The following is a 72,089-nucleotide window of genomic DNA, read 5'->3' on the forward strand; positions in this document are numbered from 1 at the left end:
TCTCGATTTACCGGTCGATCTACGTTCCTACCCTCACCAATCGTCACAAGCTGTGGGTTGTGGCCGAAAGATCAAGATCCCGAATACAAGTGGCCGAAATGAGTTTCCTCCGCAGGGTGTCCGGGCTCTCCCTTAGAGATAGGGTGAGAAGCTCGGTCATCCGGGAGGATCTCAGAGTAGAGCCGTTGCTCCTTCACATTGAGAGGAGCCAGATGAGGTGGCTGGGGCATCTTATTGGGATGCCTCCCGGACGCCTCCCTGGTGAGGTGTTCCGGGCACGTCCCACCGGGAGGAGACCACGGGGACGACCCAGGACACGCTGGAGTGACTACATCCTTCGGCTGGCCTGGGAACGCCTCGGGATCCCCCCGGAAGAGCTGGATGAAGTGGAGAGGGAAGTGTGGGGGTCCCTGCTAAAGCTACTGCTCCCGCGACCTGACCTCAGATAAGCGGTAGAAAGTGGATGGATATCAAAGGGGAGTTTGCTGTTATTTATTTATTTATATATATATATATATATATATATATATATATATATATATATATATATATATATTTCTTTTTTTTTTTTTTTTTTTTAAATCCACCACGCCCTTGTGCTCGTGTTTTAGAATAATACTTAACCATATAATATACATAGCTGAACTGTGAAGCATGGAGTCTGTGTCGCCAAAATTCACAAATGGAGTGAACGAATGGGGAGATCATTCCCGGCAGCCTATCAAATATCCACACTCTCCTTCATTTCTCACCCGTTTCCTCTCTTTGTGGAGCCCCAAAATGTTGCTTCCTGACAAGATCAGAGTTTGAATTTTTTCTGTTGTAGCGAGTTGGTATGTGTGCAACGGTCAATCACCAGGTGTACAGTGTGAGTCGCCGACTGTAATTTGGTCAAAATTGTCCGATTCAGTCACGTTCGGCCGTGTTGCTTGGTGTGCGGCGAGCCTTCAATGGATCAGTTTACAATATAACAGTACATGATTCACTTGTTGAGCCTTGCCAGTCATATTAATGTACCATGTCTAAAAATCTTGCATATTACTGAGCCTAGCTGAATAAAACCATAGTCCAATAAACTTGTGATCTTTGGGCTCTTCTCATCCCAACAAAGGGGCCTGTCAGGAATCCTGCATGGGTGGACTTGTCGGCTTTCCTGCGAATGACAGGGTCTGTGCGAGAGGAACCCCACCCTCACGTCTCCGGCATGCCAACACGGGGGGAGGGGGAGTGGGCAGTACGGAGACGGCAGGCTGCCGTGGGCACTGCCAGGCTTAAAGCTGCCCTGTCGTCATCAGAGGCTTGCAAAAAAGAACGCAGAGATTCACCAAAACAAAAAAGACACACACAAATAAGAGGGAGATCGTTGCATTTAAATCCTCTCTCAACACCCCCACATGTTTTAGCAAAGCATAAAAATCATTCACAGAGAGCGAAAAGCAGCAAAGAAAGACACAGAGGGAAAAGCACTATTAGAAGCTCAAGAGATCATATTGAGGCAGCTCTAAACACACTTATGCTTTAAACCGTCATTACATCCATCCAAATGTCTACCAAAAGAAAGACAACATTTGGAAAGCCATTTTGGCTTTGATCCTCACTCAAACTCAGTGGTTCTCAAACTTTTTACACCAAGTACTACCACAAAATCTGGTTGGTTCTCCTAGAACCACCCATAATGACCAATATTAAAATACAAATCTACTGTACATGAAAGTAAAAATATGCACTGGACTTAAAAATGTTCCCCATAATGATTTGTGTACTTTTATCAGTTTGCAAGATAATTTGGGTTGGAAATGCCCAGGATGCCCTTTTTCAAGCTATTCTAGTTGGTCTTGTATGCATGAGAATTGAGATGGCTGGATTTCTTATTAACATAAGTTTTGCTCTGATTGGATCACTGTTATTCTGAATTAAATAATGGAAAACAGCTTTGCTTTTATTGTTATGCATAAAAAAGTAGAAAAAAAATATTTTGATGGGATGGGACCTTTAAAGCTATTGTAATATTATGGACAGTTTGAACATTTAAGTGATTTATTTTTTTATTTTTTGCGTACCACTGGTGGTACTCATACCACACTGAGAATCACTGTTCTATGACATTCATTTATGACTTCACATTCTATTGTGATTGGAGCAAATGCATCCCATGTTAAACAAAGTTAATCCTTTGATGCTGGCTGAAATTAGGTCTAGTGAGTCGCCCATGATTTGCTCACATTGACAGTTTGACATTCAAAATCCGTATAGTGAAGGCCTATTTTCACAAAAATTGTAGTCAAACTCCAAATGTTACGAATTTCAAAGCATTGTACTTTAGAGGTTCCATTGTCTTTAGACGTGTTTATAGGCCTAGTTCTCATTGCACTCCATTACAATTACTCAGCAGACAAGCCTCCCTTCTCAGCAATGAAGTGGGTGTTACAGTGGGTGGATTTGAGCCAGAGCAGCCACTATTCTATACCACTGCCACAGGTTTTCAAGCCTGAGAGGTAGAGAATAGCGGTGGCACATTGACAGAAAATGTGGTGGACTAGCAGACCAACAATACAAGCAACAATAGCAGACCTTCAATTGCACCAATTTGCTCGAGTGTCAGGGAAATGGGGGAATTGCATTTCAGAGCGAATAAAGTTTGTATTGATTTAATCTTACATGTAATGCGTTTTGCTGTCTGGCCATAACAGTGTCAGGCCAGACAGCATTATAGGACCATAGATCAAACAGTGTTTGGGCAATAGATCATGTTCTAACTGTGCTTAGCTGTTGAAGAGAAGAGTAGATCCTACATCCAGCTGGATTTCAATTACATTTTTTTAATGTCAACTTCAATTGGGCACTTTAACTCAATTGGTTGTAAAACAAAACAAGGACTAAAAGATTCTTCTCATCAGCTGAAAAAGGTTTACTTTTTTCTAATGGGTACAGCAAGATTATTAGTCTTATATATATATATATATATATATATATAGAGTCAAGTTTAACACATTAGTTTACCTTTCAGTTTTTCTGAACGACCAAGTCACTTGTAAATCTTGTCAGAGTACATTTGTCATCTGACTTGCATCCATTTTTCTATAGTGCTTGGATTAGGAGAGGTGGAGTACACCCTCGACCGGTCACCAGCCAATCACATATTGGCAAACAACCATTCACACTCAAATTCACACCTATGGACAATTTAGAGTCTTCAATTAACCTAAAGTCCATGTTTTTGGAATGTGGGATGAAGACCGGAGTACATAGATAAATTAGTCGAGTAAAACCTGGGAAATCTCGACTGTGAGGTAGACGTTAACCACCGGCTGCCATTATCTAATTTTTATGTATTTTTTAAATTAAATTAAACACAGGCGGCACGGTGGACGACTGGTTAGAGCGTCAGCCTCACAGTTCTGAGGACCGGGGTTCAATCCCGTCCCCACCTGTGTGGAGTTTGCATGTTCTCCCCGTACTTGCGTGGGTTTTCTCCAGGCACTCCGGTTTCCTCCCACATCCCAAAAACATGCATTAATTGGAGACTCTAAATTGCCCGTAGGTGTGACTGTGAGTGCAAATTGTTGTTTGTTTGTATGTGCCCTGCGATTGGCTGGCAACCAGTTCAGGGTGTACCCCGCCTCCTGCCCGATGATAGCTGGGATAGGCTCCAGCACGCCCGCGACCCTCGTGAGGAGAAGCGCCTCAGAAAATGGATGGATGGAAATTAAACACAAGCAAGCATGATCTACAAAAGGGTTCACCAAGCTTTTTGAAAGAGAGTTACTTTTTGGGCACCGATTAATGCAAAGGCCAACCATTTAGACACACACTTCAGAAAAAACTAATTTGCTCAAATTCCACTTAATGATATGTTATTATTAATGATATTCATCGATGTGAAGACATTGATCATGTTTGTGATTTCTCACAATAATTATCAACAATTATTTAACAAGATATGACAGAAATACATTTCAGTATGCAACAGCAGATAGTTGTTCAAAAGAGCTGCGCACTGCTCTTAGAACTATCTGTGCTAGTCAATTTATTCAAATAGTTGTAACCATATGTTATAGGATACAACAAACAACCCAAAAACATTCAATTAAAACAAAAGGTAAATCACAGTTTGTACGTGTGACATCCTCATTGTATAAACTTCAAGTGGATATGACAATACTGTACAGTGAGCCACTTTTCATTGCCGTGCTAACAATGAAGTGCTAGCACCACCCGCTGGTGCTGGATTAGAAAAGAAAGTAATTTCATGACAACAAATATGATTCATTAGTGCACTCTGGTGTTAAAAAAAGGGGTTACACGTTTGACAATTCATGTCAGAAATTAAATACAAAAGAAAGTATTCAGACCCCTTTAAATTTTTTACTCTTTTGTTTATATTGCAGCCATTTGCTAAAATCATTTAAGTTCATTTATTTCCACATTAATGTATACACAGCACCCCATATTGAAAAAAAATATATATTGAAAAACGGAATTGTTGAAAGTTTTGCAAATTTATTAAAAAAGAAAAACTGAAATATCACACAGCCATAAGTATTCAGACCCTTTGCTCAGTATTTAGTAGAAGCACCCTTTTGAGCTAATACAGCCATGAGTCTTTTTGGGAATGATGCAACAAGTTTTTCACACTTGGATTTGGGGATCCTCTGCCAGTCCTCCTTGCAGATCCTCTCCAGTTCTGTCAGGTTGGGCGGTGAACGTTGGTGGACAGCCATTTTCAGGTCTTTCCAGAGATGCTCAATTGGGTTCAAGTCAGGGCTCTGGCTGCGCCATTCAAAAAAAGTCACGGAGTTGTTCTAAAGCCACTCCCTCTGTATTTTAGCTGTGTGCTTTGAATCAATATATTTTTTTAAGGTGAACCTTTGGCCCAGTCTGAGGTTCTGAGCACTCTGGAAAAGGTTTTTATCCAGGATAGCCTTGTACTTGGCCGCATTCATCTTTCCTTCGGATGCAACCAGTCGTCCTGTCCCTGCAGCTGAAAAACACACACACAGCATGATGCTTCCATCACCATGCTTCACTGTTGGGACTGTATTGGACAGGTGATGAGCAATGCCTGGTTTTCTCCACACATGCCACTTAGAATTAAGGCCAACAATTTCTATCTTGGCCTCATCAGACCAGAGAATCTTATTTCTCACCATCTTGGAGTCCTTCAGGTGTTTTTTTTAGCAAACTCCATGCAGGCTTTCATGTGTCTTACACTGAGGAGAGGCTTCCGTCGGGCCACTCTGCCATAAAGCCCCGACTGGTGGAGGGCTGCAGTGATGGTTGACTTTCTAGAACTTTCTCCCATCTCCTGACGGCATCTCTGGAGCTCAGCCACAGTGATCTTTGGGTTCTTCTTTACCTCTCTCATCAAGGCCCTTCTCCCCCAATTGCTCAGTTTGGCCAGCTCTGGGAAGGGTTGTGGTCGTCCCAAATATCTTCCATTTCAGGTTTATGGAGGCCACTGTGCTCTTAGGAACCTTCAATGCAGCAGAATCTTTTTTGTAACCATGGCCAGATCTGTGCCTTGCCACAATTCTGTATCTGAGCTCTTCAGGCAGTTCCTTTGACCTCATGATTCTCATTTGCTGTAAGGTCTTATATAGACAGGGGTGTGGCTTTCCTAATCAAGTCCAATCAGTATAATCAAACACAGCTGGACTCCAATGAAGGTGTAGAACCTTTTTAAGGATGATCAGAACAAATGGACAGCACCCGAGTTAAATATATGAGTGTCCCAGCAAAGGGTCTGAATACTTATGGCTGTGTGATATTTCAGTTTTTCTTTTTTAATAAATCAGCAAAAAATTCAACAATTAAGTTTTTTTTTTTTCTGTCAATATGGGGTGCTGTGTGTACATTGAGGAAAAAATGCACTTTAATTATTTTAGCAAATGGCTGCAATATAACAAAGAGTGAACAATGTAAGGGTCTGAATACTTTCCATACCCACTGTACGTTAAATACGTAATTGACATGCTTTTAGATTTTACCATCTAAATGGTTCTTCGGTTTTTACTTTTGCTTTTTACTGCTGAAATGATCAAATATGCCTTTGTAAGACTTGTATAGGATAGTCTTATCTCGATCAAGTTGGTTGAAAATGCGAGATAATCTAGGACATGATAGATTGTGGTTATGGCTGTACACTCAGACATACTGAATATTTCTCACCTCATTCGCTGCAGAGTACCAAATACTTGGAGCTCCCCACTCGGTGCTGAGCTTCTCTCGAAGTTTCATGTGATCCTTTGGAGCAATCAGGCACTTATCAACATCCAGCTGTGGGTAGATTACCTCCAGGTCACCACTTAAATGAACAGAAAGTTACACTTAATAATCATAATCATTCAGTGATGATTTTTATGGCATATATTATAGCAAACGTGATTTTCTGCTGTCTAATTTAAAAGCGTAGTCCTGCCAGTCACAACGCATAAACAGTAGTCAGTAACAGCAGGTACAAGGGCCGAAGCTAATAATTACTTTATTAAAATAGGGACAATGCAATTAAACGGTTACGATACAAAGCAACTCAGGAGCTGCACAGAGTTTATAGGGAATGCTAATTTTGTTGTAGGCAGCTTTGTAAGACAAATTAAAATTATCTCTGTACTAAAGTTCAAATAAATGTTATGTATAATGCATTACCATGAGATAAAGACAGCCTGAACAAGGAGAATGGAAATAAAATGGGTTTTAATGTAATATGTTCATTATTGTGTTTGCAGAGAACTAGGGCTTAGACCAGGGGTGGGCAAACTTTTTGGCTCAGGGGCCACATTGACTTTTTAAATTTGACAGGCAGGCCAAGCCAGAACTAGATGCTTACATACAAAAAAAAACAATAACAAAACAAAAAAAAGGCATTGTAGTGTTAATACTTAGATTTACTTTTAATGGGAACAGTGTTGTTTTGTTGACCACCTTTTTTTTTACTAGTGCATCAAAGTCTGGTGTTAGTTTTGTTGTGGCAATTCTCAGAACATACCTGAGGTGTTCATCACTCAGCTAGGATCTGTAAGAGGTTTTATTGGTGTTTAATCACACTAAAGGTCTGTTCACAAACAGGTATAGAGCCAAACACTTCCGGCTTTTTGGAAATTTGTCTGCGCTTCATGAAGCACAAAACTCATCCAGTTTGAGAGTTCAACTTTCTTTTAAGACAGTATCACATCGGAGATCAATCAGTTCCATCTGCTGCTCCGGTGGCGCTGTTTCCGGGTCTTCTGTGACTGAACCTTGGATGGCAGTTTCAGATAAAGGTGTTTTGCTGAGCCTGTAAGCTTGATTTTTAACCACTGAGCCGTAGCCATCAGTTCCTGTGTTGATTGGCTGCTAGCATAAGTCGCATGCTTGGTAGAAAAGTGACAGCTGATGTTATATTCCTCTAAAACCGCAATGGTTTCTTAACAAATCAGACATATAGCCGTTGACCAGACTTCAGTGAAAAAGTATTTAGTCCATTCTATATTAAACACTCAGCACCACTGTTGCCACTGTTACCTTGAAAAAGTAACTTAGTTACTTTACTGATTACTTGAGCTTAAAAGTAGCTTAGTTTACTGGTTACTTAATTTCAAAAGTAACTAAGTTAGAAAAAAGTAACTTCTTAGTTACTTTCAGCAGCTGCCAAGTGGCAGGAATATCACTTATCCACAGTAAAAAAAAAAGCATTAGTTTAACTGTACCCATTACTTGCTAATGTACACCACACAAGTTAGTTACATCAACATGAACCAATAACTTAAATGGTTAAATTAAATTAGTGTTAAAGCAGTAATTTAGTGCAGAATTTACATGACAACACAGTACAGTAAGTACCTAAACATAAACAAACACACTATTCTCAGTACACTTCTCTAAAGACTCTTAACTGATAGATAGATGGATGCCGATTGTGGTCCATGAAGGCAACTGTATGTGCGTGTGTTTGTCCGTGCGTGTACATAAACGTGAAAGTGGGTGGCGGTTTGATATTGGGGGCATACAAACACACACGTGGTTGGCGATTTAACATTGGGGGCATACAAACACACACACACAACCATTGCTCCCACCATTGTAATTTTGATGCGAAGTGCGAGAAAAGGTGACAAGATTACGCAACTGTTTAACTAGCAAACCTGTGGGTGATTAACGGCGGGGTGCAGCACTTATGTGACGTCAGCTGTGAAGCGCGTCAAACCAGCTCACAATCTGGACTACAATTGTTGAAAGTTTTCACTTTTCATTGTAAATATTATGTAAGATAAGTATTTTAAGTCCGCAGCACGGTGAGCAACTGGTTAGCACATTCGCCTCACAGTTCTGAGGACTGGGGTTCTAAACCCGGCCCCACCTGTGTGGAGTTTGCATATTCTCCCTGTGCCTGCGTGGGTTTTCTCCAGGTACTCCGGTTTCCTCCCACATCCCAAAAACATGCAGCGTAGGTTAATTGAAGACTCTAAATTGCCCGTAGGTATGAATGAGAGTGGTTGTTTATTTATATGTGGCCTGCGATGGCCTGGCAACCAGTTCAGGGTGTACCCCGCCTCGGAAATGTTAATGACTCAAAAGTAACTGTAGTCTGGTTACTCTCCTGGGCAAAGAAATGCATTACTTTACTTGTTACCGCAAATGGTGGAATTTGGGAGTAACACGTTACCGGCGTCAGTGCTCAGCACTCACTGTCGACTTCTCTTTTCTTTGGTCTACTCATGGTTGAAGAGCAGTAGCAGAGTAAAAACTGAACAGCCAAAGTCAAGTCAATGTATCACTGTACCTACTGCGCTACCTGGTGGAACCACTCGGCATTACAGCACAACCTGGTGGAACCACTCGGCATTACAGCACAACCTGGTGGAACCACTCGGCATTACAGCACAAGGTCAAATAAATGTAGTCATGATTTTGATATGATTTGGGGGATTCTGTACCAATTTTTGGCGGGCCAGATTGAAATGATCAATGGGCCGCATGTGGCCCGCCGTAGTTTGCCCACCCCTAGCTTAGACTGCCTCACAGTTGAAAGGTTTGGGGTTCGAATCTCAGCTCCAGCCTTCCCGTGTCAAGTTTGCATGTGCTTGTGTGGGGTTTCTCCTGGCATTCCGTCTTCCTCCCACATTCCAAAAACATTGTTAGATTAGGTTCATTTAAATTGTCCATAAAATTAAATTGTCCATAAGTGTGACCGCAAGTGTCAATGCGTGTTTGTCTAGATGTCCCCCAGTGATTGGCTGGTGACCAGTCCAGGGTGTAGACCCCTTCTTGGCCCAAATAAACTGGGATAGATTCCAGCACACCCGTGACATTTGAGAGGAAAATCTATACATTAAGCTACGGATGATTGCGAGTTGTCGACACAATAATGACACGTTGTTACATTAACAACTCCTTTACCGTGTCAATTGAAAATGAGTGCTATTTCCTTCTACTTACAAGCAAAAAGAAGCATCCACAGAGCTGAGGGTATCTGCTGAGGCCTCCACTTGGCGAGACCCCCACATGCAGCCACATAAGAGCAGGAAGAGTGGCAGCACCGTCTGTAGCTGGCAAAAAAGTACAGCATTCATTTGACATGTACTGAGAAGCGCACATTTGGAACTCGGGGACTTGAGCTGTTACCTGTTGAAGACCGTTGTCGACCATTGCGATAAATGATCGTTGGAAGCAAAGTATCTAAGGTCCTTAATCTTTGTTTTAGTGTGTGTCATTGCTTAGCTACCATGTTTAGGCCCATTTATGTCATTTACAGCAGCTGTCTGTCATTGCGAGCCATCGTAAGTGCGCGCGCACATCCGTTTGGGGGCAAAAACCACACACAGTTCGCTGATTATTTTCAATATTTAAACCGAAACGTGTCACCAGATAGACACAGCAACGACAATAATACCAACTCTTGGTAGAAAGCACCCATTTTACTTAGCCGAAACATCGTCTTTAGCTTGTTGACGGCACTAAAAATCCCGGAAGTTCAAATCCATCAATAACGTCCTAGCTTTACTCAGTCACCAGTATAGAACAGTATATCACCTTTCTTTTGACGACACGATGAAACGTCATATTCTTCATAACTGTAATTTAAAAAGTACGTCATAAATTCATACCATCCCAATGAAGTTGTTCGTTTTACAGCTTCCTCGTCGGAGAGGGGTTCTGGATGCGATGTAGGTTTCAAATATCTGCTGAACATTGCCTGTTATTAATAAAGTTAATTTAAAAACACGCGCGCGCGCACAGGTTTCAAGTGTCCACTGAACTTTATATTTTTGATTTATTTTTATTTTTTTAAAGAAAGATACTATATGTTTTAAGTGTTCACTAAACTACTAAACTTTGCATATTATTAGTAGTTTACTTTATTATTAAAGTTTTTTTTAAAATGTCTACTAAACTTTGTTGAAAGTTCATCTTAAAATGAAAAATATAAGTATTTACTAAACTTTGTTTATTATTAATATTTTTTTTTGTAAAGGACATGTTTCAAATGTCCATTGAACTTAGTATATTTATTTTATATTTATTTTAGACGAATGACATACTGTAGGTTCAGGTTCTTTTCATATTGTTAATGGTGTTTATTTAAAAACAAGAAAAACAGATTTTAATTGTAACTTAGTATAGTTATGAATGAAGTTCATTTCAAAAGAGTTTCAAGTGTCCGTGTAACTTTGCATATTCTTAATAGTTTTGTTTAAAAAAAACACATGGGTTTTAAATGTTCAATGAATTTTGTACATTCGTAATAAAGTGTTTTTTAAAAGCACAGGCTTCAAACGTCCACTGAATCGTGTAGACCACAGGTGTCAAACTGGTGGCCCGGGGGCCAGATCCGGCCCACCACATCATTTTATGTGGCCCGCGAAAGCAAATCAAAATCGCTAATTGTGTTCTGGTGTAATACCATTGAGATATTTACAAGTGGCTGCACGGTGGTTGACTGGTTAGTACATCTGCCTCACAGTTCTGAGGACCGGGGTTCAAATCCTGCCTGCGTGGGTTTTCTCCGGCCACTCTGGTTTCCCCCCAAATCCCAAAAACATGCATGGTAGGTTGATTGAAGACTCTCAATTGCCCGTAGGTGTGAATGTGTACGCGAATGGTTGTTTGTTTCTCATGTGCCCTGCGATTGGCTGGCGACCAGTTCAGGGTGTACCCCGCCTCTCGCCCGAAGATAGCTAGGATAGGCTCCAGCACGCCCGCGACCCTTGTGAGGATAAATCGGTACAGAAAATGGATGGATGGATATTTACAAGCATTTTTTTGTTACCAATCCCCCTTATTAATTGAAAAACATGTTTTTATAGGCTTCTGATTTCAAAACTGGTTATTCATCAATGTGTTGTGTATACTGTAATTACAGTATATGAGGTAATCTTTCATTTATATGGTTCCACAGTCGTAGCGGCCCTCTGAGAGAAGTCATAACTGCGATGTGACCAGTGACAAAAATGAGTTTGACACCCCTGGTGTAGACTATTATTAATCCATCCAATTTCTGAACCGCTCACTAGGGTCGCGGGCACTGTATTATAATTAAAGTTTATTTTTAAAAGACAGGTTTCAAATTTCCCCTGAACTTTGTATGATATGAATGAAAAAAAAGACAAATTCAAAAGTCCACTGAACATTGTATATTAGGTAATTAATAAAGTTTATTTAAAAAAACAAACAGGGTTCAAGTGTGGTGGGCTTTAAATAAAAAACTCTTCAAACACAAACTGCAAGTAATGCTCAATTTCTTTGTGTAAATTTATTTACATATTTTCAAGAACACATGCTTCAGAATTCCAGATCAACAAACAATACAAATAGGTTTTTGAGAAATAAAACCACCTGATGACTAAGGAAAACCTCACCAAGCCTTTGAACACTGAGAAAACATTCAAGTTATTTTTTTGTTTGTCTCTTTTTTTTTCAGAATTTCCAAACAAGGCCTCTTAAACTGATTGTGCAGCATATACATATTTATATATTCCTGGTGCTGCTTAAGCTCGCTTTGGTTTGTGCTTCTCTGCAGCGGAAATATTAGCACCCGAATACATGGAAAAGGGCCCTAGAGTAAATTTTATCATCTTTTTTAAAATTTTTGATCTTACCTGATGTTGTCTACATATCTAATGATTCATATCATTTGAATACAACATTGTGATACAAAGCAGTGCAAATTTCAAGTTTCAAAGCCAGATATGTCAATATGCATTGTAGAAAACTATCATGTTAAACTATGCAAGAGAGCATATCGCTTGCAATTATTTACAATTTTCAGGTCTGGTCTAATTTCCCATGGCCACTCTATTTATTGTTTTATTTTTTAAATGATTAAACCTTAAATGGAATAACTAATTTTAGATCCCTGCTTCCATTGGATGGGTAACGCTGCAAATCTTTTTTTAAACTTAGTCTTGACCAGATTTTGAAATTTGCTTTCTGTTGTGAGCTGAAACAACGGTATGCAGGGTTCAGACAAGCACACTCAAACCGCATAACAATTGCATGACATCCACATTTTGAAATATGAACATTGATACCCACAAAGTAACACTACTTTACATTCAATACCATACACTGACACTGTACATTAAGGCATGAGGTGTCATCGATGCGAAACATCAGCATCAGATCAAACATCAGACTCTCTAAAAGCAATGCGTCGAGGCATAAAATGCATGTTTATGAATGAAACACACCACTGGGGGGGAAGAAATATCAATACCTATTATTCTGCTGATTAATTATTCATTAACAATGCAGAGTCACAAGTGGATTTCACATACAGTATACTGTTTCTGTTCAATGAAAAGCATGTATGCATTCGGTGAGATTTTTTTAAATTTATTTTATTCAAACCACAACGTATCTTTTGTTGTTTGAAGATAGAAAATCCACTCTTTTTATTGTAAAACAGTGGTGGTGTGTTGTTTCATACTATCTGTCATAGGGATGAATTCAGAGCTACTCTCTGAAGCACTAGTCCTGCCACTTAGCCATATTTCTACACTTGAAATTATGGAAAGGCATTCATCTATTTAGGGATACCCTATTCATTAAGTGTAACAATAAATTCATACAAGCAGGAAATTGGTTTAGATTTTAATTTGATTCATATCACTACCATATCAGGCTCATGCTGGGGCTCAGAATATTTCATAATAAAAATAACAACAAAATGTCTTAATGAGTCTATTGTGTACCCTTAATAAAAAAGTGTCTATGTTCCAGTGGAATTCTAATTTTAACATCTCTACGTTGCAGTTATACTACAGTATATAAAAGTAGTAGTAATGTAACTGGAGGCCAGCAAAATAAGTCATTGTGTCATTTTTCCGCAGCAGTAAGTAGCTGCACATAAACGATCAGTCAAGACTATGTTTTATGACATAATAATCAGTGATAGTAAGTTGTTCTGCTCAATACAAGGTAACTGCACATTATTCTAAGGCAGTTAATCTAACATTCAATATACAATTTACAAATCTTCTTTGTTCGCTTAACATCTTGTTTGCAAAACGTTGTAATGCTGCAGTCCGACCAACAATCGCATACAACAGATGACAATCTTACACATATAGTGCAAGGTGTGAGAAATACAAATCACCAAGAATTAACAATACATATTTGTTTAAATTAATTGGTTTGTTTCTCACTGTATTTTGTTTTTATTTTATTTTTTCTAATTAGCAGCTTTTGGTGACACCATACTGTCTTGTAATGTTCTACCGGCAGAATCTTGGGTGTGATGAGGTGTCCAGGAAGGGCCAGAGGTTTTGGAGACTATTAACCCATGAATTAACCATCAATAGCTTGGCTAATTGATCATTATCCCCATCCCTAGTGATAATAGTGATTTGATTATTTTTGCTTGCATTTGACACAAAATAAAGATAATTTGGTGTGTTTCTTAGGACACAGAATGCATTCATGTAAACGACAGCCCTTTTGTGGCCACAGACAAGATCACGACACATAATAAATACTGAGCGTCTCCAGACTCACTTTTTAGCTCTGCGTGGTGAATACACACATCCAAGAAAAATAACACCCGTGCTTTTAGTGCCACATTTAGACACAATTCTAGTTCACATGGTCGATGAGATGGTGGTCCTGTTGTTGTTGATGACAGACTGTACTCATTGTGTGATAGATTGTCCAAACACTTAAGGGCAAAGTGCTATTTCTCTGAGACTCAGGTTCTGTTTTGAATTGCTGGTTGTTGCAGCTGATAAGCAGCACTTGGTTATGAGTTCAGGTTAGATGAAGATCGTTTTCATACAGATGGAAAGTTATGATATACTGTATATATTCTCTTTCAAACTATAGGTTGTCTGCCATCAGGGTTTTTGTGAGTGACACTTCAGTCCTGTGTGCATCGAGAACTTATTTGAATGTATGCATCAAAAAGACAAATTAAGCGGATCTCGAAAGCTTAATATTTGAATGCAAACAAAAAAAAGAGGAAAACTTGCAATAAATAATGACTTGTACGTCCTCATATTGTCACAGACCTCCATTGTGGGCGTGGCCTCACCACTTGCTCAGATGACAGCAGATGAACCAGAAGAAGAAGAGTTTGAGTTGGGGGATGAAGGAAGGTTCCAGAAGAGCCACTTGCGTTTACACTGGCGCCTCTGGTACAGGTAGTCCTCCTTGTCGCGCTCCTTCCTTGCTCTTTGGTAGTGGTCGTCCTCCTTCAGGAACCACACTGGGGGCCAGCGATGCTTCTCAAAGTAGTCTTGGTTGTCTGCATTAGATAGGAAAAAAATACTACGATTGGATTCAGTCATTCTCGGGCATTAATCACTTTTTTGTTGTTTGTTTCTATGTGCCACTGCGATTGGCTGGCGTCCGGTTCAGGGTGTACCCCGCCTCCCGCCCGAAGATAGCTGGGATAGGCTCCAGCAGCCCGCGACCCTAGTGAGGATACGCGGTAAAGAAAATGGATATACATAAGTGTGGTGACCCAGTCGGGGAGCGCCACATGACAGTCTGCCATCTTGAAACTACAGCCGCCTTAAGCGGACAAGCAGCACCAAACTCGGAATAACTATGCTGTTTCAAAAGGGTTGCTGAAGTTGCCATTTTTCTCCACAACAAGTAAGGGCTTGTAAACATGTCGTCATGCCACATTGTATCGCCATTTCGGGTGCTACGGGTCTCTTGTTTACAACTGAAGACGTGCTCAGTCGCGGTGCTGCCTTACTGTTAACTTCATATTTTGTCATTTGGATTGAAGTATGGTGAGACGCTGCATTAGATGGAGCAGCACTTCGTCACATGATCGCAAAGGGAAAAAGATTGACAACGGACTACGTTTTTACAGCTTTCCTGCTTGGCGGCGACAAGAAAGAGGGAATTCCTAGTAGTTTCAGATTACACCGGATGGCTTTGACGTCAGCTGTAAAATGAAAAAAAAATATCTAACCTTTGACAATATCACAATAATGACAAGAGTGTTTTCCTTACATTTTCATTACGGTAAATAAAAAAATATCTGCTTCCTGTTGTTTTTTTACATGCAACATAGCATGTGGGTGTGTCATTATCTCACAGCTGCCTTAATTGACAACGTTATATCAGAATCATTCATTGGAGCTGGATTGCTGATTAATATGTGAGAACGCTAATATAGATTAACTGAACTTTTGAAACAGATGGTTAAAAAGCAAACACACATGCAACTTGATGAGCTCCACGTCCCTTCTTCCGAATGACGCGTTGGCATTGTTCGTCGGTCGGCTTCATCATGTCCTGCATCCACACGTTTGAAAACTGCTCATGAGATGCTCATGAGTTATAATTCTTAAACTACTCCAAAGTGTAGGCAGACCACACACGAGGTACACAAATCCACTGCACACAATGGAGGCAGTAGGTCTGGCCGGTCTCTGCTCCACTCTGTTTTCAGGATTTCGTACGGATCCAAACCATTTATACTGCGTGTATTTTTTCTAGGTATCGGTCTCTGGCTTCGCAGTCTAGTTTTTCTTTGTAAAATCCCATCTGTTTCATGCTTTTTAACATGTTTTCAGTCCGAAAAATACACAGTCATTGTACAACGATATACAACGGCTCCTGTTGTTGCAATATGTGTTTGGAAAACTGAGGCACTAGAGTGCACTGTTCATTTGGATGTAATACACAATTTCAAAGCTAGATGATAGTAATTCCAACACAGTGTCCCATTAAATCTGTTCCTGTTTACACAAATCATAAGCAGTTTGTTTTGCATTTTGTTCCCTTACAGTACCCAATGTGTACCGAACTGTGAACAAAATACAAACCAAACCCAGCGAACAGTGATGTTTGGTGTTCCGTTGCCCCCTTAGCGATTATACAATTATGTGATTTCACCATTATATACCATAACTACCATCTGGCCCACAATGAAATGTTTAACACCCCTAATTAGAGTTAAAGTTACATCTGTGATACTGCTTTATCAAGCATTGTAAAAGAGACTATAGCTTCCCTCTGCCAGATGTTGACTGTAAATTAGAAGGTGTATTAGGTTCCTTCTGTGTGTGTCAAGTGTCAAAAGGATGGTACCTGCAGACTTGGCTTTCATGTCTCTGGGGAACTTGCGGCAAACACTGTTGTAGTTGGTGCAGATGTGGTGAAGGCACCAGCCAGTCAGCTGCTGGGCACCGTGGAACTATGTAGAAGATATGCAGATGAAGATAGAGTATACTGTTGTTCTTCAATTCACAGAGATTGAGAAAGAGTATACTGTTGTTCTTCAATTCACAGGCAAATTCTTTATTATGTCTACTTCCACAAGAGATTTCTGACACTGGTTTATGATGATTGAAGGATCAAAGTACCTGGGCCATGTCCAGATTCACCAAAACCTCTCCATCAATGTCAGCCCCCATCATTGCTGCCTCTGTCAGCACGGTTACTGTGAAGAGTTCTGCAAGAAATGTTAAAGCTAGTCATTTAAGCCAGCAACGCCACACAATGTGAAATTAAATGTCAATTATTACATAATGTGGCAATAACTACATTGTGTATGTACAACATAAATGTATACCTGTAAGTGCAACCAAGTGGGGGAGGCAGAGACGATTGGCAAGAACAATAAGCTCCATTGCATCCAGGTCAGAACGAGAACAGAAGCGTCCCGTGTAAAGATACTCTAGCACAGCCCTCATACAGCTGCGAGTGGTGTTGGGAAAAAGCACCTTGGAGACACATTCAGAGGTTTTTCAACCTCACGTACTGAGCCATACACATAAATCCTCCCATTGTCTACCAGCCAACAACCAAACCACAGGAGCCAGAGTAATTCTATTACGACACATTTGCAAGCGGCTAATTCAATTATACTTTGTACACAGACCACTGCTGAGTGGTGTTCTACTTATTAAATTTGCTCCTGTAGTGCGCACCCTTCGATTCTGCAATTATTACATTCACATCATGGTGTTTAATGAGTGAAAATTATGTGCATAGTAGAATTAATGTTAATTTGCAAAAACAAGTGCAGGCCATTCTTGGACAGACAATAAATTGACTTTTTCCAATAACAGAATTCTTAGTTCGTACCTCTTTGGTGCAACTCTCCACAAATGGTCCACCAAACATAGCTGCCATCCAGTCACAACTTGAGATGAGCAGAGGCTTGTGGGCCATTATGGTTCCATCATCTAACTTGAAAACTACATCTGCATGACAAAGATGAAACACTAATTATAACTTAAGACACAAAAAAACAAGTAGTCATGCTAGCAACAGGGCCAAGTCTTATCTTGCCAAAAATGTCACTTAATATGTAATGTCTGTGTTAAGATGTACACTGTGCTGTCTTATATGACATATTGACTTATTTCTAGTGGCGCTCCGATCGATCGATCATGATTGGCCGATTTCCCTTGAAAACGTGATCGGCGCTCGTCTATAGATGCCTTTCATCGCCGATCACAAAAACCGATCACCCGCGGCTCATACTTTGCAGCCTGCAGAAAATGTGCGCAGTGTAGTGCAAGGCTGGGTAATTAATCCAAATTTGAGCATGCTTTAAACTGTTTATTGACACCCCAGTTGGAGTTTACTGTAAAACTAAATTCACAATAAAAATAATTACCCTCGTTTTATATTGAAATACATGGCATCATTTTAGAAATCAACAGCTTATGCTAAAAGTTAATTTAAAACCCTATTGACTAACTAGCTAGCTAATATTAGCATTTGGCCACGGGAGAGATTTACCTTCAAATATTGACTATTCACACACAAACGCTGTAGTAACACATACAAACAGTTAATATAACATTACTAACGGGCATATATTCTTCCTAATCTGTGAAAAATGTGTATATTTAAATTATAACGCGCCTTTCTTATACTTTTTTATTTAGTTTACAATAAACGAGTAGCTCCATGCATGCACTGCACCACACTGCCCCTAAGAGGCCAAAGCGCGCAGAGCAGGAACAGCCAATTCAGCCATTGAGCGTAAAAAAAAAGAAAAGTTTACTGTGATATGAAATCAAACTAAACTTTTCCTTTCAAGTGAATATGGATTACAGAAAATATTTCTATTTGTTAAATGGCACAATAATGAGGATTTTTTTTTTAGACACATAAAAACATTGGCACGTTTTAGCTATGACTTATTTATTTATTTATTTATTATTTCTATTATTTTAATATATTATTATTTTATTTGGTACTAATTTATTTTCTGGTTGTTCTTTTAAGTTATATTTAAAGTTTAGTTTTCATAGTTAAATAACTACAAAAGTTGTGAAATAAATGAATAATCAGGTTTATTGATCGTGATTTGAGTAGTAATCAAAATAATCGTGAATATGATTTTTTTTTTCCCAATAATCACCCAGCGATAGTGTACCGTCCCCATTCACATTGCGCTGGCACGCAGCAGCTGTAAAGCAAACCCAAACAAACATGTTGGATCATATAGCCAATACTACGTACCATAAATAAATTGAAAAATGTAAACATAATCCACATGAATGGTATCGGCAGTGATCGGGAGAGCTCATTCATGGATGATCGGTATCAGAATCGGCAGCATAAATCCCTAATCAGAGCACCCCTACTTATTTCAGGATAAGTTGTTATAGTTTGTTGGCAGAAATCAGCTGCTATTGACCTTGTGTATATCCAAAACATTTGGAGATAACCAGATTACAGATACCTCAACCAATGGACTCATCTATAGACTCAGTGGCTGTTTTTTTTTTTCTTCAAAAATTTACTTTCTTATATTGAAAATATGTCATTATGTATAACATTTTTTTTTTTTTTTTTTTGTGGAACTAAATATTTAGATTAGATTTTTCCTTTGGTTTTTATATTTTTTGTTCTGCTTGACCCTGTTCTGTTGTAACACTTGAATTTCACCTCTGGGGTTTAATTAAAAATTGCTTTATCTAATCTTATCATGTAAGAATTGTGGTAAAAGTCATGTTTTCAGTGAAAACCTCCCTTTGAACATTACCTTGAAGCCTTGACCTGTTAAACACCTATGATGCCAACCAACATATATAGTATGTTGAATATGACTGATTTGTAAGGTGGATTGGGGACATTTTTAAGCTTCATAAATATGATACACTAACATGCCACAAATTATCATTCAAGGGAGGACTGAAAATAGATCTAATATAATAAACAGCAAAATGTAAATGCAAAAATTGACATCTTGAAAGTAAAAGACCTTGAAGAATCCTGATTGTAAGTAAAAAAAAAACAAAAAAAACAGTATGCCCTTTGAGCTTAAGATATTAATTAACATTTATGTTAAGACATTAGACAAAGTGCTTTTTGGTCATAAGATCATCATATGAAAACAATTACAGAAATGGATAGTCATCAGCAAAGACTTTGATTTGATGTGTTAGTTGTTTTGATTTTGAATTTACTTTTGACCTTAATATTAGTATTCTCCACCTGGGCAAGGTCAAAAGTTGATTTTATTCAAATATATACACCAATACATTTGGCATTTGAATTGATCACAACTGGACTGTTCAGGTTGTCTTAGAAGACAAGCCTCTCATCCGACCTAACTCTTCAGGTCAAGACTCAGCTGTCTACCTGCACACAAAAAGAGAAATAGCACTCTTTTGAAGACAAAAATGTACATCTGAGCATTCTGGACAGAGAAGGCAGATGGTTTGAAAGAGGAGGGAGGGAGTGAGGGAGGCCATTTACATCAAGGTTGAGAAACCATCTCTGAACAGAGGGGGCGGTCTTCGATACCATCTATCTCCCACATACAATGCTGTCCTTTCATCCCTGCAGATTCAATAATCTTGCCTCCAACAAATAAAAAATAAGACACAGCCACTTTGGGCTGTTAGATGCCTTTATTACCATTGTTACAACTGAATGGAATACTAAAGTGGGTGATTCCACCCAAACTATCTCTACCACTATATCTGTCCACTATATCTTAACAACTGTCGTTTTACATCCCAAAAGAGTGACACCATTGTTAGTTGGGACGTGTCTCTACTTTAGTGTATAAATACTTGGGTCCTACACCATCCCTTCACACTAGAGTATGAACTAATGAAGCCGGATAGAATGAGAGGCGAAATGTCTTCAAAGACGAGTTGACCAGTCCAGTTGTGATCGATTCAATGCCCTGAGAATATAATGACCTTGATGAATGAGAATATTCACAGGCATATACACCTATACAGTGCCTTAAAAAAGGATTCATACCACTTGAACTTTTTCATATTTTGCCACCTTAAAACCACAAATGTTTTCAATTGATTTTGTTACCGACCAACACAAAGTATCACACATACAGTTTCCAAAATTTTAAGCAAATTAAAATCTGAAAAATGTGCTGAGCATTAGTATTCAGCCCTGCTGCAATTACAACTGAAAGTCTTCTGGGGTGTGTCTTTACCAGTTTTGCACATCTATACAATGACATTTTTGCTCGTTCTTCCATGCAAAATAGCTGAAACTCAGCCAGATTGGGTAGAGAGCGTCTGGGAACAGACATTTTCAAGTCTTGCCACACATGCTCAGTGGGATTTAGGTCTGGATTTTGACTCAGCCATTCTAACACATGAATATTCTTTGATCTAAACTATGCCATTGTAGCTCTGACTTTATCCATCCATTTTCTGTACCGCTTATCCTCACTAGGGTCGCGGCTCTGACTTTATGTTTAGGGTAATTGTCTTGCTGGAAGATAAAATCTCCTTCTCAGTCTCAAGTCTTTTGCAGCCTCCAACAGGTTTTCTCCCACGATTGCCGTGTATTTAGCTCCATCCATTTTCTATCATCCATCAACTCTCACCAGCTTCCATGTCCCTACTGAAGAAAAGCATCCTCACGGCATAATGTTGCCACCACCATGTTTCCCAGTGGAGATGGTTTATTCTGGGTGACGAGCAGTGTTAGTTTTCCGCCACACATAGCGCTTTGCATTTAGGCTGGAAAAAATTCATCTTTGTCTCAACTGACCAAAGCACCTTCTTCCACGTTTGGGGTGTCCTTTACATGGGTTGTGGCAAACTGCGAACAGGACCTATTATGGCTTTCTGTCAACAATTGCTTTCTTCTCGCCACTCTTCCATAAATGCCACATTTGTGGAGTGCACGACTTACAGTTGTCCTATGGACAAATTTTCCCACCTGAGCTATGGATTTCTGCAGCTCTGAGAGTGACCATGGGCCTCTTGGTTGCTTCTTTGACCAGTGCTCTCCTCGTTCCCTCTGTCAGTTTAGGTGGACGGCCATGTCTTGGTGCCATACTTTTTCCATTTTTGGATAATGGATTGAACTTTGCTCCTTGAGATGTTCAAAGCTTAGGATATTTTTTTTATATAACCTAACCCTCCTTTAAACTTTTCCACAACTTTATCCCTGACCTGTCTGAACTTGGTCTTCATGATGCTGTTGTTCATTAGTGTTGTCTAACAAAATACTGCGGCCTTCACAGAATAAGTGTATTTGTACTGACAGTAAATAATACACAGGTGCACTCTATTTATTAATTCGGTGACTTCTGAAAATCAGATTACAGGGCTAAATACGAATGCATACCACACTTTTTGAGACTTACTGTGTATACGCTTAAAATTTTTGAAAACTGTACATAATTTTCATTCCACTTCCCAATTATGTGCTACTTTGTGTTGGTCTAACACGTAAAATATCAACAAAATACATTCAGGTTTGTGAGTGGAAGGTCACCAAATGTGAAAAAGTTCAACGGGTATGAAAACTTTTTCAAGGCACAGTATTTATAGAACAAATTTGTATCTACCTGAGAAGGTTCCTTTAGCCAAGCACTCTTTGACTCGGTTTGTTCGGCGTACATGGAAGGCTTTGGTGATTTCTTGGTTCATGAAGGCTTCATTGTTGAGTATGTTTGCCACCATCATGCGCAGATCAAACACCTCCAGCAATTCGGCGATGTGCGCAATATGCATGAGCTCTTTCTCATTCTCGTCCAGCTGGCCAGTGTACAGGTAGCGAAGCACCGCTCGAAAGGGTCCCAGCTGCATGGACTGGTCCATGTGTACTACAGTCATGGGCCTTGGGCTGTACGTTATGGGGTCATCCACGAGCTCCTCCTGGATGCTGACGAAAGCTCGGCTACAGGAGGAAAGCAAGTGGCCCCGCCTGCCTCCCTCGGAGTCTTTCAAAGTTCCGTCACTGGTGCAGGCTCTTAGGTTGGCCCTGTCCCCTTCGTCACTGCTCTCGCACACGTCAAAGCTGGCGGCACGCATCAGCAGCTCTCGGCCCGAGAGTGGACCGCGAGAGGGCCGTTCCGTCTCCTCATTTTGCGTTTCCATGATAAAGAGGTCGTAGAACTTTGAGGATGACGTCGATAAGTATATCTTGTGTGCAAAAATCTTTTGCCGCTCCTGGAGCACCAGGATGACATCAGCACAGTGTGGGTCCTCCAGAAGACCGACTGGGTGCTCTTCTGTGGTTGTCGGCGGAGGCGGCACAGTGATTATAGGCGGCGGGGGTTTTGGCGGCAGGAAGGGAGCCTGAAGAAGCGGCCGCTGCACATTCCGGAGATGAGACTTCCAGAACTGCAGGTGGCGGCGTGAAATAAGTGCAGCTCGGATAGCATTGTCAAAGACGTCCTTGACTCCAAATTGAGCAACAACACTGGTTTCGTAATACGGCACTCCCATCTCTTTTGCCACCTCCCGGCCTCTCTCTGGGGGAAGTATCTCATTGGATTTAATGGGTCTGTAAAGGAAAAATATGAATGACTTGAACTGTGCCACATTATGGTCCATGATAATACAGCTACTGTATAATATTTGACATGATGCAAAACTCGCCATAGGACTGGCACATACAAGTGTATCTCAGTGAATTTGAATATCGTGTAAAACCTTTGAAATTTCATTCATAAGTAGACTGCAAAAATTGACACACACAAAAATTAAAAGAAATTCATTACACACTGGGGAATATTTCATGATTTTTTTGGGGGGGATATAATTTTGTTGGTTTAAGTTTATAGCTAAAGAAAACCCAAAATTCACTACCTACAATAATTTGAACATTACATTACATTACATATCCAAATAATTTTTCCATAGAGAAATTAGGTAGAAATGGGCCTATTTTCCCATGTGTTAAATGAATCTATAATATGAGTTTCACATTGGCATGTTCTTATTTATGAAGTAATTCTTAATCTGCTTCCCAATTACCTTTGTGATTGTATCAAACTGAGAAATGTTGGAATTTACAGTCTCGGTTCTCTTACTCATTCACGAGAACTATTTTTGCTGTCCCTAATGTACGACTTGAAATGGGAAAAAGGTGTTTTAGTTTTAAATATGCAGCTTCTGCAGTGTGGAACCTGTTGCAGGAAGAGTTGGGCCTGAGGTAGCAGGTCTCTTTAAACCTTTTTAAAAGCAAATTGAAGGGATTGGATGATGATGCAACAGGTTGTAAATGCTTTGATGGCTGATCTTTCTGAGATTTCACTGGATATGTTGAAGTGCCTTTTTATTTATTTTGTATGTTGTTTGTGCTCCATGACTACTTGTTGTTTAATAAATGTTTAATGAATAAAAAATATCAGAGCAATCTAAGTGGACGCTCGATTTGCTTTGGGGTGGTGCCGTGCCATCATGTCCATCATTAGATAGCCATAATGTCTCAGCCATTTTGCTCTTCAAATAGAAATCAGTCGAGAATTCCAGTGAAATGAATCATTATTCAAAGTCTTAAATGTTGTTGTAATAAGGATGCCTCATACCTGGCCAAAGGCCTCCGTGCCCTGTTCACTGCCTCCAGGTCTGCATAGCGTAGGTCCAGCTGACAGCCCACCAGGATGACGGGAGCACGGGGGCAGAAGTGTTTAATCTCGGGGTACCACATGGTCTTTACATGGTACAGAGAGTTAGGGTTGGCAATGGAGAAGCACAGTACCACCACATCAGACCTGAATGAAAGGAAATGTATTACTAAAAACAGACTGCCTTGTGTAAATTGCCAATAAACAGATTGCCATTATCCTCACCTGCCGTATGCAAAGCGTCTGTCCTTGTGGTGGTCTCCGAAAGTATCCCAGAGACGAAGGGAAACACTTACATCATCTACCACGTCTCTGGAGCGCTCCAAAACCTTGGAAAAACATCAGTTAGTCCACTGAATCATACATCCCTACTAATCAAGAGTGCATAACCATAAAGGTGTATTTATTCAAATAGTCAAAATAATGTTATGGGTTAGCATTCTCACCTCCTGGCATACTCTGTACTGGTCTATAGCCCAGACTGTGGGCACATGTGTAGCCAGTAACTGGTACTGTGTGAGTGTGGCGTTGCAGGCCCTGGCGCAGATAAGGCGGGTCTTTCCAACGGCATTGTCTCCAACCACCACACATTTGATGGTTTCAACGTTAGGCCTCTCATAGTCCATATCAGAATCTGTCAAATTTGAGCTGTAAGAACAAAGACAAAAGCAGAACGGCGCATTAGTGCACAAGGAGTCCTTCAATTGAACGTCGATCGATGTGGATAGTAGACAGTGGGACTCCTCCTACACTCTGTGCAGTGAATGGTCTTGTGACCTCCCATTCACAAGTACTCTGTCCTTGACGCTGAAGTCACAACATAATTAAAGGGACAAGCATACAAAAATAGGAAGCAGTCTTTTACACTTAAAAAGGCTGTTGTCGACAAACCCAGAACTGCAAAGTCTCACAGATTGCACAATCTAATGAAATCCAGTACTAAAGTTGTATCAGAAATTCAGGCTTTACAACTGAAGTAGTACTGTAATAATGCCGGTTGACTCCCAAGTTGTTCCAATTCGAAAACAAAAAAAAGTAAAAGTAGTTCCAGAGTCAAACTGTCACCATAATAAAACCTATATTAACAATGCAGGTGATATTTGAAGTTACATTCTGAACTGCTATACAAGTGTTTAGACAACTGTATAATCTAAAATGAAATAAAACAGCTCTGTATTTGACGAATTTAACATGATTGGCCATTTAACGTACTGTCGGAAAGCAAAACCAGTCCAAGGATGGTCAATTTAAATTCTGTGTACCGTTTGTTGGCAACTATTTTTGTTAACTTTTGGTCATGAACCGTGTTGTGTTTGCGCAAAACATACCTTTTGGAATTATGCCCAAAAATGTCAACCTTGTTTGTGGACAGGGTGGGCCAAAACAAACCACGATCGCAAAGCTGTTTAATATCCTTTCAAATTCATCTTAAAACATTGCCCTAAAAAACAAACAACCCAGGCTAAACGTAGATCATCCATGACATACAAAGCTTGTCTCTGAGTTGATATGTATCACTTCAAGAGACTTCCTTGACACTTTTCTATTGAGACAGGGCTTTGTCATTATCTTAGGGTGTTTGAGAAAAAGCACAAAAACTGTGAATAGGTTCATCTTTCAGCGAACAGCCTTTGGTAGGTTCCTTGGAAAAAACAGGTGAAATCAGAAATAATTAAGTATGAATATGCGTACCCGTGGGCACCAATTAGTGGGCATCTTCATATTTTTTGTGGTCTGGTGAGTGAATAACGGACATCAAGCACATAATGGCATCAGATAGGGATAATATCCATACATTTTCTATACTGGTTACCCTCATTCGGATCACGGGTGAGCTGGAGTCTATCCCAGCTTACTTGCGTGTGAGGCGGGGTATACCCCGGACGGGTCTCCAACTAATCGCAAGGCAAATCCAGACAACAACCAGTCACACTCGGACAGTTTTGAGTATTCAATTTACCTAAGACATGTTTTGGAATGTGGGAAGAAGTAGATCATACAAACTCCACACAGGAAGGCCTGAGCCTGGATTTGAACCCCCAACTTCAGAACTGTGAGGCAGATATACTAACCACTAATCCACAATATAAATTGATTATTTGTGCATCTGGAAAATGGTGGCTGTTGAGTCAGGAGTGGTTACCAAGGTAACTGTAGCCTCTTCCTTTGTGTCACAGCTTCTATGAGACACTCATTTTTTAATTCAACCTGGAATTGTTTATTGGAGATTGTTGCCAGGCTACAATAGAGAGCGGTAGTAATTCATGTTTGCCAGCACAGTATACAGACAGGCCTTGTTCCGATGAAAGAATGGGAGCGAGGGCCATTCAGGCTAGTCATTGTCAATGGTGCTATTTTTGTCTGAATCAGATCCGCTGCTAGTCTAGTTCTTAACAGCTAATGATCCTCCATTTCAACACCTTTCAAAAGACACTTATTACATCTTCTCTGTGTACTATTGTATTCCACATTGTTGATATTTTTCTCCAGAAGAAACAGCTGCATCTTCAGCCATTCATAAAAAAAAAAAAACGGCCTTCATTCATTCACTTCACTGAAGGTGCTATCCCATAATAAAGCATCTATAGTTGACATGCCCTGGGCCTGCAGGACTCAATACAAACACTCAGCAGCATCATTTATATTCTGCTCTCTACAGACTTGAACTCCGTGTTCATTCAATCATAATACAAAAGACGGTGGGGGGGATCTCGTTTACGACGTTAAAGACGATCGCATTTACATCCCCGAGCATCGATCCTCTCTAGTCATGAACTGTGCTGGTGCTGCATTACGCATTACGTAACATCCACGTCACTGATTCTTGGCCGTGTTGGTAGTACATCGCAAGAAAATCATGAAAACACCGGTAAGAGATTAAAACAAACACATGCACCCCCCCCCCCCCTTCCTGCTTACCGTAACGCGAGGAAGTGTCGCATGGGGTTGGTGGAGGAACTAGACACAACAAAGCATGACTCCATCGGATGCTGCTTTGCACCTGGCGGCAACCCCTGTTGAACCTCATCTTCGGGGGCCAAGTGGACGCGGCTACGAAAACGGTCAACTTCGGAACGATCATAAATTAGAATACTAGAATAATTCCGATTGGCAAGGGCGCCGCGAGCTCACTCACACTCACACGCCTGCCGGTACCGCGCGGAGCTGCAGCCGTGATCGTCGTGTGGATGGATCCACCTCCACGCACTGTGCCTCTGTGGCTAATAATAGGCAGGAGAGAGAGAGAGAGAGAGAGAGAGAGAGAGGGGGGGGGCGGGTGGTGGAGAGAAAGCCGTTCATTACGAAACAGTGATCCGCTTGAAAGTGCCATCAATCTCGGTCCACGGCTCCTCGGTGGCCTAGAAAGAGCAACACATGCTCTTTAATCTGTCTCTGCAGGGTGCTTTGGCACATCACATGCCAGGTCGCTGTGACGTAACGCCACGCTTAACAAACACTCGCGCAGTGGTTCACCACCGTTTTGCACCGATACCACTGAAATAAACAAATAAATACAAAGAAATAAGAATGCTTAGCTAATGTCCATCCATCCGGTTTATATAAGAAGGGTGTACAAAGTCCGGCACGTGGGCCATTTGCAGACCGCTGCACGCTATTTATTGGCCCGCTACATACAGTATTCTAAAAATCAATGACAAACATGGCCTGCATCAGAAGGTTAAGAGAAAAAGTGGAAAGATATTACACTTTTTGTAAACTGTAACAATGTAGAATATTTCAAGCTATCACACTTTTTAGTTTCAATTAGTCACATTTTACATTTGCAGTTGTTAAAAAAATTGAATGTTACAAGATATCTATCCATATATATAATTTGTATTTATCATTTTTTGAAAAGCTGAATATTATAAGATATTGACTATATTTATTTAAAAATAAAGATTCAAAATATAGATACATTGTTATGTTACAAGATTTTTAATACACATTTTTATTACAGAATACACAATTTAAATATATTTAGAATGTTACAAGATATCACAATAGTACTTGTAACATTGTTGCTTTATAATCGATAACACAAAGGTTGGACCTTTTTTCTTTCAGTAAAATTATAAGTAGGTATATTCGATTGGTTTTAGCATGTTTCACAAGCACAAGATGAAGTGACCCTCCTCTTCCTTCCATTTTCCTATATGTGTCCCTCAATGGAAAAAGTTTGGACATCCCAACCCTCCTGTTCAGGGTCGTGAGAAACTGGAGCCTATCCCGGCGGACTTCTTACAAAAGGCTGTCCTCGCCCTGGACTGGTCGCCTTCAGTGACTCCATTAAAATGTGTTGCAGATTAGTTAAATAACAAAATGTACGAAATAAAAGTGTAAAAAGTAGTTCTTAATAATTCAGTGCAAATGTATTGAATTTAAAAGTTAAATACAATTAAACTGCACTTAGCTCGTGATTTGATCGCGTACCACAAGAGAGAGACCACACTTTGAAAAGTGCCTGGATAAAAATCTGTGAGTTCTTGGCAATACTGCCGTACATATTTACAAAAATATATACCATAATTTTCAAGAATATGAGTAACTGACATTACATACCTCTTTGAGATGCCACCTGAACAAATTAAGTAAAATAGCAAATAAATGCCTCATTCTTGTTTGATTTACAATGGCAATATCATTGTCATAGAAGCGTCCATTTCAAGAAGCCATGTTTCATCTGCTGCATCTTTACCCAAGATCTCTACTACAGCATACTGTGTATTGCATAAAAATTTTCAATAGCCATCCAATTCACATACATAACAATGAAAGCTTATTTTTTAGGTGTATAGTAAAATACGTACTGTACCTGTAAATATATTTTTTGGTATTTCAGAATCACTGCTGCAATGTTCAGCCTGCACCACCAGGTGAGGCTGACACTTTAGTTTTCTTCAAACCTCTGCTATACCCACATGCAGTAAATAAATGGTTGAAAAATGGCCTTCAAATTTATGTTAGATTAGAAGTATAGCACAAAACACATCGCTTGATTAACTAACAGCATACATGGTAAATCAAATATTGTTCAGTAGGAACATTTTTAAACTATACAAAGGTAATCAATTGAGGATATATATATATATATATATATATATATAATTTTTTTTTTAGTTATTGTTTTTACTATAATTGTTTTGCTGGCTGGAAGCAGACTGCCTTTCAAACTGAATAATGAAACAAGCCTGCATAAATCTAAAATATATTATTACAAGTTATCTAATTGGATACCTCATGTTGTGTTTACAAGTTATCATTTTTATACATGACTCTGACCGCGAATAACAACAATTTGTGAATAAATGACACTTCTCATAAATGACACTATTCATAAATGTATTGGAAAAAACAACGAATAAGCGGGGAATTGGGTTAAAAAACAAACAGCAAAAAAACATGTGGGGGGTTCCCGAGAAAAACGAGGACTAGGTTCCTAAATAAAATATGCGAATGGGTGAATTTGCGAATGCCGAACGATAAATATGTGGGGGTCCACTGTACTCGCCGTGTAGCTTCGTCCACCTCTTTTTATTTGTAATTTGCTATCTACAAGTATTTTTTTTCGACCTTTTGTCATCGTTATTTTTTGTTTTCCTTACCTTGACTGTTGTGCTTCACATAGGTGTGCTTTTGGTTTAATAAAGACTGAGTATTTGTTCAACAGCAATCCATTATTATTTGTCAACCCTAAAAGAACACTCCAGCCAATGGATCACATAGACGCTGAATAATTGCACCGGGTTTGTCAAGCTCGGGAGTGTCCGTTGAGTGCACAACCACTCAATTCATGAGTTATTCATGAGTCAAGTTTTAGACTCTGTTAAGTTGATGCTTTAGGCCCACGTTCTGATCAGGTTCATGTTCAAAATTGCAGTTTGGTGTTGTGTTCCTCTGCTAATAGTTCGTCCTCAGTCACAAACTAACCATTTTTTTTGCAAGCCAACCATCCCTCTTCCTCCATGCTATGATGGTGAGCTTGGTTCTTGTGGGAAATGCCTGGACCAGTGTTCACCAGTGTTTGGCCAACAACCACTCACCTATTCCCAAGACTACAAAGGTCATGTGTATTATGAGCCTACTATTGATAAAGCCGTGGCGTGGGTTATGGTGATTAGCAATCGTTGTGCCAGAAATCGTATTTCACTGTCTGCCTTTATTGCTGAATTTAGGGTTTTTTTTATTTTTATTTTTTTTATTATTCAATTACGGGCAGGGAGGCAGGCAGCCAGCTGCTTGATTATTTATTTTTATTTTTTTTAATGAGTGGAATATGAATGGTTGCAGATTTCTCTATTTCATTCCGCATTTTAGCTGCAGAGAGCTGATGACTGCTTTCTGGACCTTGCCATTGTAAAGACGCTTAAAGGTCCGATTAATAAGCTCGATAAGCCAATGGAGGTGCGTTCCCGGTCACAAATCAACCATTTTTTCATGAGCTTGTAGTTGGGGCAGAAAGAGAAAAGGGAAGCACAGAGCCCAGAACTGAATCTGCTGACTTCGAATGTTGGGACTATGATAGGAAAATCTCGGGAGTTGGTTGACATGATGATTAGGAGAAAGGTTTATATACTGTGTGACCAGGAGAGCAGGTTAAAGCTAAACGTTAAGGCTAAACATTCAGGGGCAGGGTTCAAATTATTTTACCATGGTGTAGATGGGAAGAGAAATGGAGTAGAGGTTATTTTAAAGGAAGAGTTAGCTAAGAATGTCTTGGAGGTAAAAAGGGTATCAGATCGAGTGATGAGGCTGAAACTTGAAATTTAGGGTGTTATGTACAACCCCAATTCCAATGAAGTTCGGATGCTGTGTTAAACATAAATAAAAACAGAATACAATGATTTGAAAATCATGTTCAACCTATATTTAATTGAATACACTACAAAGAGAAGATATTTAATGTTCAAAATGATAAACTTGATTGTTTTTAGCAAATAATCATTAATTTAGAATTTTATGGCTGCAACACATTCCAAAAAAGCAGGGACAGGGTTTACCACTGTGTTACATCACCTTTTCTTTAAACAACATTCAATAAACGTTTTGGACTTGAGGACACTAATTGTTGAAACTTTGTAGGTGTAATTTTTTCCCATTCTTGCTTGATGTACAGCTTCAGCTGTTCAACAGTCCGGGGTCTCCGTTGTCGTATTTTACGCTTCACAATGCGCCACACATTTTCAATGCGAGACAGGTCAGGACTGCAGGCAGGCCAGTCTGGTACCCGCACTCTTTTACTACGAAGCCACGCTGTTGTAACGTGCAGAATGTGGTTTGGCATTGTCTTGCTGAAATAAGCAGGGGCGTCCATGAAACAGACGTTGCTTGGATGGCAGCATGTTTCTTCAAAACTTGTATGTACCTTTCAGCATTAATGGTGCCTTCACAGATGTGTAAGTTACCCATGCCATTGGCACTAACACAGCCCCATACCATCACAGATGCTGGCTTTTCAACTTTGCATCCATAACAGTCCGAATGGTTCTTTTCCTCTTTGGGCCGGAGGACACGACGTCCACCATTTCCAAAAACAAGTTGAAATGTGGACTCGTCGGACCACAGAACACTTTTCCACTTTGCATCAGTCCATCTTAGATGAGCTCTGCCCCAGAGTAGCCGGCGGCGTTTCTGGGTGTTGTTGATAAATGGCTTTTGCTTTGCATAGTAGAGTTTCAAGTTGCACTTACGGATATAGCGCCAAACTGCATTTACTCACATTGGTTTTCTGAAGTGTTCCTGAGCCCATGTGGTGTGGTTACACATTGATGTTGGTTTTTGATGCAGTCCCGCCTGAGGGATCGAAAGTCACGGGCATTCATTGTTGGTTTTCGGCCTTGCCGCTTACATGCAGTGATTTCTCCAAATTCTCTGAACCTTTTGATGATATTATGGACTGTAGATGATGAAATCCCTAAATTCCTTGCAATTGTACGTTGAGGAGCATTGTCCTTAAACTGTTCGACTATTTTCTCATGCACTTGTTCACAAAGAGGTGAACCTCGCCCCATCTTTGCTTGTGAACGACTGAGCAATTCAGGGAAGTTCCTTTTATACTTTTATACCCAATCATGGCACCCACCTGTTCCCAATTAGCCCGTTCACCTGTGGGATGTTCCAAACAGGTGTTTGATGAGCATTACTCAACTTTCTCAGTCTTTTTTCCAGTTACTCCATTAAATTAATTCATCCAATATACCAAGTGGAATATTATGATCTGAAAGCTGTATTTAGTAAATATAGAGCCCTGTCGCTACTCCACAATTGAGTTAATTCCCAATGCTTCCTTCCCCATTGCAAGATTTTTTCGTTTCAAGACTGAAGCATGGTCTCATTCGTCTTTCTTCATTTCCTGTTGTAGCCAGTTTCTTTTTCATGGACAAGACTGATAAGTCTCTGCAACAGTATGTTGATTACCATGGACTTAATGATGTAACTATGAAAAACAAGTACCCGATATTCCTCATGGATTTTGCATTTGTCCTGTTACACTCACCGACTATATTTACAAAACTCAATTTGTTTACTTTTTGGTAAGAATCTCGGAGGGTGAGTGGAAAAAACGCATTTAATACACATTTGGGACTCTTCAAGTACCTCGTCATGCCAACCAAAGCACCTGCAGTCTTCCAAAACCTTATTAATTATGTCCCCCACGACAAGATAAGCTCTTTTGTGTATCTATTCTATTTTTTTCTTGCAATATTCAGGAACACTGCCAGCAGATCCGGTGTTCTGTCATCAGACTACACTGTCCAATGCTTCTGCACATGCGCAAGCTGAGCTACCTACTGTACCTAGCTACCTACCTGCGTGTATCTGATTGTCAAATTAGGCTTATCCAATGTACTGTATCGTATATCATGAGTATTTGAGAGTTTGATTTCTTTATTACAAAATGTATAAGTAGTCCATTTTGATGGGAAAATTTCATTTTCAATTAGTAAAATGGCGCTGGACAGCTCCCGTCGACAAGCGCATGCACAAAAGCATTGGAAGTACAGTTTGACAAAGCCTCATGTCTCGACAGAACACCGGCTCGTGCTATTGACTCTTTGTCAAAGACGAGAAATGCCATGCGTGTTAATTTACCGCGGTTCATTGTGAGGAAGGGTACACTTTAAGTTGATCCAGACAATATCCACGCTGTTGTCGACTGGCCCTCACCTACATCAGCGAAGCACATGTAGCGGTTCCTGGGTTTTGTCAATTTCTACAGCCGATTTATCCGCAATTTCAGCAGCAAAGCAGAAACTCTGATTATCTATCAAGAAACTGTTTGAATAGACCCCCAAAGTAGAGAAGGTGTTTGTGTATTAAAAACATATGTTTACTGTTTTACCCATCATTACTCATCCTAACCCTGAGTTACCTTTTATTGAAGAGGTGGACGCTTCGGATTCGGGAGTGGAAGACGTTATGCCACTGCGCTCTCCCTTTGACCAGGGGCTCAACCCGTGCACTTTCTTCTACGTCGCCTCAGTCTCGCTGAATGCAACTACAACGTTGGTAACAGAGAACTGCTGGCCTTTGTCCTTCCACTACAGGAATCAATGCCTTGGCTAGAGGGGTCAGCGGAATCACTCCAAGTCTTCACAGATCACAAGAACCTGGCCTACATCCGCTCCACGAGCCTTGTTTATAACTAGGTTTAAATTCATCATTACTTACCGACCTGGGTCACAGAACGTTTGGCCCAAAGCCCGGTCCAGGATTCACCGCCCTTCATCTGACGATCCCACCCTGGAGACAATAGTTTCTGTGGCCTGAGTTTTGGGAGCACTGCAGTGGGAAGTGGAAACGAGGATGGCTGACATGATTCAAGACGGGCTGGTTCCAGTGGCGTGTCCTGAGGACATGTTGTTTGTACCCAGGGAATTGAGGACTGAAGTGCTGTGGTGGGGACATAAATCCAAAGTGGCCTGTCATCCAGAAGTTAGCCAGACAAAATTCCTTATAGCTCAAAGATTCTGGTGGCCTGGCCTCAACAAGGATATCCGGGAATTCATGTGAGCCTGCTCGGTTTGTGCCAGAAATAAGTCCTTTTGCCATTCATCTGCTGGTCACCTGCTTCCTTTGCCCATCCTAACTTGCCACTGGTCGCATTTCGCATTGAACTTCATTACTGATCTTCCATCATTTCTTGGCAACACAGTCATGCTTAGTGTGGTGGACTGATTCTCGAAAACGGCCCATTTCATGTCTCTGTCCAAGTTGCCTTTGTCGTTGGAGATGGCAAGCCTATTAATCAGACGTGTTCTATATACTTGGAATTTTATCCGATCTTGTTTCGGATAGGGCTCCCAATATACATTCCAGGTCTGGAGGGCCTTCTGGAGGGCGATGGCAGTCGCAGCACTGTCCACACACCAATGGCCAGACTGAGTGGACTAACCAGGACCTGGAGGTCACTCTCTGTCGCGTTTGTCACCAGCATCCTTCGTCTTGGTGGAATATGCCCACAATACCCTCGCAGGATTCCAGCTCCAGCATACCTTCCTGGTCAGGAAGTACTACTCTCCTCCAAGGATGTTCATCTGGTGGGGAGTTCAAGGAAGTTGGAGCCATGCTTCATCGGCCCCTTCAACACTGATTCTATAATTAATCGCTGCTGTTCCTGCTCAAACCTTTTTCCACAAGTTGGCTCAACCGTGCGGTGGTGCCTCCTCCTCCTCCATGCTTGGTTGATGATGAGCCAGTCTACACATGGAGGTACATTTTAGAATCCAGAAGGAGGGTCAAGGGGGTTCAATACCTGGACGACTGGGTGCGGTTTGTTCCAAGGGAACGTCAGTGGATTCCCCAATCCTGGATCCTGGATCTGTCCATCCTTCGGCAGTTCCACTCATTAACACCCTTGTAATCCAGGTGGCCTGCCAGGGATGTCCACTGAGGTGGGGTTTTGTCATGTTCTGTGCTTCTGCCTGCTGGTGATGTCATTTTCCTCTGTTCACAGTCTCACGAGGTTCATTGGTGGGTGGAGCCTCCTAGCCGGAACTGTTTGCAATTGTCCTCATTTGATAATTAGGTCTGGCTCCAAGGGAAGGAAAGTGCTCAAGTATTGTCTTTCATGCTGCTTTGTTTGTCGTCATAGCACTTGTCCGACCTTGCTTGTTACCTGTTGGATTTCCATCTCATTGTTCCAAAAGTACTTAAGGTTTGTGTTTGATATTAATTCTGTGATTGTTTTGTTTCTTATGAGTGTTGGTAAGTTTAACTTTTTGTTCTTTAGCCAGGACTTTCCTTCCACTCTGGTTTCTTCCACCTCTTTTTGTTTGTAATTTGCTATCTATGTGTCTTTGTTTTTTTTTCATGGCGACCTTTTGTTGTCTGTGTTTTTCGTTTGAGTTACCCTAAATGTTGTGCTTCATACACTTGTGCTCTTTTGGTTAAATAAAGCCTGATTGTTCAACTTTTAGTTGTCTGTACAGTGATCTATCCTTAACAGTTTGCCAGCCATAAGAATTATGTACCTTCTGTCATCTAGTGGAAGAGCATATACTTGTTCTGCCTGTCACTATGCATCGCTGGCATAGATAGTGGAATAAAGATACATTATTTGTATTAAAAACAAAATACAACAACAAAAAAACCAGACCAATTAAGTGAAATTGGTGGTTTCCCCACAGCACACCTTATGATCTCTCAGGCACACTAATGTGCCACGGCACACGAGTTTGGAATCACTGAGTTAGCGTGTTCTGACTTGCGTACGAAAACGAGTTATGTCAGTGTCATAAGAAAGGAACACTAACATAAATTTAAAATGACCATACATTGTACATGGTGTTTCAAGGAACCCACATTAAATTTAAGAGAAAAAAAATGAACTAACTTCTGTTGAGGGAGAAGGATCTGGAGCAAAAAAAAAAATCACGTAAGAAGCTAAAGAAAGACTCTTACGTACCATACTCTACTTGTATGAATAAATCAGCATGTGACAAAAAAGTATCAGATGACATCTTGTTGGGCCCAGTGACTGAAGTGAAAGTACAATGATTTAGTACAAGTTGGCATAAATATTGTGATGTGGTGTGGGAATCTTTCTCTCATTGCGGATGCCTGTGGAAGTCTCCACTTAAATATTCACAAAGTGAAGCGTGTTGCACTGATTTTCCACGCTTTATGTGTCATTGTGCAACGCAAGGGACTCCTTTACTTTTGCTGTTGTGTAATTATTGACATCTGGCTTTAACACTAAAGTGAACTCTGTGCTGGAGTCCACACAGGCGGAGGTCTTACGAGGCATTCGGAGTGCTGCAGAACTATTGCTGTCTCAGTGTCAATGGCTGCTTATATAGACTCCACAGCTCCTTTCTCTCTGGACGTGTACCATGTCTCTGAGGAACTGGGGTTCATTCTACCAGAGCCTCTGGTAGGTTTAAATGCCTGTGGTGTTTTTCCCCACTTAGATATGCTGCATTGTGTGCAAGTAGCCATAAAGAAACAGCTAATTGTAAGCAAAGGGTGTGTGGAAGATATAAAATGATATCCAAGAGAAAATAGACATTTCGAGCAAATTTCCTGTTAGATAAGACTCAAAATTGTGCGCATAGCAGCTAGAGAACTGAACTCGTGCGGAGTGGTATTGACTGAGACAAATTGACCGGGAGAAGCTGAGTTCTGTCATCATTTCTGTTTGTTTTGTCTTGAACTTTATTCCAAACGGCAACGTGTTTACAAAATCACTTTTGGATAAATGTTTTTTTTCCAGCACATCTCAGATCAACCTGTGGAACAACTGATTGTGTTTTTTCCGCTTATTAACTGTTCTAACACTGTCATGCAACCACCTTGTTTTAACAAAATTACATTTTTCCATATGCATCCCCAAAGCACGAACTTCCACCTTACTACCAACCATGGATGGACATTGCCCAGCGAGTCCCAGAGCTTGTTCTTGCACATGAGTTGCGAGCTCATATTAACAAGGTGAGCGGGCTCCATGAAATGACAAAGCCACTTCATCAAGTTTATTAAGTCGTGGCTCATTTCAGTTGCACGTTCTGTGCAGATGCCTCTACTGAGCATCAAGTTCCTGCAGAGGCATAGGGAACTGCGACTGGCCCACCTGGCTCTCGGCGTCATGACCATGGGATATGTTTGGCAGGAGGGTGAGAACAACACTGTAGAGGTATTTTTCTCTCTCTCCTTCTGTACACCAACCCCCTGCCCCCCTTTTTTTTGTGTGTGTGTGTTTTATTTTACCGGAGATGAGTTGCTAATGGAAGGGTGGAGTTTGTGCAAATATTTGGGACAAATAATTAAACATATTTAATGTTGGAAGATGCCTGATGTAGTCTGATGTAAAAATCCCAATTCCAGTAAAGTTGGGACGTTGTGTTAAACATCAATAAAAACAGAATACAATGATTTACAAATCATTTTCAACCTATATTTAATTGAATACACTACAAAGACAAGATATTTCATGTTCAAACTGATCAACTTGATTACTGTTAGCAAATAATCATTAACTTCGAATTGTTATGGCTTTATTTTTATAACAGCCAGGGAAATCCGCATTTCCTTGGCAATCACATCATGTTGTTTGGGGTTCGATAAAAAATAAATAAATAAATAAATACAGTACATGTGGCGCCTCAAAACATTGTTTCCCAGTAAGATTGCAGTTTTTCCGTTGCAGCGAGTTTGTATGTGAACGAGGGTAAATCGACACGTGCCAGTGTGAGTTGCCGATTGCAGTTTGTTTGTGATTGTCCACTAAAGTTACGTTCGGCCGCGTTGCTCGGTGTGCAGCAGTCCTAAATTGACCTGGAAATATTCCGCCTTTTGAGGTATTAGCAGAGGCAGGACGGATCCCGTGTGTCGAAAATGCCTGAAAGGCAGAACAGCAGTATTAAGTTTGACAACTGAGACTCACTTAAGCAATTGTCGCTGTCGTGGATACACCAGACACTGGTGGAGACTTCATCACAGATCAAATTATCTAAAGGTGGGACGCCACGTCACTGTAAAAGCACTTTCATCAATCACCCATTTCAGTGGATTATGTCTGAAAGGCAAGGCTGATAAATGGACTGATGGATCTGTTACAGCTCTGATTAAAAAAATTTAACAGAGTCTTATACGTTATGGCTACAAGAACGCTGACACATATTCTCTGTGCATAATCTCCCTCCAAGATGCTGCCGCACACTCTGGCTGTTCCATACTGGGAGCTGTCCCAACGCTTAGGACTTCCTCCAATTCTCACCCATGCTGATGCGGTGCTGGCGAACTGGCGGAAGAAGGATCCAGAGGGGTGAAGTCAAATAACTTCTGAGCACGTTTTTTTTACATCTTTTAAAAACTCTCATCTATCAATGTTCTTCCTTCATATCCATTTTTTGGATTTCCTGTAACAGGCATTTAGACATAGAGTGAGTACATTTTTAAATCCTCACATGATTTATAATTGTAATCAAGAGTATGCTAGGCCAACTAAAGCTTGATTTCAATCATGCAGGAACTTGGAACTGGTGGTCAGTATCCCTGGCGGTGAAAGTGTGCGGGGCTTCTTCATTGTCACTCTAATGGTGGAGCGAGCAGCAATTCCTGCTCTGAGGGTGAAGATGTAGTCAGTGTTTAAGTTTGAAAGTTATGATAAAATATATGGACAAAAAGATTGGGACATTTGATATACGGGAAGAAAATGAACATAAATAATGAGTTAGTCCCCCTCTTTGTAGTGTCCGCTCTTCTGGAAAGACTTTACCAGATTTTGGCGTGTCTGTCAGACCTCAGAAAACCTTTGGGCGGATCAGACATCATCCCAAATATGGTGGTTTGAGGTTAAGGCTGTCAAGTTCTTCCACAAAGTTGAAAGGATAGACTTGACTGAAATGTATTGGTAAGATGAAGAATTAGGATGCCTCAATCAGTTTATCCATTAAGTTTCAATACTTCTGTCCATATAGTATAGTAAAAGTATAACTGTAACTACAACAGGCTAAACAATTTTGACGACGTATCGTCACTATGTTCCAGAGCATTCCTAAAGTGATTAATGGTGTGAGATGTGGGGATACTAAAGCTGTGGCCAAAGCCCTAGAAGACATCAGCCAATCTATAGACGGCATGGCAGAGTCCCTCAGACTAATGCAAGGTACCTTCTTTAATTCTAAAGCATCACTCTTTTGGCTCCTTAACCAACAAGTTTATTTCATTGCTATATTCTCTCTCTCATATAGTGCATGTGGATCCATCTGTCTTCTACGGCATCATGAGGATATTCTTGTCTGGGTATTGCAATGTTTTGTTGCATACTATTTGGGGTGACAGTGGATATTAAAAGTCTATACACCCCAGTTCAAAAGCCAGGTTTTGATATAATAAAATGAGACAAGATAATTTTAGACCTATTTCCACCATTAATGTGATCTGTAACTTGTAAAACTCAATTGAGAGAAAAAAAACACATTTTCAAGATGGGAGATAAAAACAAACAACTGAGATGATGTTCCACAAGCGTGCACACCCTCTTATAACTAGGTATAAGTCTGTGTTCAGAAATAACAAAACACATTTAAACTAATGTTAAATGTGAGTCCGCAAACACCTTCCACCATTTAAAGTGCCTTTGACTAATCCCATATAAGGTTCAGATGTTTTAGTAGGGTTTTTCAGATGTTTTCTTTGCTTTCTGGAAGAAGCCTAAAGGTTTTGTGCTAGCACTGGCTGCCTTTGCATAATTTCCTCCACCTTGACCCAGGCCCAGTTCCAGCTGAAAACAAAACAGTCCCAATGCATGATACTGTCACCACCGTGCTTTTGGTGATGAGCAGTGTTGTGTTTGCACCAAACATATCTTTTGGAATTATGGCCAAAAAGTTCTACCTTTGTTTTATCAGAACCATAACACATTTTCCACATACATTTGGAAGATTTAAAATATGTTTTTGCAAGTCCTAAACCACTGCCCTGACATATAAGGAAGATAGAAGATCGTTGTCACAGGGACTAAACAGATAGTACTTGCCACTTTCAATGATGCTGCCGGCCTCTTTTCTTCTCATCTTTTCATCAATTTCGGAGGGATATCTCGTTTTTGCTGATGTCCCTGTTGTGCCATATTTTCTCCACATTGATGACTGTGTTCCATCATTTATTTAATGACTTGGAAATTACCCTTCCCCTGACTGATACCTTTGAACAATGAAATCCCTCTGATGCTGTGGAAGCTCTCTGCGCACCATGGCTTGTGCTGTAAGATGTGACTACACAAATGTCAGGAAAAGCAGACTAGAACAACTGAACTTTATTTGGGGTGAATCAGAGGCACTTTGAATGGTGGCAGGTGTGGGAGTGTACACTTGTGCAATCAATTTATCTCAGTTATTTCAAAAAGATCAGATTTTTTCCCCATTAATGGTGGAAAAGGTTTTTCAATTCTTTATGTTGGTCTCATTTTTTTCATATCACAACCTGGAATCAGAGGTGTGTAGACATTTTATATCCACTGAATATGGGATATGTTTCCATAGGTGGAAAGACAACCCATGTATGCCAAATGGTCTGGTTTATGAAGGTGTCCAGACAGAACCAATGGAGTATTCCGGAGGCAGTGCTGCACAAAGCAGCCTGTTGCATTGCTTTGATGAACTTCTGGGAGTTAAACATGCAGCCAAAAGTGGTTAGAGTTTTATTATTTATTCTTTGATTTATTTTAGGCCCTCTTTTGTGATGACACTTTCATCATGCAGGTGCCTTTCTAACATGCATGAGGAACTACATGTTACCTGGTCACAAGCAACTCATCGGGGACATCTCATTGCAACCCTCCCTGAGGACTTTTGTGCAGCAGCAGGAGAGTGAGCAGCTAACCGAGGCCTTTCAGGAATGTGTCACCAAACTGTTGGCTTTGCGCAGCTATCATATCACCGTCGTTACTCACTTCATCACAATCCCCGCCGCTAAAGCCCGCCAACTACGGAAACAGAGCAGGGATGAAGAGGCGGGGATGATCAGCAAGGCCCCTGCTACGCTGGAGGAACGGGGTACAGGTGGCACTGACATCATGAGCTTCTTAAAGACTGTGAGGAATCAAACAAGAGACACCCTGCTGCCCAAGACAAGCAAAGAGATGAAACACAAAAGCTGATGCGGTGTCAGCTACATCTCATAAAACAAGCAGTAAATCACAAGTGATTACTCAGCCCATGATTTTATATGTCATTAAAAAGATTACTTTTGGCAAAGTGATAGTAGGAGGCCCTTTTGCTTGGCGCACTTCAAGTTTTGTTTTTCCTGTAAACAAGCCTCAGTCGAATAGACTTGAGTGATACCCCTTATTTAGTCCAAACCATAATTCAAACCATTCCTGTTGCTTTCTATTAAATTCAACCACTAACCCCTCCTTTCATTTGAACTGTAATCCAAAAAAATGCATTGTCTTGTCCAGATCTATGAAGCTGGATACCAGAAAACTCACAGAGTAGGTAATTACTGAACCCAAAACTTCTTGGAAAGTTATTTACAGATTTAGTTCAAATGGAGTTTAGAAGGACTGAAGATGTTTACTATTTAATTATACTTGGGACATAAAGGGCAACATTGAAGTCATGCTTTAGCTAATGGAGTGAATACAGTACTACAGGCTTGAGATATAAGTGACCCGAGATACAAGCTGTTGTTTGGCCGTTTTTGTTGTTTTGCGCTTTATGGTGCTAGTGTCAGATTGAATTAGTAAATATTCTTCTTAAAAAAGGCTTCAACTGTTAGTGCCACTGTCAGTTTAATTGTCAAACTGAACGTAACACAGAGAATTTATGCATGTATTTTAAACATCCACATAGCCGTAAGTCCACTAGCTTAAGGCTAATGCTAGCATTGGCAATGATTAGCGTCAATGTGGCTGTTATAACCCTTGAAGCAACGGATATTTGAACACAAATGGTGCAGAAACGCATTTAGACAGACAATATAACAGTACTTGAAGTCATATACTCTATTCTTTATCCTCTGTGAAGAACGGCGATATGAATCCCACTCGAGTTCTTGGCAGGACACTCCCCATTGCAATATGATTGGCTGCTCCATCCAAGCAGGAAAGTAAGTGTGAACTAAGTATGAATTGGCCTTTATACTGCCCCCAGGTGGTCAAGGCGCTCACAATAGAATTAGCAGCACAATGTGCATTGGATTGAATGAGAAAGTGTGACTAAAACTTTAAATTTTACTGAATTATGTACTGTATTTTATAAGTATAATTTTATGGAGTTATGTTTTTCTCATTAAAAAAACATTTTGCCTAAATGTTTGTTGCTGTTTTATGGGGGCCTGGAACTGTTAACCGGCATTTCCATTGATTTTAAAGGGGAAATATTATTTGAGATATGAGTGTTTTGAGTTACGAGTGTGGTCAAGGAACGAATTAAACTTGTATCTCAAGGCACCACTTTAAATCAATTTCCATTCATCCATTTTCTGTACCACTTCTTTAGAGTCACGGATTGAACTGGAACCTCTCGCAGCTGACTAAGGGGGAGACACACACTGGACTGGTCGCCAGCCAATCGCAGGGGAGAGTTTTCAATGACACCAACGTGTGTTTTTGAAATGTGGGAGGAAGCTGATTTGTTTTTGTTATTTCACTATACGACTCTTTAAATGCCATCATCATAATTGGAACAAGAGAACAATTTCCGCAGCTGGGCAATTCCCCAAAAGCACACTCATTACTTCTGTTTTAATGGCACAGCAATAATGTATTCATGGTCATCACATATAGCTATTTATAGACGTTATGCGATACCAGATATCCCTACACTAAAATATCCGCACACTAGAAACTTTCCATCTCATAAAATAATCAGCCTTTGTTACGTCTTCATTTAACGGCACATCTTTGCAGTGAGATCGTCATGTTGAGGCACAATGCACAGTGCGGTGCTGAGATGCATCACTTAACATAATGGTTACCTCGGCACTCCTGTCATCCCTCAACCTTCATGATACTTCCTGATACTGAGAGTGTGGAAAACCCAAAAGCATGAAGGGATGGATTGTGTCATGAATGGCTCACGCTGTGTAATCTTCACCTTTCCTGGCTCCTCTCCAGCGGTGTTTCATTACAAAAACGCCCATGCGAGATGCGGCAATTACACATGACAATTTAGACACCCTGGGTGATTGATTTATCGCGCCCTCCGTGATTTAGCAGGGAAGACAATGAAAGAGCAGACTTAGAGTAGAGACAAAGGAACTGTTTCACATTGAGAATTAAAGAATTATAGTTATTCTAATAGGATGAAGTCAAAATAAGAAGTAAAATAGAATGGAATAAGCCTTAATTAGTCCCACAATGATGCTTCCAGTGGCAGGCCATGCATTTGTTTGGGACTTAACCAACTTAATCCACCTCTTAATCACATCCCAATTATAGCAACCATCAATACTACGCAAAAGCACAATATAATAGCATGCAAATGTGGCACTTACAACATATGGAGCAGTTAAGAATCAATATTTACCTAATGACTTGACAACAAAAATTTAAAATTGTAAGTGAAATACATCATACTAACCAGATATGCTGAATATTAAATGTACGTTGAACACTACAGATGGTTTTGTTAGTGAAACTTGGCTGTAACAGATATTGCTCTGACCAATCAGAGAACAGAAAAATGCAGACTTTATTACGGGCAAAGCAGTTGGAGGCAGGCGGCACGGTGTACGACTGGTTAGCACGTCTGCCTCACAGTTCTGAGGAACTGAATTCAAATGTCGCCTCGCCTGTGTGGAGTTCGCATTTTCTCCCTGTGCCTGCATGGGTTTTCCCCAGGTACTCTGGTTTCCTCCCACATCCCAAAAACATGCATGGTAGGTTAATTGAAAACTCTAAATTGTCCGTAGGTGTGAATGTGAGTGTGAATGGTTGTTTGTTTATATGTGCCCTGCAATTGGCTGGCAACCAGTTCAGGGTATACCCCGGCTCTTGCCCGAAGATAGCTGGGATAGGCTCCAGCAACCCTAGTGAGGATAAGCGGTACAGAAAATGAATGGATGGATGGATAGTTTGAGGCAAATTTGGATTCTGATTGGTTGAAGAAACAGTCCTATTGCTAATTTATATACTTTAAGTTACATCAGCCAGCACAACTGATTTCAAAGGCCCCGGGAAGACTTGATTGACATGACAACACATAGAGGCTGGACTCTGATTGGACAAAAAAAAAACAAAAAAAAAACACCAGAACAGGGCAGACAACCCAGGAAATTGCTTCGGGCCCAAATATGAAGGGGGGCCCCTAAAGGACAGCTGACATTGGCCACTATCAATGACAAAACAATGGCACTGCTTTAGACACTGCAACGACAATGTCGGGAATCCCCTGCAGAGGGTTCCTTAATCGCTGTCGTTGGCTGGTAGCTATAGGGGCCCCGGAGAGAAGACTTTATTGACCATATCAACGACACAACTGGAATCCCCCGTAGAGGGTCCCTTACTTGCTGTTGCTGGCTGGTGGCTAATAGGGTCCTCTGAGAAACAGTTAATATTGGTCCATATCAACGATATAGAGCAACTCGGAACCGCGGTAAACACTGCAGTGACAAATTGGGATTTAGGAATCTCCCAAATGGCCTACTCGTAGGCTTGTTTATGTTTATTTATTTTTTTTGTGTTGGCGGGACGACTGGTTAGAGCATCTGCCTCACAGTTCTGAGGACCAGGGTTCAAATCCCAGCCCCGCCTGTGTTGAGTTTGCATGTTCTCCCCGTGCCTGTGTGGGTTTTCTCCGGGCACTCCGGTGTCCCCCCACATCCCAAAAACATGCATGGTAGTTTAATTGAAGACTCTAAATTGCCTGTAGGTGTGAATGTGTACAAAGGTGAATGTCAGCAGCAGTAATAGCAGCATTGAATGTAGCAATAAATTACGTTTACACGACTAAACCGCCGAAAAGCAGTCGGAAAATTCAAAGTGACTTGACTCTCTCACTTTGTCTTTAATAGGAAGGAACTCATATAAAAGGTCAAGGGAAGACTATATTATGTTCAAACAGAAATTATTTCCCTCTTTGGAAAAGAGAGATAATCTATTCCAGGAGTTGAAATTTCAACATCTTAAACTTTCAAATACTAGGTTTTAAGTAACATTGTATCGCAAGTAATTGTCATGTAAGTCCAAAAATAAGTCACAGAAGTGACTGGTAGCAATACAATTGATAGCAAAGTTTGTTACTATTTTCATCTTTGGCTTCTCATCTGATGATACCCTTGTGAAAAGGTTTTCAAAACAAATGCAGAAAATGCTAAAGTACACAATAGGAGGTGAGGGAATTTATCATCTTGTCCCAGCCCACACAATTTTTTATGACTGAAATTTCACTTCTGGGTTCTTGTTGGACTTGTGTGTGCTCACAATGAGTTGACCGTGGGTGCGCGACAAACGATTGATAATTCGTAAGTCACTACTTCTGTCTCTGATTGGTTGTTTTTCCTCGGGTGGTGTGGTTTCTTGTATATCAAATTAGAGGCACACGATGGGGTCAGAGGCAGCAGATTTTTTCACAGATAATATTTATCACGTACTACTGTCAAGTCATGATGACTGTTGCAACAAATATGACTAAAAGTGGGTTTTGGGAAAATTGCAAACTTCCATTGAATTCCAAGTTGACAAAAAGTTTGATTCAAAGTGTCCATTGTATGTTTGTACTTTGCCATTATATGCCGTTTTTGCCATATAGTCAAAACATTTGAGGGATTAAGGCACAAATCTTTCTAGTAACCCCCAAAATAAATCAATTATCTATAAATTACAGTGTATTTTTTCTCTAATGAAACCATACCGAAGTGCGATCAGAACAGGCTGCTAGGACATGCGTCACAACCTGAGAAACAGTCTGTATAAATGTCCCTGAGGTTAGAGGGTGAAAGGTGATCAGAAACTGACGCAGATATGGAGAAAATTGGATGCCGGTATTTTCTCATGTCACAGTTATCTGATTGGATCCTTTTTCCACTGCCAAAGCAAATAATCCATTTCCTTATTGCCTGACTTGGGAGGACTCCCTGACAACCCGGCAGTAAACAAAGACCATCTCCAAGGATGTCTTCATTGTGTAGCCGGGGCTGGGCAGCCGCTAACTTTTAACCTCGCCATCACAAAAGCGGCTGGTTTCAATGTAGGACATGACACGTGCAAATTCATGTGCAAAGTTGCCTTGCACACGTCAAGTCACTGAATTGTTTACTGTAATGATAATTGTGTGAGAGCTATTACAAAACACAGGTGTCAATATTATCATTTTTTTTTAATGAATATTCCCTGATTGTAATAATTCACTCGTGACAGCAGTCATCAAAGAGTCACCGATTTTCTTGAAGTTGACTCAAATATCCTTAATCCATCAAACCAAGCAGGCATTATGTTCTTTTGAATATCTGCTCTTTGCTGGTTGACCACAAGAAATCCTGGAGTCTCATTTCAAAAACTGAATTTATATTGTTGCTGTTTCTCATCTATCCATCCATCCATCCATCCATCCATTTTCTTCCGCTTATCCGAGGTCGGGTCGTGGGGGTAGTAGGTTTAGCAGGGATGCCTGGACTTCTCTCTCCCCAGCCACTTCATCCAGCTCTTCCGGGGGGATCCCGAGGTGTTCCCAGGCCAGCCGGGAGACGTAGTGTCCTGGATCGTCCCTGGGGTCTCCTCCCGGTGGGACGTGTCCGGAACACCTCAGCAGATTCATCCGAATCAGATGCCCCAGCCACCTCATCTGGCTCCTCTCAATGTGGAGGAGCAGCGTCTCTACTCTGATCTCAGGATCTCATCCCTGCACAGGAGAGGGCACGCCACCCTTTTCCAACTGAGGACCATGGTCTCAGATTTGGAGGTGCTGATTTTCATCCCAGCCACTCTATATATAGCCACTCGACACTATATATGTGCGAGTTGGAGATCACGGCTTGATGAAGCCAACAGAACCACATCATCTGCAAAAAGCAAATATGCAATACTAAGGCCGCCATACCTGACCCCATCTATGCCTCGGCTGCGCCTAGAAATTCTGTCCATAAAAGTTAAAAACAGAATCGGTGACAAAGGGCAGCCTTGGCGGAGTCCAACCCTCACTAGAAACGAGTCCGATTTACTGCCGGCAATGCGGACCAAACTCTGACACTGGTCGTACAGAGACTGAACAGCCGATATCATACTCCTGAAACACCCCCCACAGGACTCCCCGAGGGACACGGTTGAACGCCTTCTCAAAGTCCATAAAACACATGTAGACTGCTTGGGCGAACTCCCATGCACCCTCAAGGACTCTGCCGAGGGTGAAGAGCTGGTCCACTATTCCACCAAAAACCACACTGGTCCTCCTGAATCTGAGATTCAACTTCCCGACGGACCCTCCTTTCCAGCACCCCTGAATAGACCTTACCAGGGAGGCTGAAGAGTGTGAACCCCCTGTAGTTGGAACACACTCTCCGGTCCCCCTTCTTAAAAAGCGGTACCCCCACCCCAGTCTGCCAATCCACATCACTGTCCCCGATGTCCACGCGATGTTGCAGAGGAGTGTCAACCAGGACAGCCCCACAACATCCAGAGCTTTTAGGAATTCCGGGTGAATCTCATCCACCCCCTGGCAAAACTGGCACAATTACTCATGGTGCGAATGAGCGGCACTGGCAGCCCCTCCAGAGTGATTGTCTTTGGCCTGCACAGCACTGACAGAGCTGGGAAATATGGGCCATACTGTATGTAGGCTATAGAAGGTCAATCTGGGCATCATTTGGACTTCAGCATCTTTGTCAAGGACTGCACACCCATGGATTCACAGGTGTCATTTAGTCATTTGGGGGCCCAAGGTAAACCCAGTCATGGAGTCCACATCCATTCACTGCAAAGATTTGGAATATTAATGGTTATCATCTGAATTTTAGAATTTTAAAACATTATATTTCCTGAGCTCGATAAAGGTCTTAAAATCATTCCTGCGGATTATCATCTAAGAAGTGAACCATCTCAACATTACTTATCATTTAATATAGTTTACCAATTTGGCCTCTTTAATATTTGTGCTGAAAAAAGTCACTCATGTCACTCTCCACTTCATCCTTCTCGGCTGACACTCACAGCAGTGTACTGCAAATGGCATGAGCATCTGGCTCTTGCTCGTCAGTTACGCACAGTCGGTGTCACCGTAAAAAAGGTTGAAACCTTTGGTAGTTTTGTATAAAACTGCTTCCTCTCACCTTCTCCTCTTCAACGTTTCAGTGGGATACCTCAGCTTCATTTTTATCACAACGTGCCATCAAGGTTGTTTTGCTAATTGCAACCCTGAATCCAGTCTGCACATACGCAGGAAGAAGATGGTCTATTACAAGAGAAGGGAGGGGGGACACTGGAAACGTTTATATATTACTGGTAAGTATTTTGATGGTCTTTTTTAAGCACGTAAATTAAGACTAAAACAAAAATGATTGCTTTAAATCCAAGAAAACCTTTTTAAAGGTCCCCTTCCATCAACATTTTCCAACTGTTGTATGCAAAACAAAGGTCAAAATGAGTGTGTAACCAGGTTTAACTTTGACATCTACAGTATGTGGTTTGTCGAGTGAATGCAATAGCCTTTGAGTACCAAACCGCTTGCAAATGCCAGGGTTTGAAATCACCGTCATTAAGACGTAGTTTCATCAAATAATATTCAAGGACCTGCCCACTTTGTGGTTGGTACACGCCCACTCATCTTAAGGAACATGTAACGTGTTGCAGCTTTGTAACACCTGCAAACTCAGAGGAGTTAAGGAATAAATGGCTTCAGTTTATTTTTGGAAAAATTCCTAAGCATTTCAGAACCAGATATGTGCTGTGTTCGGGCCCATTTCGTGAAGGATGACTTTGTAAACACATGCACTGGAATTGCGTTTCTGGGTTTTGAGCGGTGTGAATTCTGCACCACAATAATAGTAAAACCCGACACAGCCATCTAAAGATGCCCAGATATCGCCAATGGCCAGTCAGAGTGAAGCTGTTTTCCATATTTAAATTAGGGGAGAGGGATCAGCCATTCAATCAGAGCCAAGCTCATTTACATATCCAATACTAATGAAAAAATCTGTCTGTTTCAACTGCCAGGTGTGAAAGACCAACTACAATAGCTTGAAAAAGGGCATCCTGGGCATTTTCATCACAAATTATCTTGCAAACTCGATAAAAGGATCTAGAATTTATTATTATTTTTTTATTGCATGGGACCTATAACCTGTTTGCATGGGACCTTTAACCTGTTTTTATAAGACATTTGGGGCCCCCAGGCATTTGCCTGTCTTAACCTAATGGTGAGACCGCCCATGCCTCCAGACTCATTGTCTTTGACCTGCACAGCACCTGGAAATATAGGCCATGTGTACAGCACAGAAGGCGACTGTGGGCCTCATCTGGACTTCAGCATCTTTGTCAAGGACTACACACCCATGGGTCAGGCGCATTGTCATAATTTATTTAATGGCAGGTTGGAGTATCACACCCAAGTTAAAATGTTTCCGATAGAGTTCACGCTAGATAAACCTTTTTTTCCCCTCTCTCTCCAGCAGTGTCTAACCGAGAGCATTTTGTATGAAACAAAAGTACATTCATCATTTCGGGGGGCCTTAATAATCAGTGTGATGATTCTGGCTTCCTTGGGACTCTTTGCCGTTTGAGTAAAAGGAGTTGAAAAGCAGACAGGACAGTTGACCTCAGGGGTCGCAGTTCCTATGGCTATAATGTTCCCAACAGCTCTCTAATGGCATGATCACCTCCAGGGTGGTGTGACTCATCCTTCCTCCACTGGTGTCCATTTGGACACTTTCCACTGAAGAACCTCGAAACGTACTGTCTTTCACTGAAACCACATGACAAGGCCATCTCAGTGCCAGCGTTTCCTTGTACATCACTTATGTGGTCTGTTAGAGCACGTTAAAAGGCCTTTTGTGTTGTCATCCTGCAGCAATTTTATCACCTCCTGCCCAAAATCTCGTCTGACACCGCGTGCCCACATGAAAGAAGAGCGAAACCTGTCATGCTCACAGCTTGAAAGGGATGTCTTTTTCCAGGTGTAGAATTACTGTTGTTGCCAGTGTTGATGAACCAGATCAGATGATGTCAGTGACGCCGCGGCTGCTGCATAAGGTACGTCACTTTGCAGCTTTAAAATCTCCCCGGAACTTTTGGATATTTTCAAATCTAGATATAGTATCATGTGGAGTTTGCATGCTCCACGGATTCTCCCAGCTTCGCATCTGATGGACTGTTGCTCCGGGCATTCCTGTGAGCTGAAGGGTGTAGCTGGATACGCGACTAGATTGCTGATTGTTGAAATTGTTCTTTTCCAAACGTTTTGATGAGTCACTAAGTGACGTTTTCAACGGCTGAATAGAGGACCAAGATTTAATCATACAAGGAAACAGATTGAAAGGAATAGTTACAGGCACAAAGATTTACAGGACATTTTTCTTAATTTTTATTGTTTAAGACAATTAAACAGTTGATCGATTCATTGAATGTTAATTTTCGCTATAGTAGAAAAATACATTTTGTGAAATGCTCAAACAAACAAAAGGGTATAGATGTCTTTTTGTCTATTCAGGTCTGTTCTCATAAGAATTTAGTGTGATTCCACGATGCAGTGTGCTGGAATTAAATACTTTTTACTTATCTATTAAATGCTGGCCGGCACGGTCCACGACTGGTTAGCGCATCTGCCTCACAGTTCTGGGGACTGGGGTTCTGATCTCGGCCCCATCTGTGTGGAGTTTGCATCTTCTCCCCGTGCCTGGGTGGGTTTTCTCTGGGCACTCCGGTTTCCTCCCACATCCCAAAAACATGCTTGGTAGGTTGATTGAACACTCTAAATTGCCCGTTGGTGTGAATGTGAGTGCGGATGGTTATTTGTTTCTACGTGCCCTGCGATTGGCTGTCGACCGGTTGAGGGTGTACCCCGCCTACCGCCCGAAGATAGCTGGGATAGGCTCCAGCAGCCCGCGACCATAGTGATAAGCGGTAAAAGAAAATGGATGGATGGATGTTAAATGTTCTCCTTCTTCTGAAGAATGTGCCATACCCTAACCCAATTAGAAAATATGGTCAAGCCATTTTGGGAGAGTTAAATTTGCATATTTTTCAGTTCGGGGAATTTGATTATTTCATTATCCAGCCATCCATTCGCTGTACCACTTATCCTCACTAGGATCAAAGGTGTGCTAGCGCCTATCTCAGATGACTTTGGGCGAGAGGCGGGATACACCCTGAAATGCTATACGATTAAGAATTAATCATATGGCAATTATATGACCAGATCATATAACCAAAAATAATTTTTATTTCCGCTTTGATGATTATCATCACACTTTTTGGCATTTCCTCTTTGTTGGCATAAGATAATAACACAAAATAACAAAGAAAAAAGCAAAACACACTGTAGAATCCTTTATTGAAGTTGTTGGGTTCTGGTGTATCATTTCAGAATGGTTTGGTTTAACTCCAAATTGTGCTATTTTGTGGGCATTTGGCTATACAGTATTCTTATTGACCAAAAAGCTAAATTCTTTGAAAAATTATGCTAAACTCTACATTAATTAGACAATACATACATTTTTGTGCTAGACATATTTTTCAGTGCAAGACAGCCTATTATTTTTTGGGATTATAGTTATTATTTTTATTATTATTATTTTTGTTTTTTTCCCTTTTCTTCTTTTTTTTAGGAACACCGAGTTAACTGAGCAACCATACCACTTTTACGTTGCAATAGTTTTTATTTGGGAGTCGATGGTTATCATGCCACTTTACCGTTTTGTCCGTCATTGGTACCTTTTGTGGCAGCGCCACGTAAAACATAAAATACCAAAGAGAAAGTAAAACACACTCACAGAGTTCATCCTTTAGATGCTCAATATGTTTTTATTGGATTTTGAGGTACATTTTTCCAGAGCATTTTGGTTGAACTCAATCATGGTTGTATGTATGTTATTATTATTATTATTACTATTATTTTTTATATAAATCAGTCATATATGTTTTAATCCATGCTGCTGGAAGCAAAGAAGAGAATAAAACATTAGCCTCGCTACATGCAGTTAGTCAAGACAAATTGCTAAACCAGGTCCTGGACCGGGAGTGTTGTATCCCTCTCTCTTTAAACTGCGGATTAATTGTGATGTTTGGCTGATTAAGTCTTTTATATATTATTATATTTTCCAAATATTTTTATTTGATTAAATTTAATGTGGCGGCACAGTGGACGACTGGTTAGCACATCTGCCCACAGTTCTGAGGACCAGAGTTCAAATCCGGCCTCGCCTTTGTGGAGTTTACATGTTCTCCCCCGTGCCTGCGTGGGTTTCTCCAGGTACTCTGGTTTCCAAAAACATAGATGGTAGGTTAATTCAAGAGTCTAAATTGCCCGTTGGCGTGAATGTGAGTTCAATGGTTGTTTGTTTATGTGTGTTCTGTGATTGGCTGGCGACCAGTTCAGGGTGCACCCCGCCTCTCGCCCAGACTTAGCTGGGATAGGCTCCGGCACGCCTGCAAACCTAGTGAGGAAAAGTAGTAAGGGAAATTAATGAATGAATGAAATTTCACGTCTTATTCAGTGTAACGTGGTGACTGGTCGGGCAACACCCTAGCGCCCTCTATTAGCAAGCCACCAAAGGTTGACCTCTAAATTGCTCTATTTGGAGGGTATTTGACTGTATTCGTATTGACCAAAATGCTCTTACACCTCAACCTTGCTCAGCGGTTGTCCAAGAGACGTGAGTCAAGCATACCTTTAAATGAGATTTTGAAAGCGGCCAGAAGAATACGTGACATTCAGAATGCTTTCGTCACAGGATTAGCTGGAGCCCACAAGCGTCATAGCCTTTTGTCTTAAAGGTTAGCACAACTCTGAGCTGTGCGACTGGGAGCGCGGCACAACCTCTCACCACTGTTGACGCACAACTAGCACAGCCAGGTGCAAAGCACACAAATGTGAGGTTCCCCCCCACCAACACACACATGCAAATGAAAAGACGCACGCCATGCCCAAATGGATGCACGTGCATGCACATGCACAGACAGGTCCACATTCCCTTCCTAACTGTCAGCGTGTTGACTCCCACTTTCCCCACTTGGCTTTCCTTTCATGTCACACATGTATTGTTCTCCTCCCTTTCATACTGCTGATTGACTTCCTCCTCTCCTGATTTGTTGCTAATGTCACCTTAGCCCACTTGGCGACCACACACTCATTTTATCAACAGCTTCTCATCCGGGTCACAAAAGTACATGGAAGTTCTCCACACTCCAGCATAGATGCCCATCATTCATTTTCACTTAAACTGTACACTTACTTGCGTGTGTTTTTCATGCTTCAAACCACATTGCATGATAAGGAAGATGTGAACAAGCTCAGGGTAGATTACATAGAAGTTGTTTGAAAATGAAAACCGTGAGATTAAATCAGCACCGGGATGCTTACATCTTAGTATTCGAATATAAATGCTCCCTTCAAGTTCTGAGAGGCGATACATACGGTACATACACTCAGGCTCCCAAACAATGTACAAATGTCTGCTGTGACATTTTTATGGCATGCAGTCACTGCGAATCTTATTCCCAGCACAGTATAGTAATTGTTGGAGATATAGTCTGTTTATTTTTCGGGTAGGAGATAAAGCTCATGAATCCACACAGGCCGTTGCTGACTCATGTTAGAAAAAAGGGGGCTTCCTTTCCCGAGTGCAGTTACCAAGAGATGGAATGAAAATCCTGCAATGGTCTGCTAATCCCGAACTTCCCAGGGAAAACATTGCACTTCCTCCCAGGCGAGATCGGGACTTGTTCGCATGCCGAGCGGAGGCAGGCTGAGGGTGGGCTGCCACGGTAAGGGGGACAAACTGGAGACAGATGGGGTCAAGCAGATGGAAGGAACACTCAGGTGCAGCTGACATGCATTGGACGAGCACAACACAAGAAATGTGCACTTATCTGTACTGTTATTGGCAGAAAGATGATGTTTTCATTTTCAACACATTACATGATTGTGGTGTACCAGTGATTTTCAGAGTATGGCAAAATAGACCAATGGTTCTCAAAATTTTTACACAAAGCATCACCATAATGACCAAAATTAAAATGCAGTAGCGTAGTAGGCCCAAATTCTCATAAAAAACGAGACAGAGGTTTTTATGTTTAAAAAGTATATGTAATGTTATTGTAAGTCTCTGTAACATTATGCACAGTTTGAACATTAACACTGTGTTTTCATATGGGAAAATATAAAATTGTACTTAATTCCAGATGAGGTGGTCTTGGCATCTGTCTAGGATACTTTCTGGACTTATTGTTTAGGTATTCTGGGCATGGCCCACTTGAAGGATGCCCCAGGACGTAGTGGAGAGACTATGGGTTCTATTATTGTGACAAGCGTAAATCTGTCCCGGCAGGTGGCATAAATCTGCGCAGAGACAGGTTAGACTGGGTGATGGTAATTTCGCAGATGAGCGTATTAAAAAAGACGCAGGTCAGCGCCGGTGTGGGAGTGAACACAACCGATTTCAATCATGCCCAATTAAAGCGGCTCCTCTTGTTCCCTTTAAATGTGGCGCAATGACAGTCTCGCATGGAGACATCTCTGTGCAGAAGAGGATGATGCGTAATTGTAGCAATCCATGCATGAGGGGAGCATTGTCACTGCTCTGGGCTAGTGTGGCAACAGAGGTGAGAGGTCCATCCATCCATCTTCTTCCGCTTATCCGAGGTCGGGTCACGGGGGCAGTAGCTTTAACAGGGAAGCCCAGACTTCCCTCTCCACAGCCACTTCCTCCAGCTTTTCTGAGGGGATCCCGAGGCGTTCCCAGGCAAGCCGATAGGCGTAGTCTCTCCAGCGTATCCCGGGTCATCCCCGGGGTCTCCTCCCGTTGGGACGTGCCCAGAACACCTCACCAGGGAGGCGTCCGGGAGGCATCCGAATTAGATGCCCCAGCCACCTCATCTGGCTCCTCTCAATGCGGAGGAGCAGCGGCTCTACTCTGAGGCCCTCCCGGATGACCGAGCTTCTCACCCTATCTCTAAGGGAGAGCCTGGACACCCTGCGGAGGAAACTCATTTCAGCCGCTTGTATCCGGGATCTTGTTCTTTTGGTCACGACCCACAGCTCGTGACCATAGGTGAGGGTAGGAACATAGATCGACCAGTAAATAGAGAGCTTCGCCTTTTGGCTTTGCTCCTTCTTCACCACAACGGACCGATACAAAGTCCGCATCACTGCAGACGCTGCACCGATCCGCCTGTCGATCTCTCGTTCCATTCTTTCCTCACTCGGGAACAAGTCCCCAAGATATTTGAACTCCTCCACTTGGGGAAGGATCTCAACCTCGACCTGGAGAGGGCACTCCACCTTTTTCCGATTAAGGATCATGGTCTCAGATTTAGAGGTGCTGATTCTCATCACAGCCACTTCACATTCAGCTGTGAACCGCTCCAGTGAGAGTTGGAGATCATGGCCTGATGAAGCCAACAGAACCACATCAACTGCAAAAAGCAAAGATGCAATACCGAGGCCACCAAACTGGACCCCCTCTATGCCTCGACTGCGCCTAGAAATTCTGTCCATCAAAGTTATGAACAGAATCGGTGACAAAGGGGAGCCTTGGCGGAGTCCAACCCTCACCGGAAACGAGTCCGACTTACTGCCGGCAATGCGGACCAAACTCTGACACCGGTCGTACAGGGACCGAACAGCCCGTATCAGGGGGTTCGGTACCCCATACTCCCGAAGACCCCCCACAGGACTCCCCAAGGGTCACATTCGAACGCCTTCGCCAAGTCCACAAAACACATGTAGACTGGTTGGGCAAACTCCCATGCACCCTCGAGGACCCTGCCACGGGTGAAGAACTGGTCCACTGTTCCACGGCCAGGACGAAAACCAGACTGCTCCTCCTGAATCTGAGATTCGACTTCCCGACGGACGCTCCTCTCCAGCACCCCTGAATACACTTTACCAGGGAGGCTGAGGAGTGTGATTCCCTGTAATTGGAACACACCCTCCAGTACCCCTTTTTAAAAAGGGGCACCACCACCCCAATCTGTCAATCCACAGGCACTGTTCCCGATGTCCATGTGATGTTGCAGAGGAGTGTAAACCAGGACAGCCCTACAACATCCAGAGCCTTTAGGAACTCCAGGCGAATCTCATCCACCCCTGGGACCTTGCCACCGAGGAGGTTCCACCATCTCCTATCTCTCCACCATAGAGATAGGAGAGCCCACCTCAGCGATCCCAGACTCTGCTTCCTCATGGGAAGGTGTGTCGGTGGAATTGAGGAGGTCTTCAAAGTATTCTCCCCACCGACTCACAACGTCCCGAGTCAAGGTCAGCAGCGCTCCATCCCCACTATACAAAGTGTTGATGGTGCATTGCTTCCCCCTCCTGAGACGCCGGATGGTGGACCAAAATTTCCTCGAAGCCGTCTGGAAGTCGTTCTCCATGGCCTCACCGAACTCCTCCCATGCCTGAGTTTTTGCCTCAGCGACCACCAAAGCTGCATTCTGCTTGGCCAGCGGGTACCAATCAGCTGCCTCAGGAGTCCCGCAGGCCAAAAAGGCCCGATAGGACTTCTTCAGCTTGACGGCATCCTTCACCGATGGTGTCCACCAACGGGTTTGGGGATTGCCGCCACGACAGGCACCGACCAACTTACGGCCACAGCTGTGGTCGGCCGCCTCGGCAATACAGGCGCGGAACATGGTCCACTCGGACTCAGTGTCCCCGGTTCTGCCGGAGGTGGGAGTTGAAACTCCTTCTGACAGGGGATTCTGCCAGACGTTCCCAGCAGATCCTCACAATACGTTTGGGCCTGCCAGGTCGGACCGGCATTTCCCCCCACCATCGGAGCCAACTCACCACCAGGTGGTGATCAGTTGGCAGGTCCGCCCCTCTCTTGTCCAATGACACGACCACAAAGTCGATCATTGAACGGCGACCTAGGGTGTCCTGGTGCCAAGTGCATATGTGGACACCTTTATGCTTTATGCGTTATGCTTAAGATGTTGGAATATCTGATGGTTTTAGTTTGCATTTGATTGATTGTGCCTACCTGAGGGAAAGGAGCTGGAAGAGGTGGTGACCAGGATGTGGAGGGTCCAATAGGATTTTGCATGCTCTTGTCTTAGTTCTTCTGGCAACGTGCAAGTCCTCAAGGGTGGGTCGGGGCGTAACGATGATTTTTCCGGCAGTCCTGATTGTCTGTTGCAGTCTGAGTTTGTCCTTTTTTGTGGTGGCATCAAACCAGACTGATTCGATGACTGGTGTGTAGAACTGCCTCAACAGCTCCTGTGGCAGTCCCCAGGGAAGTCTGGGCTTCTCTGCTTAGGTTGCTGCCCCCACGACCACACCACTGATAAGCGTAAGAAAATGGATGGGTGGATGGATGGATGAATGAATGGATGGTTGGATGCACTGCACATAAGTCAAATAAAAATTGTACCTAAATAAATGTCTGGAAACAAACAGTTCTAAAAGATAAGAATACATGCAACTATACTTAAAAGTTAAATACAATTGAAGTGTACTTAGGCAGTGATACTTTCACGTACCATGAATGCTGTACATTCATTAACACATTGTTAATAACTGTGCCAAGACTTGTTTATTAAAATTATTATTTATTTATTAAAAGATTATTATCTTTTTGAAGACTCTTCAATACACTTTTGTATTGGATCTCATTTGTTTTAAGAACAGAATCGTTTCTCAGAGTTTTTGTACAGAAAACTCTCCGACCTTCTGCCCCTGTTTTAATAATGCCCTTTGCTGCCCACACAATGCGCTTTCTACTCTCTGTTCCCAAGACACTGGGTCCTGAAAAACTGTATTCATAAAACAAACTATTACAGTTTGCTCTGCCAAAGCACGTCCAGCAAAGCCAAAGACAACGACATTTAGATGAAGGACCTTATACTTTGTGCCATGTAATTTTACAAAATTGAGGAAGGTAATATTGTTCTTATTCGCAGTGAGCTTCAAGCAAGACACACAAGTAACTGTGTGCCAAATGTACTTATACAGTGTTTTCATGGATAAAATTAGTTTAACAGAACCAAGACATTGTTCATTGCAAAAAATCAGGAAAGCAAAAAATATTGTTCCAGATTTTAGTTTCTCAGCCTCTATATGCAAAAGTTTTGGAACTGAGAGCTATCTCCACACAGTTAGTGTAGGACATACCAACAGTATTTTTCGTAGTGGTTAATGATATCCATCCACCCATTTTCGAGACCACTTACGCTACTTACGCTCTGCTGCTTCTATACATATTATATGTATGCCCTCCTGTCATTAGCTTTGATTTGCGAGTGATTAGTGTACCTCGCTGAGAATATTGTCATCCATTTATGTCATTGTATTCTCAGGGCATTTAATCGATCGCAACTGGGCTATTCTGATTGTTATTGAGATGTTTTGTCTCACATCTGAGCGGGTTTCATCAGCTCATGCACCAAGGCTAGATAGCACAGCTTCAGCTGGAGTGTTAGTGTGAAAACCAAAGTATTAGCCTCTAACTAAGAGATGCGTCCCACCCAAGAATAGTGTCTCTTGGGATGCCAAACGACAGTCTTTAAGATACATTGAAGAAAAGCCTCTGCCAGCCAATGACAGTCGTTTGGGTGAAATTACCCACGTTAATTTATCATTCCTTCGTAATAATTGTAATGGAAAATGTCGGATTTTATATTGTACAACTGATTTCAGTGTGTTTGTGTACCTTAAATAGTGAATCACAACAGTTGGTTTATTTAGAATATACTGTACAAGAAGTGACTCCAGTCTGTTGGCTCAAGAACAATATTGAAAAGTAGAGGTGTGAAGCCGACTGCATTCATTTCCATGAGAGGATAGAAGAGGAGCCAATTCCAACTAATGAACCAAAATCGGACTACACCCTGGATTGGTCATCACACAATCACATGGCAAACAGAGTTCACACTGTCACGAAGGAGGAAGTGCAGTCAAGTGAGTGAACCAAATCCCTCATCGTGACATTACCTGTGAATATTCTCATTCTCATTGAATCAATCGCAACTGGACTGTTGTGTTTGTCTTAGAAGACGTTTCGCCTCTCATCTGAGAAGGCTTCATCAGTTCATGCCATAACGCTTAGTTAGGATGCACTAGACAGTGTTTGTGTGGAAAACTCAACTATTTATGCTCCAACTTAGAGGCATGCCCCACGCCACGCATGGAATCACTCTTTTGGAATGCTAAAAAGGGAGGAGAGCCATTAAGCCGCCTGGCCGAGAGGCCATTGTCCGTCCACCAGAGTCGTTGGGTGGAAACTCCCTCACTGATATTCAATTCAGTTGTGAAGTCGTCATGGAGTTATGGTCAAGGAGGCCGTGCTGTTTGTTGGAGGCAGAATAATTTATTTTCTTTGGAAAGGACAAAATGACGGCATTGGAAGTAAGAGATAGGTGATGTCGTAAGCCCCCTCCTCTGTTGATTGAAGGGTTTTCCACCTTTGTGTACAGTATCTGGCCTCTTTCACCCCTCTTTCAAACCATCTGTCTTCCCTGGCTTCTCTTGGAGGTGCAGGTGGATAGCTGAGTCTTCACCTGAGGAGTTTGGTCAAGACTCAGCTGTCTACTTGCACCTCCAAGAGAAACAGCACTCTTGTGAGGACATAAATGTGCATATTCTGGACAGGGAAGATCAATGAAGGAGTTTCCACCCAACAACTCTGGTGGACGGAAAATGGCTTCTCGGCCAGGCGGCTTAACGGCTCGCCCTCCCTTTTTTGAATTTTAAAAGAATTATTCCATCTACGTGGTCTGAGGCATACATCTAAGTTGGAGCATAAATAGTTGCGTTTTCTACACAAACATTGGCTCGTGCGTCCTAACTAAGCCTTGTTGCATGAACTGATGAAGCCTTCTCGGATGGCAGGTAAAACGACTTCTAGGACAAACAGAACAGTCCAGCTGTTCTCAGTAACATTGTTAATGATACATTTAATTATTCATACATAAATTAAATGACAGTCAATTTGTACTTTTACTATGGTCGAGCAATCCTGATTTGGATCATTATCACATTGTAGACAACAACTTGTTGCTGATGAAAACATAAAAGTAACTTTTGGCGTAGTGGAAACTGTTCTTAACCATAATAATTACTCAACATCACTGGTTGCTTCTAAACAAGTTGAACCAATAGACCTTTACATTTGGATTCAAGCCACACAGTTTTTCAATAAACCAGGCAACAGCTTTTTCCCAAACATATGTTGACTCTTCTGTTGACGACTTGGACTGAGGAACAGATCAATGCTCATCTTCCAGGATGAACAAATTTTTCCAATGAAGCAAAACATCTAAATCTTCAACGACATTTTGTCCTAGTGCAGCCAAAGTGAACAAGTTTGTTTTAGCTCCAATGTGACGATTTTTTTCTTTCAATACACTCTTGCCATGTGTAGACGATTATCAGGACTTTTTGTTTACTTCTTAAAATAGAATACAGTTTATTATGGACAACATTGGTTGTTTGTGTGTTATCTTTTGGGTCCTTTTTGTTCGTCTAACCATCTATGAGCATCTGAGATGCAGCCAAGCACAAATCTTAAATGGTTTTATGTATAGGAATTTTGTATACAGGATGTTCCAAAAGTCATATACTTCATTTTCTCTATTTCTTTTCAAGGTATCATTCGGACTGACCTGACACCAAGAGAATTTGACAACTTAGGCTTTGCAGTGTTTGTAAGCATATTCATATCAATTGACATTGGCCTAACGTTGCTGGTGGATTTTCAAGGAACACATGAAACTGTCTGGGTGACACTAAAACTTTGAATTGTAGTGTATATATATTAGCAATGAATCCCAATGATGTCCACTATGTTGTAACTATTGTAAACAAATAGTTTCCTATCACTTTGTTCCCATTTGTAAAACTAACTGTTCGGCGGACCAAACCATCTGGTGATGTGATGTGGCAGAACACCATGCAACAACAACATGTTTTCAATCGTCGAGTACATGGCAGGATACTGTGGTGAAGATAATTGATGAATACATTACTGAGAGGAATATAATCAACTTGAAAATCAAATTTATTGTGATATCCTGCATGCTAATTGTGAGTAGATGGGCAAAAACAAAGCAGTTGTATTTGTAGCAGCAGTCAATTACTTCTTGACATCATCCAGTGACATGCCTTGCCTCTCTCTCTCTCTTTTATGTCCAAAAAAGTCATTAAGTCATACAGCTACTGGTGCCAGTTAGCTTTGAAAAGTGCTGTTAATCCCCTCCATGGTGTTGAAACAACTCAGGACAGAAAGCTCATAACAAATCACTCGGGCTTCATACCAAGTTTCGGTACACAGACAGGACACTTCAATGACTTGGGTTCAAAGAGACCACTGCATATAACGGAAAATGCGACTGTTTCTTTGAACATTTAAATTAAATCCATTCCAACGTGCCAGAGCTGTTCCAAGAAAAGACTTGATTTATTAAGAAAATTAAACAACAGCAGCTGTGCAATGGGTCAAGCTCCACTGTGGATATCAGGGCAGGATGCTCTGGCTCTTTAGTCTTCACCTGCTACACTGTTACTAAGCAACTTCAAACAAATTAATCAGAAGGCACTTGAATAAAAAAGTCTCCAGAGGATAAGGTTGTCCATTTTATTACTGTCTTCCCCTTGTGTCTGGAATGTCATCTTATAGTAATGAATGTAAAGCAGTTTGGGCCAAGTCGGCGCAGTAGCTGTTTTGACTGGGGATCTAGCAGATTTCTCACTGCTAGCGTACCATGGGGTGTCTTTAAAAAAAATAAATAAACATTTGCACTAGTCTTACACATCCATCTCATAATCCTCTCACATTCTGGATTATGCACTTCCTGATAGGAGCCATGAGAACATCAGACAATTCATGAGATAATGGATAGACCCTGAGGAGCCCGTCTGGGTTTAATATATTCAGTACTTGTCAAGCGAGTGACAGCATGTTTTAGATTAAGACAGGAGAGAAAAAGGTGACGAAATGTATGAGAATGACACAATTGACCATTTTTAGATACACCATCTCCAAAACACAGATCCGATTTGATCAAAGCGGATTAAAGGATACATAATGTGGATTCTTGCCTCCTTACCGCTACTTGACATCAAAGTTGGGGCTTCTGAAAATGAGAACAATCTAGTAAAAATATCTTAAAAAAAAATAATAATAATAATATCTCTCCCAGTCTTACCCAAAAGCATATCTTTAATATTCTACTACTGTAACTGAGTGGCTCATCGCCTGTCTTCGGCGCAGTCAGCGTGGGTTCAGTTCCCACATAGTGACCACGTAAGTGTTGGGGTGAACGGTTGTTTGTCTCGATATGTGCCGTGCAATTAAAGGGTGGCATGTCCAAGGTGTAGTCCAAATTTAGCCCAACGTCAGCTGGGGTAGGCGCTAGCTCACCTGCAACCCTGACTAGAATAAGCGGTGTAGAAAATGGATGGCTGGATACTCTAAAACTAATGTGAATCCACTGGTCCAAGTATATGTACACATCTCTGGGGAAACATTATCAAGCTCATTATTTTGATTGGGCCACACAAAACCAGTCCGGGGATCCAACATTTAAAATGAGATGAAACTTATAGGCCTGCCGCAAACGAAGCAACGCAACTGAATCTGACTGAAGTCATACTGTCATACTGTAATCACTTATTGAGTCACAATAATGAAAAATAAAAAGAAAAAAACTGACAAGAAGTAAAGGAGGGAATGCGGATATTTGAGAGGCTGTTGGCAATGTTTGCCCCGTCATTGACTACTCATGCAATTTGGTGACAGAGACTCTCCACGCTTGCTTTTTAGCCACAGGCGCATATAAAATTACAAATATAGCTAGTATTATTGAAAAACTTTATAAGAGACAGAGAGAGAGAGAGAGAGAGAGAGAGAGAGAGAGAGAGAGAGAGAGAGAGAGAGAGAGAGAGAGGGAGAGAGAGAGAGACTATATACCATCTATACTGTTGGAGGTATGGTGGCTGACTGGTTAGCAGTGCCTGTGTGGAGTTTGCATGTTCTCCCTGTGCCTGTGTGGGTTTTCTCCAGGAACTCCAGTTTCCTCCCACATCTCAAAAGCATGCATGGTAGGTTAATTGAAGACTAAATTGTCCGAAGGTGTGAAGGTGAGTGTGAATGCTTGTTTGTATATATCTGCCCTGCGATTGGCTGGCAACCAGTTCAGTGTGTACCCCACCTCTTGCCCAAAGTCGCTGGGATAGGCTCCAGTACACCCGCAACCCTAGTGAGGATAAGCGATACAGAGAATGGATGAACGGATAGATGTACACACTGCATTGGTATGGCTTGACTGCAGAAGTTGGTACCTGGAAACGTAATTTTTGTTGTGAAAGTTCATGTGATACGACGTAGCATTTTTGATTGGCTACTGCATCTGCAATGTTGCGATGTTGTACACCTGCATTTCAAATTTCAAATCACATCAAAACAACATGACAGACACGGACACTCATGAAAACCATTTGCAGAACCCCACACATTGCACAACAGTCGCGCCACTCAATGTGCGGCAGGCCTTAGTGTTTTGATGGAAACGATATGTTTCCAAAAACGCTCTCCAAAATACAACAACAACACAGGTTTTATCTGTTTTTATTTGAATACAATCTCATGTAAAGGCCCCTAAGACCTTGGAGATAAGCCGCACGATAAAACCATCTTCGTTCATCAGGGACTCAAAACGCTCGACTCATTCTTTGCCACGGAACCATTGAATGGACTCATATTGAACATGGAGTCATTGAATATTAGCGTCAAATGGAAGGCTTTTAAAAACCCCATGGGAAAAGAGTACAAGCAAAAGCGTCTGTGGCACTAAGGCAGCTGATAGCGTCTCTCCCGCGGATTGGAAAATGGAGCAGGCCCTGTCCTGCGCTGCTGGTGGGAATGTCTGTCAACAAGTCACAGCTCAGTCACATTAACTGCCAGTTTTCCCACAATCTGGCCTTTATTAGAAGAGCTAATGGCATCCCTAGAATCAGGTAGATCTGAACTGCCCCACAGGGAGAACACTGAACACAGCCTAATTCATACAGGACGGCCTAAAAATATCTCACAGAGTGTGACATGATGCCAAGCAAAGCACTTGGCTCTCGGATATCACAAAGGATGTTGTTGATGTTAAACGAACAGAAGGTGGAGCGACATTCTCCAGCCGACCTCAAGACTGTTTCATAACGAGTGCCGGTTAAAGTGCTCTAGTCTTTACAATATAATGATTGCTTCAGAGTGTGCTCCAAGTCTGAAGCGGTGATCCGGAGCTGCAAGGTGGGTTGGAGAGTCTTTAGAGGCTCAAGTGGGACTCTGAAACTCATTTGTGCTGTAAGAGATATGATGCAACCCCTAGTCCTCCTTGGTTTGGAAACGTATCTGTGACTCAACAAGAGGTTTTGCGCTCATAATCCGGAGGAAAGCACCATTCCCCATTGCTTTGTACGGCTTCCACCTTATTCATGTTGAGTCACCGGATGTTTCCCACAAATACCTCATTGTGGTTTTCTTGGAAGCAACGATTGACCAAGATAAAGTAAACGTGCTGTGTTGCACCCACATTTTCATGCTGTCAAGTACTGAATGCTAACACGTTGCTGCGCATCAAACCACAGTAAAATGACTTATTTACTAGCAACATTATGGTTATATTGAAGGCATAACTTCATAATTATTAACATACTCTGTGAATTAAGGTAAAAGGTCGGGAAAGTTAATGCAATAATTATATGCAGGGGTCTCATCGGGGATTTAAGAAAAAATACTTTTGGCCCCACTATTTCAATATATCAAATTCAAAATATTCCATCCATTTTCATGGCACTTGTCATGAGGGTCACGGGTGAGCTGGAGCTAATTGAAGCTGACTTTGGCCAAGAGGCAGGGTACATCCTGGACTGATCGCCAGCCATTCGCAGGACACATATACAGTGCTCTGAAAAAGTATTGACCCCCTTCGCAAATGCTTGTATTTTTGCATAGTTTTCCCACATTAGTGTTTAAGATCATCAAACAAATGTAAATATTAGACAACGATAACCCAAGTGAAAATAAAACTGAATGCAATTTTTAAATGGGGATTTTATTTATTAAGAAATTATAATTATAATTATTATATAATAATAATATATAATAATTATATAATATTATATAATATTATATAAAAATTATATAATAAAAATATATAATTATTATAATTATAATTATTTATTAAGAAAATAAATTCAAAGCTTTGTAAAAAAAAAAATGTTTTTTTAAATCCACCCCCATGATAAATCATGAATAAACTGTGGCTAATCACATTTTTTGGTTCATTTTCACTCACCACACCCAAGACCTGACCAATAGAATGAACCTGTTTGATAAAATGAAGTCGGCCAAATGTTCTAAAAAAAAAATAAAAAAAAATTAAAAAAAATAAATAAATGCCATGATTCAAATAAATTCAAGAACAGATGATAAATTGACATCTATCCATCTGTAAACTGTTACAAAGCCATTTCTAAAGCTTTAGGATTCCAGCAAAGCACGGTGAGAGCCATTATGTTCAAATGGAGAAAACATGGAACAGTGGTGGACTTTCCCAGGAGTGAACATGCCAACTCCAAACAGGAAGGTCAGAGCAAAGATGCTACCTACCCGTTGACTGTACATGTTCTTCATTACAAATGCACAAATAAATAAAAAAAAAAAACAATTTCTTTATCACATTGAGAATACGCTACTCTAAGAATGCTTAAAAAAATTATTAATGACCATCTACTGTATTTCTGAAATCAACTAAAATAGCACAAAAAGTAAGAACATTTCTTTGTTGTCAAAATACTTCTTGGCAAAAAATTGTATGCCACTGGAAATATTTATTACCCTTTAAAATGTTGCCTCATTTGTAAGGATGACACATTTGTGGGATGAGCAGCAGACCTGAGAATGTGGGTTGCGCCCATAAAAGATTTGTCAAATCTATGCCAATACCAAACAACTTGTTTTGCTGTCGCCATTGACTTTTGTTTGAGCTTCTGGTTCTCCAACCTCTGACATGGGCCCTGTTACAGTGGTAACAGGGCCCAGTGGTACAGTGGTAACAGGGGTAACTGGGATAGGGATAACTGGGATAGTAATCAGGGGTAACTGGGATAGGTCAACTTCAAGATGGTGTTCCGCAGAAAACCAAGTTTTGGCATTGTGTGGAATCAGCCCAAGTGCCATCTCCAACTGACGACCAAGTTCCATATAACAGGAGATTCTGGAGACAAGCTGCGAAGTGAGAGTCCCAAATAGACGACACCCCAAAAGACCGTTTCCTCACCTTGTTGGCCCGTCCGTTTCCTCACCTTGTTGGCCCGTAGGTACCATCGGCTGTCTTCTCCAGACTTGCAGTCCACTTTTGGAGAACTATATGGCCGACAGCTGTCTGCCCAGCCCCAGATAATCCGGAACAGACTGTACACAGCCAATCTCCGGTTTGACTGGGCTGCCAGGAGGCCTACCATGACTGCCCTTCAGACCCCTTTGGGCTGATGTCGGTAACACAAGCACTGAAGCCTAAACGTGGAAGAACGTTATGTTCAGCAATGAGTCCACATTTTGTCCTATGTTTAGAACCAATATGACTCTATGATAGGATCATTAACAACCTTCCATTTTCTATTCAGATTCAAATTGCAGTGGAACCTCTGACACTCTTGGAATTCTTAAACTTTTTTGAATATTTTTCCCCATAGAGAATAATCCATCCATTCATTTTGTATAGCCTCATTAGGGTTGCAAGTAACTGGATCTGATTTCTGGCGAAAGGCAGACTACAGCCTGAACTGGTCGCCAGACAATCATCCACGGCAAAACTGTATAAACAAACAACCATTCACACCCACATTCACATTTATGGTGAATTTAATCTTTTTTTTTTTTTCAATGAACCAATTAACATATTTTTTGAATGTGAGAAGAAACTGGAGTAACCAGCGAAAACCTAGGCAAGCACAGGAGCACATGCAAACTCCACACAGGGATGGTCCAACGGACACAATATGTCTATTATCATGTGTCTCAGGAGTTTGTGGTTCACCGATACAAAGTTGAGATAATTTTGGAAGACAAAATGTTGCACTGTCTTCTCATGTTTCTTGCAGATATTAGTCCTCCTCTGCGCTCACTGCCTGTGCAACTGTCAATTTGAACCTTTGTTATCCTTTATCTATGAGGGAATCCTCCGCCCTTTAAACGGCCTCGGAGCCACCAGGGACTCTGACTTCTCCCCATACAAGGGTTCACTTTTCAGCATTGAGTAAACAGGCGATACGGGCTAATATGTGTACAAAGATTGTGTTTCCAACAAGCACAGAAAGGTTGCTGTGCATCCTGGGAAGACTGAGACGAGGAGACTCTGGAATGCTGACAAATCCCAGAATGAGAGAGGATTGAACTGCTTCCCAAATACATGGGAATCAAGTGGAACGTGTCTGTCGTTCAGGTAGAGGTCGTTTGAAGTGTTTGTGATGGATACACAGCATCCTGGAGAAGCACCTCGCATGCTTGTGTGAATGCACGTGTGAACAGGCAGCGTGGAGGAAAAAACACCGGATAAAGTACACAGTTATGGCAACGGGAGGAAATGAGGTCAAGTGAACAGGAAGGTGCCCAACTTCCCGTTTGAGTTGTGAATAATAACTATTAAAGATTTGGAGTGCCGGAGAGGCCAATGGTTCACGACTCCATGTTCACTAAATTGATGAACTAACATGAGCTAAAGGGGATAATCTGAGGCAATAAGATTCAGAGTTCAAGTGACATTTCTTGGGAAAATATATGCCTCTAAAGTCATACAAAACTTCATGCTACACTTCAGTGTAATTCAAGAGACCTCACCGCAGTCAAATCAAAGATTTATTATTAAATTATTTCAGAATCAGAAAACATCAGGGTCCATTAAGCACTGTTTATAGAAAAAAACTATTGGGTCACCAGGTAATTGCACCTACATCTCTACATCGATCTATCTTCATTAAATTCTTCCATACCAAATTCATTTAAGCATAGTTCTGTAGACTTTGGCTGTGCACTGAGACACAGTTGTGCTGAAACAGGAAAGGGCCTTCTCAAAATTGTTTTTACAAAATTGTAAAATTAAATTGTTCAAAATTTCTTGGAAAGGTTAAGACTCAAGATTCAGAAGCAACTAAAAAGATAATATGTTTTACTCTGCATGTAAGTTCGTTAGGTACGGGGCAGGATTATTCAAAAACTAGCACGAGCCAAGAAAGAACCCATGAAATCACAGGTTTCCTTTTCATTCAAACATATGTCACCAACGGCTTTAGAGAACAGGATAAGGTGAGTATCCAGGAAATGTTTGCGCCTTTAACTTTACTTAAAGTGATGGCATTTTCTGAAAATGTCCTTTCATGTTTCTGTGAAAAATCCATGAATCTTCTTAATTCATTCACTGCCAGCCGTTATCAAGGCAAGGCTGCCCTTATTACCAGCCGTTTTAGAGAACATTTCAGAATATTGTGTTCTGTTACAATACAGTATATGCAACAAACCATCAACGGTAGAAGAAGACTCTCTTCTTTGACCAGAAATCAATTTGTTTCTAGCTTTTTCCGTTATTTAGTAATTTGCCGTAAAACGGGGTGGTTTCACAAAAAAACAGTTTCTGATCAAAAAGAACAATTGACTTTGTTGCTAATATTTTGTGCTTTTGTTACACCACAAACTATAAAACAATGCAAAGGAGACTGAGAAAGGGCAAGATGAGGGCAAAATGATTTATACACAGCTATACAACTATGGTCCGTGCCGTGAGCGACGCTGACTCACCGCATGGCACATCATTGGCTTTTTTACATGGTGATCGTCATTCACTCCGTGAACTGTCATCTTTTCTCATGAGAACCTAGTACCTACTGCAGCACATACTCTTTTTATACCATAGACATACATACTCTGTTTGAATGTCAGGTGCCTAAACTTGTCCGACTTCCAACGTGTTGGCATTTCTCTCCCTCATAATCGACGTGACAAACCGAGATTCACCCCCTAATCTGTCTCAACTCAAAAACTGTGTTAGTCTAAAATCCAAAGTGATGCAACGGCGCTATCTATTGTTAGTCATTAAAGTGGTTTACAAACCTGAATTTCACAATTGTTGCCCCCGTGACTGAAAATGTGTAGTGTGAGCAGTAAAGCTTGAGTTGATGAAGAAATGCCACAGACATGTTGTAGACACCTCGTAACCTGTGTCTTAAATTGTGGAAAAAAACAACGTTACATTTACTGAAGAAAATGGTTTAAAAAAATATCACAGAAGTGTGGGTTCAGTTCCGACTCACTGTATGACATAATAGAGAGGCGATTGTTTTGTGTTGTGTTGAACCTTGCGCCTCTCTCTCCAGTCATGACAAGCTGCCTTACGCTGCTCCAACTCTTATAATAGTACGGATTTCGTCAAACCAAACTGCATAGAGAGATCACAAACACCATTCTCATGTTAAACTGTTACGCCCTTCTTTTTTTCAAGAAGAATACAAATAGGGTTCCTAAAAATGCTATCGCTAGCGGTTTTCAGTGAGGGGTAATTTACAGCAAAAACCAAAGATCAATACAATGTGTGAAGCACAGAGTGAATGATGGTTATGCGGCATGAGAAAAAGCTCAACCGAGCCTTGCGCGTCATGCCAAGACTGTTCATGAACTGAAGAATAGCGTGTGAACTGAAAGATTTTTTTTCATAAACCCAATTGTTTGTGAACCAGAATATAGTTCAAGCTATGATCTAAAACACTTTAATATCATTTCAAACTCATCTTATGACATTAAATTAAATGGCTTTCTGATTATTTGAATTTTAAAAAAGTGCGAAGATGCTGGCATGTATATAGTATTTTTGCAAGCCATAGAAATACTAACTACGACTTACCTGTTAACCATTTTATTATGTTTTTTTTGACTCAGTAATACTCTCTTTTTTCAGTATATCGCAAATGACTCTTTATTTTAAGTTGAGCACTTATGTAAATTGTTTGTCATTAATGAAAAAGGGTGAATTAGTAAAAATTCTCCTCTTTCCTGAGATGGATAAAGACCTTAAAATCCGTCTTGAGGATTATTATCAACAAGTGAATTAGCCCAATGCTTTTACTTAAATTGATAGGTACAATAGTCACAATTTATTATAATTTACCATTTCAGACTCATACACACATCTTCGTGATGAAAAGCGTCACAAGTGTCTCTCTACATTTCATCGCCACTGCATCCTTCTCGGCTGACACTGACAGCAGTGCTACTGCAACTGGCAACTTGCTATTGTCGGTTACGCACATTCAGTGTCAAAGTGAAACAGAAAATTGTAGCTTTGGTAAAACCTGTTTTCCACTCACCTTCTCTGCTCCACTGCAATAACTTGACTTCAATGTCCTCACAACCGCACAGACAATTTAGTTTTTCCTGAATTGAGTCTGGACTTGCACAGTAGGAAGATGGACTAGTCCATAGCAAGTTGGGTTTGGTACACAAAATGATCATGATAGATTAAGCATTTTGAAAACGTGATGATCAGTTTTCATGAGATGTTTGGGAGCCTCTGGAAATCTGGGGACCTCAGGCAATTATCTGTACTTGCCTAATGGTAACCCCATCCTGGCCATTTTAGGACGTTGGGTTACAGTAGGAGCACAAAATTATGCGTCTCAAACAGTTTTTCAGCAAATTGTTTGCATTATATTCCATAAAACATTTCTGAGTATGTAATTCACAAATTGGTTTTGGCAAACTCTTTTGACTGACAGTGTAGATGTCTCAGAAAACTAATGGCTGCTGCCTATGACCCACAGGTTTGGTTTGACTGGGCCTTCCTCTACTGTTTCTTTTTTTAAAATCTATCTTTAGTTTTGATCTTAAAACTTTCCAGCGTGCACAAATTAAGTGCATACGACGCTGTACAATGAATAACAGCGGGCTTCAAATTCAGAAGAATAGCTTTCCAGGAAGGTTAACTTTACAAACCACTGGCACCACACATAGCGATGGGGGAACAGAAAATGATTGCCAGACTTTTGCACCCAATTAAAGGTATTAAAACAGAGAAAGAAAATAAAGCAAAAAAAATATTCACTGGGATAAGTAATTACTCTACAATGTAGACTTGTTTTTGAGCCAGATCATGACTGTATTATCATGCTTTCTCGAGCTTCTTTTGTTAGCTCTGATGCACTCTTTTGTGTGGAATTCTAATATGAAAAAGCACACTGAGGAGGAGTCACCCACAGAGGAGGAGGTGGTGGTGGGTAATACAAATCCAATTCCAATGAAGTTGGACATTGTGTTAAACATAAATACAAACAGAATACAATGATTTGCAAATCATCAACCTATATTTAATTGAATACACTACAAAGACATATTTAATGTTCAAACTGATCAACTTGATTGCTTTTAGCAAATAATCATTATCTTGGAATTTTATGGCTCCAAAAAAGCTGGGACAGGGTCATGTTTACTACTGTGTTATATCACCTTTTCTTTTAACAACATTCAATAAACGTTTGGGAACGGAGGACACTAATTGTTGAAACTTTGAAGGTGGAATTCTTTGATGTACAGCTTTAGCTGTTCAACAGTCCGGGCGGGGTCTCCGTTGTCGTATTTTATGCTTCATAATGCGCCACACATTTTCAATGGGAGACTGGTCTGGACTGCAGGCAGGTCAGTCTAGTACATGCACTCTTTTACTACGAAGCCACGCTGTTGTAACGTTCAGAATGTGGTTGGGCATTGTCTTGCTGAA

At 41.2% G+C, this 72,089-nt stretch overlaps 3 protein-coding genes across 4 annotated transcripts in view; 1 reads left to right on the forward strand and 2 right to left on the reverse strand.

Moving 5' to 3' along the window:
• LOC133400627 (phosphatidylethanolamine-binding protein 4) overlaps positions 1–10,081 on the reverse strand; it is a 96,608-nt gene extending 86,527 nt beyond the window's left edge. Inside the window, exons 1-3 of one of the 2 annotated variants that reach the window (XM_061673469.1) lie at positions 10,009–10,081; positions 9,415–9,524; positions 6,169–6,304 (exon numbers count right to left, since the gene is read on the reverse strand). In XM_061673469.1, the coding sequence (XP_061529453.1) occupies positions 6,169–6,304; positions 9,415–9,524; positions 10,009–10,047 (285 nt within the window). In that variant the 5' untranslated portion in view covers positions 10,048–10,081. Of the gene's footprint in view, positions 1–6,168; positions 6,305–9,414; positions 9,525–9,600; positions 9,711–10,008 lie in introns of those variants that run through there. The other variant, XM_061673470.1, reaches the window with a different exon arrangement.
• Positions 10,082–11,719: 1,638 nt separating this feature from the next.
• LOC133400030 (rho-related BTB domain-containing protein 2-like) lies at positions 11,720–27,552 on the reverse strand. Its single transcript, XM_061672182.1, has 10 exons — positions 27,161–27,552; positions 24,688–24,889; positions 24,467–24,570; positions 24,203–24,388; positions 22,235–23,175; positions 17,521–17,639; positions 17,006–17,156; positions 16,797–16,885; positions 16,522–16,627; positions 11,720–14,716 (listed from the first exon to the last, which is right to left on the reverse strand). The coding sequence occupies exons 1-10, from the start codon at positions 27,223–27,225 to the stop codon at positions 14,511–14,513; spliced, it is 2,169 nt and encodes a 722-aa protein (XP_061528166.1). The 5' UTR covers positions 27,226–27,552; the 3' UTR covers positions 11,720–14,510.
• Positions 27,553–36,527: 8,975 nt separating this feature from the next.
• Positions 36,528–41,345, forward strand: ido1 (indoleamine 2,3-dioxygenase 1). The gene is made up of 10 exons (XM_061673472.1): positions 36,528–36,617; positions 37,079–37,174; positions 37,257–37,376; positions 38,389–38,507; positions 38,611–38,625; positions 38,712–38,811; positions 39,233–39,350; positions 39,436–39,487; positions 40,729–40,877; positions 40,948–41,345. The coding sequence occupies exons 1-10, from the start codon at positions 36,528–36,530 to the stop codon at positions 41,343–41,345; spliced, it is 1,257 nt and encodes a 418-aa protein (XP_061529456.1).
• Positions 41,346–72,089: the final 30,744 nt, after the last annotated feature.

Source organism: Phycodurus eques, chromosome 3, assembly GCF_024500275.1.
Source record: "Phycodurus eques isolate BA_2022a chromosome 3, UOR_Pequ_1.1, whole genome shotgun sequence".
Classification (NCBI taxonomy): domain Eukaryota; kingdom Metazoa; phylum Chordata; class Actinopteri; order Syngnathiformes; family Syngnathidae; genus Phycodurus; species Phycodurus eques.

Bases quoted from the DNA above. Each gene is read 5' to 3' on its own strand.
- LOC133400030 (XM_061672182.1), bottom strand. From the start codon at position 27,225: ATGGAGTCATGCTTTGTTGTGTCTAGTTCCTCCACCAACCCCATGCGA. The intron at 24,890-27,160 runs GTAAGCAGGAAG...TTGTTCTTACAG, and splicing joins CGACACTTCCTCGCGTTACG to CTCAAATTTGACAGATTCTG. The intron at 16,886-17,005 runs GTATACATTTAT...CATTTCTTGCAG, and splicing joins CCACTTGGTTGCACTTACAG to AACTCTTCACAGTAACCGTG.
- ido1 (XM_061673472.1), top strand. From the start codon at position 36,528: ATGGCTGCTTATATAGACTCCACAGCTCCTTTCTCTCTGGACGTGTAC. The intron at 39,351-39,435 runs GTACCTTCTTTA...TCTCTCATATAG, and splicing joins GTCCCTCAGACTAATGCAAG to TGCATGTGGATCCATCTGTC. The intron at 39,488-40,728 runs GTATTGCAATGT...ATGTTTCCATAG, and splicing joins ATGAGGATATTCTTGTCTGG to GTGGAAAGACAACCCATGTA.